Below are 72,089 nucleotides of genomic sequence, written 5' to 3'. Positions count from 1 at the left end.
GTAGCTGGTAAATAGTTAAGAGGTTACCTGGAGTCTCAGTTGTTAGGGAGGTTATAATGTGCATAAACCTAATGTCTATATTTAGTCCATGATTTTTTGTAGGTTGATGACATGAAGTTTGTAGGCTAATCTGCAAAAGGTGTTTTGTAAATTCCCTTTGAGGATTAGAACTGAGAGACTGGGGAGAGAATGGTTATCTTGTGGGAACTGTGCCCCATGGGTGATTGGGTAGTCTCATCTTTGATAGATTTGCGGTATGCGTTCATACTGATACACAGTTGCTGTTTGGTTTGTCCTACATATTTTCTATCATGGCATTTGGTGCACTGGATGAGATGTATTACATTTCTGGAGGTGCATGTGTAAGATCCAGGAATATTAATGGTTCTGTTGCGGGTGTAGTTATTGTGGGGGTGATGGATATATGTTGGAAGATTTAACATTTCTTGTCATGGCATGGCCTGGATCCATTTAGCGTGCTTTGGGCCATAGAAAGTTTGCTTTTGGTGATGAGATTGGTGAGGTTTGGTGCTTGTTTAAAGGCTAGAATGGATGGTTCTGGGAAGATCTCTTTAAGAATTGAGTCTTCTAGTATGGGTTGCAACTGTTTGAGGATTTTCCATATAGGTTCCAGGGAAGGATGGTTTGTCCTTAACCAATGGTGTGTAATTCATGGGGATTTTCTTTCTGTCCTGCAGCAGTTCTTCATGTGCTATTCAGGTGGTTCTTTCAAAAGTGTGATCTGTCTCTCTGGAGGAGTGTCCTTGTTGAGTGAAAGCCTTTTTGAGATTTGTGAGGTGACAATCATGAGTGTTCTCCTTGGTGCAAATTTGGAGGTATCAGAGGGCTTGGCTGTATATTACAGCTTTCTTGGTATGTTTAGGGTGATTGCTGGTTCAGGGAATATATGTATATTGGTCCATGGGTTTCTTGTATATGGTGGTTTGTATTTTACCATTCTGGATAGTGATCATATTGTCTAAAAAGGAAATGTTGGTGCTGGAGAATTCCAGAGAGAGTTTGATGAAGGGGTGATGATTATTGAATTCCTGGTGGAAATCAATCAGAGATTGCAGGTTTTCAGTCCAAATGATGATACCATCAATATATCTTAAGTATGGCTAGGGTTTGGTGGTTCAGTCCTTGAGGATTTCTTCTTCCAGGTGACTCATAAAAAGGCTGACATATTATGGGGCCATTTTGGTGCCCATTCCTGTGCCAATATTAGAGGGCCACACTCTTTCCTCAGAACCACTTAATGTACTAAGAGAGTTCAGAAGAGCTATGTATTGCTCTGCCTACTGATTCTATTCCTTTTTGTAATCTTGAGGCAGAATCATATTGTCTCTAATTAAAAGCTCAGCAAAATGTTACCAGAAAATAAAATTCTCTGTGATCTACATTTTAAGCCTATGTAAGAACAACTTTGTATAATCACAGGATCTGAAAAAACTTATGAATAATTCTGTTTTAATATTTTTATTGAAGGATCACGTTACTAGGAATGTTTTCCAAAACAACAGGGTAAAAGCTAAACAACACTGTATTTGCTACTGTTTATCCAGGTGAGATGCATATTTATTTTACTTGCAAGTGAGTGAATTATTAAATAAAGTAGAAATACTGGATAATTATTCTTTCCTCATATTTCTCTAACCTTAAAACTGCATGAACATAATTCCTTAAACATATTGCAGTTTGATCCTTCTGACAGGCACTGTTTTACAATCACAAGGGCCAGGTTTGGCTCAAGCACCAACCCATAAACCTAGAAAGACCTGGAGGAAGATCAAGCAAGAGGGGGCAACAGGGCAGGTACTCTCATAGTTCCTGTGAAATCAGGGCTTGATAAATTCAAGGATTAAACCAAAGGAAAACTTGTCACAGGGAAAACACACAAATAAAGCTAACCAATAATTTTAGGAAAACCTGAATGGTAAGTTAACTGTAAGTAAAGTTTCCAGCAAGGTCCTCCAGCAACGCCCCAAAGCCAATGCTTCTCCCACAGCAAAGGAGGTAGTTACCTGCTACCCTTTCCCCTTTGTTAAACATCACCCACAGTTCTGGCTTTGGGTGGAGTGAGGGGCCTATTAATCCATGTTTCAGGAGTCCATGTTGAATGCATCACTTGCATATGTGGGGCATGAAAGTTCTGGAGGCTCTCCACCCTCTCAGATGCAGCAACCACTGCTCTAGTTTAGGTAGGGGACTTTCACCATAGTCACTTGTCTTGGCTGCAGCGTTCCTCAGTTGCTTCTTCCCATTCAACCCTTTCTCTTCCAGGTCCCTGTTGTTGCTCCTGGGTCCCATCCCTGTTGACACAACATCTCTGTGGTGAATCATCAGTCACATTAAAGGAGTGATCACTAGCAGCTATATAGATTTATTAAGAATATATCATGCCCTACCTAATCTTCAGTTTTTGGGACTTCCAGTGTCATCACCAAAATGTTCCTTCCTTGGGTTGAATAATTCCATTCAAATTATCCTGACTCACTCCACCCTGATACATTCAAATACCCACATCTCACTCCCCCAGTCCAGGGTAGAACATACAGTGTATAGTTGCATATAGAAAGTGGGGAAGGGGAGACATACACATTAATTGTAGAAAACATTACCACATTTGTTTGTGTCTTTCCTTCCTTTCAAATTCAAGTAAAAGGGTTCATTTGACCTGTGAGTTGTCAGCTAGAAATATGATGACCTGCTGAATCAAAGTGAAACTAATTACGTTCAGCTACATCTTCCACCTTCTTACATGTCTACAGCATGACCACTAAGGCTGCTACAAACCTAAGGGCTATACTAATAGGCCCCTCGCTCATGACCCAGGTAGTCCAGAATAAAGTGGTCACAAGGGAGGGCTTTAAACTAGGTTCTCTGAGGGATGAAGACTAAAGCCCTGAGGTAAGTGGGGAAGTGGGAGACCTGGAGGAAGATCAAGCAAGAGGGGGCAACAGGGCAGGTGCTCTCATAGTTCCTGTGAAATCAGGGCAATCAATCAGTTACCTCAGGTGCCTGTACACAAATGAACGGAGCCTGGGAAACAAGCAGGAAGAATTGGAAGTCACTGCACAGTCACAGAGCTATGACAGATTGGAATAACAAAGACTTGGTAGGAGCTCACATAACTGAAGCACTGTCATGGATGGGTACAAACTGTTTAGGAAGGACAGACAGGAGAGAAGAGGAGGAGAAGGAGTTGCACTTTATGTAAAAGAGCCACATGATTGCTCAGAGCTCTAGTATGAAGCTGGAAATAGGCGTGTTGAGAGTCTCTGGGTTAAGGTCAGAGAGGAAAACAACAAGGGTGATGTCACGGTGGGAGTCTGCTATTCACTACCAGACCAGGAAGAAGGATGAGGCTTTCTTCAAACAGCTAGCGGAAGTTTCCTGATCACCAGTCCTGGTTCTCAAGGGGGATTTCAATCACGCTGACATCTGCTGGGAGGACAACACAGCAGTGCTCAGGCAATCCAGGAAGTTTTTAGAGAGTGTTGGGGACAACTTCCTGGTGCAAGTGCTGAGGCAGCCAACTAGGGGCCATGTTCTTCTTGACCTGCTGCTCACAAACAAGGAAGAACTGATGGGGAATGTAGTATTGGATGGCAACTTGGGCAGCAGTGACCACAAGATGATTGCATTCAGGATCCTGAGGAAAGGAAGGATGGAGAGCAGCAGAATAAGGACCCCAGACTTCAGAAAAGCAGACTTCTACTTGCTCAGGGAACTCATGGGCAGGATGCCCTGGGAAGCCAGTCTGAGAGGGAAATACGTCTAGGAGAGCTGGCTGTCCTTTAAAAAGGCCTTACTGAGAGTGCAGAAACAAATCATCCCAATATGCAGGAAGACTAGCAAGTATGACAGAAGACCAGCTTGGCTTAGCAGAGAACTCTTCAGTAAACTAAATCACAAAAAGGAAGCTTATAAGAAGTGGAAATTTGAACAAATAACTAGGGAAGGATGTAAAAGAATTGCGGGAATAAATTCAGGAAGGTCAAAGCACAATTGAAGTTGCAGCTAACAAGGGATGTGAAGGGTAGCAAGAAGGGTTTCCAGTTATACAAGTATGTAGGTAGCCAGAGGAGGATCAGGGAAAATGTGGGTCCCTGACTGAATGGGGGAGGCAATCTTGTGACAAAGGATGCAGAAAAGGCTGAAGTGCCCAATGCCCTGTTTGCCTCAGTCTTCACAGGCAAGGTCAGCTCCCAGACTATTGCACTGGGCAGCACAGCTTGGGGAGGAGGTGAGCAGCCCTCAGTGGTGAAAGAAAAGCTGGACATATACACGTCCATGGGGCCGGATGGAATTCACCTGAGGGTGCTGAGGGAGTTGGCTGATGTGATTGCAGAGCCACTGGCCATCATCTTTGAAAACTCATGGCAGTCAGGATAGGTCCCAGATCATTGGAAAAGGGCAAATATAGTGTCCGTATTTAAGGATGGGAAAAAGGAGGATCCAGGGAACTACAGACCAGTCAGCCTCACCTCAGTCCCTGGAAAAATTATGGATCAGATCCTCAAGGAAACCATTTCTAAGCACTTGGAGGAGAAGAAGGTGATTAGGAACAGTCAGCATGGATTCACAAGGGGTAAGTCATAGATTTCATGGACATTTGGGCTGGAAGGGACCCCAGAGGATCATCAAGTCCAGCCCCCTGCCCCAGGGGCAGGAAGTTAGCAGTGATCATAGGATCCCAGCAAGATAAGCATCCAAATGTGTTTTGAAGGCATTCAAAGTGGGTGCTTGAACCGCCTCAGGTGGCAGTCTGTTCCAAACCTTGGGGGCTTGGACGGTGAAGAAGTTCTTTCTTATGTCCAACCTGAACCGGTCACAGTGGAGTTTGTGACCGTTCGATCTTGTCATCCCTTGGGGCACTCTGGTGAACAGACGTTCCCCCAGATCCTGATGAGCACCCCTGATAAACTTATAGGTGGCCACCAGATCACCCCTGAGCCTGCGCTTTTCCAGGCTGAATAGCCCCATTGCTCTCAGCTTCTCATCATAAGGTCTGTTTTCCTGACCTCTGATCATGCATGTGGCTCTCCTCTGCACCCTCTCAAGCTTCTCCACATCCTTTTTGAATTGTGGATCCCAAAACTGGACGCAGTACTCCAGCTGTGGCCTCACCAAGGCCAAGTACAACAGGAGAATGATGTCCTGGAATCTGCTTGAGAAGCATCTTTGGATGCAAGCCAGTGTTTTCCTAGCTTTACTAGCTGCAGCATCCCACTGAAGGCTCATGTTCATGCCTGACCGGCCTGATTGCCTTCTATGATGAGGTGACTGGCTCTGTAGATGTGGAGAGACCAGTGGATGTGGTGTACTTTGATTTTAGCAAGGCTTTTATTATGGTCTCCCACAACTTTCTCACAGGCAAGCTAGGGAAATATGGGCTGGATGAATGGACTGTAAGGTGGATAGAAATCTGGCTGGAGCATTGGGTTCAGAGAGCAGTAATCAATGGTTCAATATCTAGTTGGTAGCTAGTATCAAGTGGAGTGCCCCAGGGGTTGGTCTTGGGGATGGTTTTGTTCAATGTCTTCATCAACAACCTGGAAGATGGCATAGAGTGCACCCTCAGTAAGTCTGCAGATGACATCAAGCTGGTGGGAGTAGTAGATACATTGGAGGCTAGGGCTAGGATTCAGGGTGACCTAGACAAATTGGAGAATTAAATCCAAAGGAATCTCTTGACAGTCAGTGAGGACAAGTGCAAAGTCCTGCACTTACGACAGCCTGGGGGCTGGCTGGCTGGGCAGCATATCTGAAAAAAGGACTGGTGGGTTACAATGGACAATAAGTTGAATATGAGCCAGCAGTGTGCCCCTGTTACCAAGAAGGCTAACAGCATACTGGGCTGCATCAGCAGGTATGTTGCAAGTAAGTCCAGGGAAGTGATTATTCCCCTCTCTTCAGGCCACACCTCACCAGTTCAGTTCTGGGCCCCCCACTACAGAAAAGATGTGGATAAATTGGAGAGAGTCCAGGGGAGGGCAACAAAAATAGTGAGGGGATTGGGGGACATGACTTATGAGGAAAGTCTGAGGGAACTGGGCTTACTTAGTCTAAACACAAGGAGACTGTGAGGGGACTTAGCAGTAGCCTTCAACTGCCTGAAGTAGGGTTCGAAAGATGATGGAGCTAGACTATTTTTACTGGTGGCAGAAGACAGAACAAGGATCAATGGTCTCAAGTTGCAGCAAGGGAAGTTTAGGTTAGATATTAGGAAGCATTTTCTCACTTGGAGGGTAGTAGAACACTGGAACAGGTTACCCAGAGAGGTGGTGTAACCTTGTCCTTGGACGTTTTCAAAACTCAGCTAGACAAAGCTTTGGGTGGGATGATCTAGTTGGGGATGGTCCTGCTTTGAGTAGGGGACTGGACTAGATGACCTCCTGAGTTCCCTTCCAACCCTAACTTTCTATGATTCTATGAATACAAAAAGAGGGATTTGTGATTAGACACTGGCTGGAATTGTGCTAAAAAGGAATAGAAAGTTATAATTAATGTAAGTTAGTGGTACTGGAAAGAGGTTGAAGGAAAAGTCAATATGGTTTTATTAAGGAGTCACCTCCCAATTGGCCAAAAGAACTTTTGGCAGCATGACCTGGATATTTTCCAGATGTATTGCTATTGGAGATGCTCATGGCACTGACTGTACTCTGATCTCTTCCTGTGGCATGCCATAGAATTTGTTTTTAAACATAAGGTCCTGAATTCATGCTTTGTGCCTGCCATGTTCAGGCACATTTAAGGCACCATATTTTACTTTTGACCTTTTTCAGTATTGTCAACATTATAAAAGTAACAGTTTTATTAGGGGATTCTACAGTGTCTTCATAAGTAGAATCCTGGGGCAGTGAACCCTGTTTGCATATGCACACACGGCTGTGGTATTAACACACTTTTATGTGGGGGGAGTTCCAGATGGACACTCCCCTGTTTATTCCTATGGATCAAGCTAAATCCTGGGCCTGCCTCATGGTGGGAACGTATCTTCCCAGGAAGGTCCATATTAAGTACCTGAAATGAAGAGAGCAAAAAAAATGTTTTTAAAGATACAGATGCAAATTCAATATACTGCAAAAATAAAACATTATATTCAAGAGAAAAGGCAGAAGTCTGAAGAAGTGAGGTCTCTGGTTGGATCTCTCAAATTATATTTTCTATAACAGTCATACTGGATGCAATTTTATTTCCATCTGATGTCAGTAAGAGGGAGGAACCCCACATGCCATATCTATTTGTTGTGTATTTTCATGTCACATTCTTGGGTCCCATCTTTGGATTTCAGAGGTCATTTTCCTAACTAAGGACTAATGAACTTCAAGAACTATAAAAACTCCACTTCCAAAGGCTAGCAAATGCTCTGATAAAAAACTAATCATTAAATCTCCAGTGCTACAATTCTGCCTAACTGAATACCTGGTTCTTTACTCACAGAGCAGAAATCCTCCTCCTGAATAACCAGATATCAGAAAACCACAGCTGCTCAGGTTTCCTTGCAAGAAAGCAGTGGGGTAGTTTGCAGTATTTAAGCAGGCTAAAAAAGCAAGTAGCCAACAATAGCTAACACAGCTTTGTTTCTGTACTTTCCTGGTGGAACAGTGGAGAGAAGATGATCTTTAATGAATGAAGTTTTGGTCAGATCATAGGACTGGGGTGTGTCTCACGCTAGAGTCCAGGGGTTCTTAACCTTTTTTGTGTCATGGACCCCTTTGGTACTCTGGTGAAGCCTATGGACCCCTTCTCAGAATAATGAGCGTCTGTAGACAGGAAGACTGCGATCACATGTGATCTAGCGGCGGGTGTAATAACTACTGTAATTTTGAAGTAGTGATGAGCGTAAACAATATTTCAAGATATCTGCAACAACTGTAATGTGATATGAAAATATCTGTGATTTCTATTGGTGACAAAGTCACGGGTACTGCTAATACTACTGTGGTTTGCTGCCTACATTCATAATTGAAGGAAATTCTAAATTTCATTTAGAGGTTAGTGAAAATAAAGATGTAATTTTTTTCCCATCCAAGTTCATGGACCCCCTGAAATCTATCCACAGACCCCTTGGGGGTCCGAGGACCCCGGGTTAAGAACCCCTGCTCTAGACCATGAGAAATGTGGTTTAGCAGATTAAGGTGGCAAAGTTAGAATGAACTCTGCCGAGGCTGTAGTTCTTCTAAGGATTAATGGAGACTCCACTTCCAAAGGCTAGCAAACAATGACACTTCAGGATGAGAACAAGACAAATTGTTTAACCAGTAGGATAACTAAAGTGGGGTGAGGGGGACACTTGCCCTGGGCACTGACTACGGGGGGCCAGGATCTCACCCACCAGGAGTCTTGGCCACACAGGGGGAGCTCTGCAGTGCCCCTGCCTGGCCATAGGCTGTATCTGGGTTGGGGGGCAGGGGAGAGAGGGTGAAGTGAGTGGAATGGTGCCCTCCCCCCAGTCTTTGCAGTGGTGGGGAAAACCTTGTGATGCCTCTGCCTGGCCACAGAAGCTACACCAATGTATCTGGGAGTAGGGGACAAGTGGGATGAGTGGAATGGTGCCCCATGCTACTGTGTTTAACCCAGATGTCTTGTGAGTACATGTGTAAACCTGCTAAAAGGCTGCTTGTGTAGTTAGTCTGTAGCAAACAATAGTGAAGTGAGGCAGAACATTCTCTGAAAATGCACTGGGTTCACCTAAGTGCATGCTATCTGAAGACAGTTTCTGTGGCAATTGAACATTGTTTACCTTCAACTCTGCTTTTCCTAATCATTATGTATCTCACTGAAAAATATTAAAATTCATATAGTTAATCTGGAGATCAAGCTCTTCTATAAAATCCAGAGGTCGTCAGTTGCACTTCAATGAGGCCTTCACTTGAACTTGAATGAAAGGCTGCTTGAGTTTCCTCATTTTCTTTGCCTTAATTGTCCATCTTTAATTCATGAACTAGTTCTATTAAAATGGCTGAATTTGTTAAATTATTATTTCAAATTCAGTATTCAAATTTTCTCTCTCACTCTCATTTAAACTGATGTGAGCCAATCTGCCTGACAAAAAAAATAAAACATATTCATGCTAAATATTTTAATATATCATTTCCAATTAGCTAAAATTTATACTCAAAGATCTACAACAAATATGATTCATTTTGAATAGTTTCATTTTTAACTCCCCATCTCTTGAGTTATTACAGCACAAGGACTATATCACACAGAATAAAGCAATACCCACTGCTGATGTGGTACAGTGTGTCAGGGGGGTATTCATGGCATACAGAGTAGCTATAAAGGCTGATCAAACTCTGATCAGAATAAAAACCCTCAAGCATGTAGTAAGTAGGGTTCATTGATATATATACTAATGGTACTACTACTGTTGCTACTACTAAAAATATAGGACTTGAAGGGATCTGAAGAAAAACCCTCATCTTACTGCCTGCACTCAGGTAGGATCAAGTGAACATCCCTCCGGGATAGTTAAGGTATGTCTAACTTATTCTTAACAAACATCAGTGGAGGGGATTCCTTAACCTCCCCAAACAGGCTATTCCCATTTTTTTAGTATATTTTAATTAGACTGATTTTATATATTCTAAGGTATCTTAGATCATCTAGCCTGACTCCCTATCTCAAGAATTTAATCCACATATCTCGGAACTGAGTCCAATATCCTGAGTCTGGCTAAAGCATGTCTGCCAAAAAGACATTTGATAACATCAAAAAATATGAATCCATCATCTGCCTTGATACTTTGTTCCAAGGATTAATTTTCTTCTCTGATTGAAAGAGGTGGAAGGGTTTAAGTGGAATATCCTTTACTTACTTGCATGGGGGGTGCCTAGTAGCTACCTAAATTTCCCTTAAAAGCTTCCATGGGACCCAGAACTCAGCCACACACCCACTAGTGGGGGCCAGGGTGCTGGTTGTGGGAGGCCCTGGCTGATCCCCTCTTCCTGCTCTTCCTGCTCCTGCTCACCTGCCCTGCTGCCCAAATGCCCCCTCCCCCCTGCCTACCTCCAGCACCACTCTCAGGGTATGCACATTTGAAACCCAGGGTAAGGGGAGTGTGGACAGGACAGTCAGGGAATGGGGGCAGGAGGCAGGGACAGGTTGAAGACTGGGACTAGGGTTAGGCGTGTGGACTGGGAGGGCCCTCCCCCAGTGCAGGACTTATCGTGTGGCTGGGGATGGCAAAGCTAGTGGCTCGGCATTGACCTCCCTGTCAGCAAGAGCGACTGGCTGCACCCAGTGTTTACAAGTGCCTGGTGTGCAGTAGGCCAGTGCCCCCCTCCGTCCTGGGGAGGACCCAATACTGCTGGCAGCCGGTGGTATCACTGCCAGCCACTTCATGTGGTGGGATGTGGGGCTACACTGAGGGTGAGGCAACTACTGGGCAGGGCTCCCTGAGCTGCCAGTGGATGCAGCAGTCGGCGAGGAGGGCGGGGTGGGGTGCTGAAGGCCTGAGGTCCCCTGCTCCAGTGACATGTCACCCAAGGTTTCAGGGCAGAGCAGGGGCTTGGGCAGGCTCCCCCTGCTGGTCCCACTTGCAGGGATGTATCCTGGCTCCCAGGGGGCCAGAATGCATGTCAGCTCCTGCATGAAGGCCATGAACATTTGGGCATGACTGGACATATGATTGAAGTTGGTCACAGCTATCCACTGTGCCCAGAAGGCCTTGGTCTTTATGCAGCACTGCTGTGCCCATCGGCAGTGGCCTTGATCCTGCATTCTACCTTACAGGGCCTCGTAAATGTGGGAGTTGGAGTGCCCACCCCATGAAAATTGCCTCTGCATGTCGGCATAGCCCCAGAGTGCCATGACATTGCACACCTTCTCCCAGATCCAGTTGGGGGCCCAGGCAGTTGGGACAGGTGTGTGCGTGTGAGTGGGGCCGGGATGAGGAGGAGGACAAAGATGACTTGGCCATGCCACACTGGCTCTCTGGGCCCCCACACAGCTGTCCCTGAGTGTCTGGCTCTGGACAGCTGCCAGCAGTACTCAGGACAGGGGCAAGGCCAGGTACTGGAGATGTGCACACGACACAGGGACTTCACTACAGCACCTGCAGAGAGACACTGCTGGGCATGAGCAGCAGCAGGAAGCCAGTGCTGGCCCTGCTGCCAGAGATGGCCAGGCAGCAGCCCTGCAGGGATATCAGAGCTGGGCAAGGGGTACAGCAAGCTGCAGCCCTTTGCAACACTCAAAGCATCACCTCTAGAGGTGGGCAGACCAGGCAGAGACAGCTTGTGGTCTGTCCAGGGGGGCCACATGGGTCCTGATAGGCTCCTGTTCACACCAACAGGCTTCTCTAGGCTCTTGGCATTGTGGGTCCCAAGGCACCAAATGGCTTCTGGCATTTATACCCTGCAGCTGGGGCTGCCAGAGAGCAGCTGAGCCCAGGATCAGGAGAGCTGGCCAGCCAGGAGCTGTGGGGTTGGGCTCAGGCCAGCCGTCTAGAAGCTAGGCAGAGCCAGCAATAAAGTTAGTGCTGGGTCACATCTACACATACATTACTAATCACACCTAAGTTTGATACCTGCATTTGCAGGTATCAAATTTAGTCATGATAAGCCATTTTTAATGCACATTAAGTGCACACGTGTAGATACACACCCATAATGTGCATTATATTAGGCTAACATGCATTAACACATCTGTGTAGATGTGTTCTTTGTAAAGTACATTGGGATGAATTTATGTATATTTATACTTTGTGAATCACTTTATTATCTAGGTAAATTATACGTTATAGTCTCAGCCTGGAAGTCATGAAAAATACAATTTTAGAAGCTTAGGACAGCATATTTTGCCACTGGAAAAAAGTCAGACTTAGAATATTAAAACAAATTACTGTAATTACATTATTATTATTAACATTTTCAACTTTGTAAACCCCTGTCCTGGATTAGAGGCCTTTGGCAACACAGGACTAGGGAAGGACAAGCAAAAATCAACTTATCAAGTCAGGGAAAGGTGAATGACATCAATAGCAGTGAGCAAGAGAAACATAATTGAGCTTTCCACTGACTTTCCCTGAGGGCAGAACATTCCAACTCCATTAACTTCTGTCTTTGAGGAAAATCAAGAGCTGCATTTTGGAATTTAGGTTCTGCTAAAATCACTCTACACCATATTTCCTGTCTTTGGGTTTGATCCTGCTCCTAGCCCGTCAATGGGAGTTTTCCTCCTGATTTGAATGGTGGAGTATCAAACCTTGAAATTTCCTCATGCTATTAGTAGTCACTGTTATAGTTCCTTCTTTCTTTTATACTGTGCACTTTCCGGACTAGGTCTATGAGGCCTATGACTACGTCTGTTCAGACCTATTTGACAAGAGCTGCCATTACAGTCAGCTGCCTCACTAGTGTGGACAAGGTCAACTAAGTTCAACCACTTATTTAGTGATTTATAAGGGATTTCTGTCTGGACAGACTATTGACTGAAGTTTTTGAAAATGATTTTGTTCTCCCCTTGTTTGCCACAGTCACAACAACTGAGTGGATAATTTCAACTCTAGCGTGGGAACCAGAGCAAGCAAGCAAGATGTTCAACTTCATTGTCCTTACAGGTCAGAATCTCCTGGTCTTCTAAACATGGGTTACTAGAGTTCCACGTGACTATCTCAGAATGCAACATTACAGAAAGGTACCCGTCTTGTATGATAGATAATAAAATCCTTAAAACTAACTTAGACATAATATTATTTCTCTTGAAAATGCAGGCCCAACTTAAACTTTATTGTCATAGATCTCCTTTCAAACACAAGAGCACAAATGCCTTCCAAGGACCTTCCTTTACTGTTTTCTCATTTCTAAATATTGGTACTGAAAGCAATATTTCAATAAGGCTAATCTAAGGAGTCACTGTGTTTGACATTTTATTTACATGTGCTAGATAATTTATTCAATTAGTTTTGGAATTACATGCCTATTTTCCATTTTGCCTTGTTACAAGTATCTAATAAATAATTTTGGTAGGCTGGTAACCCAGCAAAGCATTATGCTTTGTTTGAATATGCTTCAAGGATAGATAATAAAAAGATGCTTCTGAAAAAAAGGCATGTAGGTCATTCCAGTTTTGCACAGGAGAATTATGTTTTTTTCTGTATATGCACTAGCTACAAGAAAACAGAGACTGAAAAATAATTACTTGCTAATTAAAGCCTTTATTTTACATATATCTCAATGGGTCTTGGGCAGTTCAACAGGAGGATATCAAACTTTTGGCTTCCAGTTATTGATGAGAAGAGATTTTTTTTTTGTTCAACACCCTCCATGTCTACCTGTCTAACCTTTGTTTATCTCTTTTCTCTTGCCTCACTTAATTTCTTACAATTCATCATATAATAAAAACACTTTATTTCAGTATTATATTGTACTGTTAGGTAACTTCCCCCACTCTGGTTCCTGTATGTATATTTGCAGTAGCATATAGGCAGTCTCCCCAGTATACGGGACATACCAGGTATGGACTGGGATGAGAAAAGGGATTTCTGTCCAGACAGACTTATGAGGTAATGAAACTGTAATTTGAGCAAAAAAAGATTAACTTTATTGAAAATGGCCAGTCTGGTTTGTGTTGCCAACCTCGAGTATACAACAATAATGAATAAGGCCTCTAAAATCATGAGATTGGGCTAATAATCTGGAGAGAAAATATTCAGTGAGGATCTTTTGCCCATCAAGCAATCCTACTTACTTGGAATTAAAAGTGTAATTCTGTTGTAATTTTGAAGAGAACACTGCCCAAATGCCAGTTACTTTCCAGCATTTCACTGAAGAGAGAGATATAAAAGGGAAGGAGAAGTAGGATGGCACTAAGTGGGCGAATACAGCTGTTGCTGATGTTCTTGTGATGTAAGGCTGCTGGTAAGTAATGGGCAAATGCTCCTAGAATCATGATAGCTATTGGTCCTGACCAGTTATGATAGTTATTGACCCCAGCTAGCTTCTGTAATCTGGGATGCTATTTGACTGTCCTGATCCAGACCTTCTCCACTGACTCTTCTCAAGCTGAGCAGGCTTAGGTGGCCATCTCATTCCATTGTGCTGTTGTTGTGCAGCGCTGTTAGTCTCAGGGTCAAGTGAAAAAGCTGAAAGGGAAATAGCATAGGAGTATGGGCTGGTTGAGAGCAAAGATAAGGACCCAGAAAGGTAAGGTGGCCAAAACAGGCTTTTACATGTACCCTACAGGGGTCCCTGCTGGTCCACTGGTAATGGTCAAGCATCCTCAGCAATGTACTATTCTTGACATCCCAATAATTGAACCTCACCAACAAACAGGAAGGTCTCTGGAGAAAAGCAAAGGCCAATCAGTGTTTCCTTCAGGGAGTTCCCCATAGTTTCATTCCACTATTTTATTCATTAAGATCTCTCCTTTTCATGTTTCAAAACAGGAATTGGTGAGTGGACCAGGCCATACCCTCATTATTTTGTTCAGCAATTAAACTGGCTTTCCATAACTCTGGGTTTAGCATATTGAATGCCTGTACCTCACTCCTTTTGTTTACTGAATGAAAACTTAATATAGGCCGTAGATGAGATCAGTAGACTTTTTGTTTGGATGGTTTTCAGTCCTTCTGTTTCCTTCTTATAGCCCTTCTATCAACATTCTTTGTTACACATTACTGAAACAGTTAGGAAATGTGCCTGCTTTTACAGCTGCCATCATAGTTAGGGTGGACCTGCAAGCCCTGATTCTTACAACAGCCTGCATACATGCAAAAAAATCAATCCAGTTCTAAGCAGGGCCAGATTAATGCACAGGAAAACTAGGCACATGCCTAGGGCCCTGAGCTGGGCGGGGGGCACCCAGGTCCTTCCCTCCACGAATGACCTCATCTGCCTCCCTTCCCCTTCCTTCCCCTCCACTGACTTTTCTGTCACAGTAGCTGCTTCCTAGCGGTGGCTCTGAGCCCTGCTCCCAGGCAGCATCACCAGGATGGGGAGGGGGGTCTCAACTAGCTTGGGGCCCCAAGTTTGTTTGCCTAGGGCCCACTAAAGGGCTAATTCAGCACTGGTTCTTAGCTAGCACACTAACTGTGCTACAGTATTTTCATTCAATTAACAAACCCTTGCACTTGTCCTAGTGCATTTCATTAGATAATCTCAAGGAGTTCCACAAAGGTTAATTAATTAGGGCTGCATCTATTTTTATGACAATTCTGTGTTAACAGCTCACCTGGCTGAGTATAGGGATATGCAAGCATTCACTCTAAGCCTGTGCTAAAGTTGCTGGACAGGGCTTGCTAACATAACATATGCACTTACTTTTTCCTCTTTTCTTGACACACCCTGCTTTTCAGAGTCCTAAATCCATCTTCACTTGGACTGGCTGCTGTGAGTGGACTGCTGTCTGTCCACATGTATAGAAAGACAGGATATTCTCATGGAGAAGCAAGAAGGAAAAGGATCAGGGAGCCAGACTGAGAGCCTTTGTGCCATTTTTATGGCACAGGTAACAGTCCAGAAGCACAAAATCCCATTCAGAGAGCTGCTACCATTAATTAAATCTCACCACCCTCTATGTCACAGAGCAGCTATGACAGAAGCTGTGTCCCATTTAGGAACCTGACCAAGCACCACACTGTAATAATGATGCCAGGGTGGAAGTGGAGAATGATCCTGAGTGAGTGTGGATTTGTACAGGAGAAGAGATAGGTTATTCTGTCTGTGGAGAATTGTGCAGAGCTGGCTATGAGATAAGTTGGGGTAGGGATAGTTTGGAAGGAAGAAGCTTGTTTTGGGAGATAACTGGCCTCAAGCTGGAGTGAAAAGTGAATCATGGACAGGCACACACAGATACAGGCCTACCTCGGAGATATTGCGGGTTTGGTTTCAGACCACCTCAATAAAGTGAGTCACACGAATTTTTTGGTTTCCCAGTGCATATAAAAGTTATGTTTACACTATACTGTAGTCTATTAAGTGTGCAACAGCATTATGTCTAAAAAAAAAATGTACATACCTTAATTAAAAAATACTTTATTGCTAAAAAATGCTAACCATCATCTGAGCCTTCAGCGAGTCGTAATCTTTTTGCTGGTGGAGGGTCTTGCCTCGATGTTGATGGCTGCTGACTGATCAGGGTGGTGGTTGCTGAAGGTTGGGGTGGCTGTGGCAATTTCTTAAAATAAGACAACAATGAAGTTTGCCGCATTGATTGACTCTTCCTTTCACAAAAGATTTCTCTGTAGCATGCGATGCTGTTTGATAGCATTTTACCCACAGTAGAACTTCTTTCAAAATTGGAGTCAATCCTCTCAAACCCTGCCGCTGCTTCATCAACTAAGTTTATGTAATATTCTAAATCCTTTGTTGTCATTTCAACAATGTTCACAGCATCTTCACCAGGAGTAGATTCCACCTCAAGAAACCACTTTCTTTGCTCATCCATAAGAAGCAACTCCTCAACCGTTAAAGTTTTATCATGAGATTGCAGCAATTCAGTCACATCTTCAGGCTCCACTTCTAATTCTAGTTCTCTTGCTATTTCCACCACATCTGCAGTTACTTCCTCCACTGAAGTCTTGAACGTGTCAAAGTCATCCATGAGGGTTGGAATGAACTTCTTCCAAACTCCTGTTAATGCTGATATTTTGACCTCCTCCCATGAATCACGAATGTTCTTAATGGCATCTAGAATGGTGAATCCTTTCCAGAAGGTTTTCAATTTGCTTTGCCCAGATCCATCAGAGGAATCACTATCTATGGCAGCTATAGCCTTACAAAATGTATTTCTTAAATAATAAGACTTGAAAGTCGAAATTACTCCTTGATCCATGGGCTGCAGAATGGATGTTGTGTTAGCAGGCATGAAAACAACATTAATCTCGTTGTACATCTCCATCAGAGCTCTTGGGTGATCAGGTGCATTGTCAATGAGCAGTAATATTTTGAAAGGAATCTTTTTTTCTGAGCAGTAGGTCTCAACAGTGGGCTTAAAATATTCAGTAAACCATGTTGTAAATAGATGTGCTGTCATCCAGGCTTTGTTGTTCCATTTATAGAGCACAGGCAGAGTAGATTTAGCATAATTCTTAAGGGCCCTAGGATTTTCGGAATGGTAAATGAGCATTGGCTTCAACTTAAAGTCACCAGCTGCATTAGCCCCTAACAAGAAAGTCAGCCTGTCCTTTGAAACTTTGAAGCCAGGTGTTGACTTCTCCTCTCTAGCTATGGAAGTCCTAGATGGCATCTTCTTCCAATATAAGGCTGTTTCGTCTACATTGAAAATCTGTTGTTTAGTGTAGCCACCTTCATCAATTATCTTAGCTAGATCTTCTGGATAACTTGCTGCAGCTTCTACATCAGCACTTGCTGCTTCACCTTGCACTTTTATGTTATGGAGACGGCTTCTTTCCTTAAACCTCATGAGCCAACCTCTGCTAGCTTCAAACTTCTCTTCTGCAGCTTCCTCACCTCTCTCAGCCTTCATAGAATTGAAGAGAGTTAGGGCCTTGCTCTGGATTAGGCCTTGGCTTACGAGAATGTTGTGGCTGGTTTGATTTTCTATCCAGACCACTAAAACTTTTTCCATATCAGCAATAAGGCTGTTTCGCTTTCTTATCATTTGTGTGTTCACTGGAGTAGCACTTTTAATTTCCTTCAAGAACTTTTCCTTTGCATTCACAACTTGGCTAACTGTTTGGCACAAGAGGCCTAGCTTTGGCCTATCTCAGCTTTCGACATGCCTTCCTCACTAAGCTTAATCATTTCTAGCTTTTGATTTAAAGTGAGAGACATGCGACTCTTCCTTTCACTTGAACACTTAGAGGCCATTGTAGGGTTATTAATTGGCCTAATTTCAATATTGTTGTGTCTCAGGGAATAGGGAGGCCCGAGGAGAGGGAGAGAGATGGGGGAACGGCCGGTCGGTGGAGCAGTCAGAATGCACACAACATTTATCGATTAAGTTCGCTATGGGCACGGTTCGTGGCACCCCAAAACAATTACAATAGTAACATCAAAGATCACAGATCACTATAACAAATATAATAATAATGAAAAAGTTTGAAATATTGCGAGAATTACCAAAATGTGACACAGAGACATGAAGTGAGCAAATGCTGTTGGAAAAATGGCGCTAATGGAAAAATGGCGCCGATAGACTTGCTCGACTCAGGGTTGCCACAAATCTTCAATTTGTAAAAAACGCAATATCTGTAAAGTGCAATAAAACAAGGTATGCCTGCACTAGAATGGTAAAATCAAAGGAAAATGTGGAAACTGAATAACTTTTCTATTAAGTCAATAGAATGCTTCATCCCATTAAAAAGATGCTGTTTACAAATAGCATCATACTGATAATAAATGAACTTTGAAGGGTTGAAACAACATATAAAAATACTACACAAAAATTTTTATGCTCTTCTTGATATAATAAAATTATGAACACAGATAACCTAAAATATAGGATTTCAAGGCTGGGAATTGTGACTTTAAACAGAACTTCTGAACTTCCCTTTTCATTTTATAGTAGCACCATTATCTACTTCTCTCCTTCAGTATTTTTTTAGTATATTGTTTCAACTGAAATTAAGTTCTCTGATTGTCTCAGTGGGTGTCTGAGGCAATATTTGTAGTAATTATGCTACTTTGAAGGAAGCCTATGAAAATAACTCTGTGCCATTATATTTCTCTTTGCAACAATCCAAATACCATTAACAAAGAATCAAAAGTGCATTGCATTCAGAGCACCAATAAATATCAAATCACCCCCTACACAGCCATCACTGTCAAGCAATTAGCAGGAGCCTTTTCACTAATCAAATACGTTTTGCACTTCTTTTGCTATCAAAATATACCTCGGCTCTATGTTCCTCTTGAAGGTAAGGAACTGGAATGCATACCATTAAGTAAAAAAATAGCCATCTTTACAGATGCAAACTAGTCATATTAAAGAACATATTACAATGATTTTGACAGCTGCTGCACAGTACTTCTGTATGTAAAGATGTACCTAAAAATAAGTACTCCTAGGGTTGGGCTTTGATACTGCTTCTTCAAAGTGAGAAGCCATATGATGGTTGCAGTTTTGCACTGTAGGCCTTGAATACTTTGTTCTGTTAACCCATTGAATATGCTAATAGTCTCTGTATTTAACTGAACATGCACCCATATGCTCCTTATAATCACCAGATAGTCATTGCTGTCAAAAGGGATCCTCTTTGGGGGTGGCCCAAAGCACAGGATGTGGAATCTTGAAGTTAGTACACCTTGATTTTTTACCAAAATGAGAAAGATTAGACCAGGTCTGTCCACCTGGTAGTCTGCAGGCTGCATGTGACCCATGAGTGGCTAAATTGTAGCTCACAGGGCTTATCAATAAAGCTTCTGGAGCCACTGCCACATAGAGGGGGTGCTGCCCACCCCCTTTTTCTCTTGTCACCAATTTTAGTTGTCAGCAGCAACTGTAGAGAGCAGCAGGTGGGGAGGTGAGGGTGACTGGAGATGGTGTTCAGTGCCTGGGTTCTGGAGCCGTGCTGACATGCTAGCCCTCTCAGGCACACCAGCAATTTGGAGGTGGGTCATGTGGCCTGCAAGAAGCTGTGTGGACTGGATCCAACCCATAGGATTGAATGACTTGGACACCCCTACACTAGATGAAAGAAGATAAAATAAAAAAGATAAATGAAGCTTCCACATTTAAATCTGAATTTGGGCCACAACTGTCCTAAAGTTTCAAGGCATTTGGATCCATGCCAGTTTTCTTAATATAACAGACATGTTGGACTATAACATTATTTCACTGACATCAGTTACAAACCAAGATTGAAAACCTGATTTCCCTGAAGTCAGTAATAGTTTTCAAAAGCTGTTATCATTTTTAAGGGCTTGAAAGATGAGGGCAGAGGCTGAATGCTTTCCCGAGCAGGATTGTTTCTGGCATCTCCTGGAAATCTTACATGTTAAAATAATGGCTTGATTGGGATCTGAAGAATGTTATGTTCTATTTGAAAAAATCATGCATCCTGCCAGATGTCTGGGTTGCATCCTGGACCCCAGGCCTGCCCTGTGGCTGGGTCCTGGTTAGGGACCCAGGGCCATCCCCCGCCTGATCTAAGCCTCTTGACAATGATGACAACTTTTCAGAAGTTGATTGTGGTATTTTTTGCTGATAAGGACTGAGCAAGAATCTGATATATGGCCCCGAGCAGATAGTTATCACACCTACAATTGATAACTTGCTCAGGAGCTCACTACTGATAATGATAATGATAATGATCATACATGATTCTCCATCTTCAAAGCACATGAATGGAAACAGAAAAGGTTTTAACTTCTGAACAGTTCCAGTCAAAGCACGTAAGTAGTAAGCTTCTGAATGGCATTATGCCAGGATCAACACTTGGCTATAAATATATTTCCATTTCAAACAGATGCAGTTTTACATTTTTTTCTGACTAATTTTACTTATGGCTTGTTAATCAAGTATAAAAACCTTAACAAATCTAGTCAGTTTCCTAGAATTATGTACATGGCTGTTGTTTTCCCTACGTGAGTAAATATTGTTTCTAATGTTGCCAGTCCTCACTTCGCATATGCAAAATAAAGCTAAATAAGTTTGTTCAAGGCACATAACATGGTCTCATGAAACACATCATTAAGGTTATTATTATATGAATGACTGGCAGTGCTTAAGCATCCCTTATATTCAAGCTGATATGGCAAAATGCTTTAACATTTAGTTTAAAAAAATCCACCAAAATGAAGAATAAACATGTGACTCTGCATGTGCTTTCTATAACACACAAAACTCAGATTTATGAAGAAAGAAAGAAAACCTCATTTATTTTAGAGCTAAAACTGCTGAAAATTACTTTTAGAAAATTATTAGTATTCCCTTAAATAGGGAACTGTTTTTAGTGGATTTAGTTTAAGGATGAGTGCAAAGGCTTCTCGAATTTTAACCTTGGTTCTGCCTCTAACTTGAGTCAATCATTTCTATGCCTTCTCTTTCATACCACAATGTAAAGGAGGATAACAATATTTATTTCCTGCCTCATAAGAAGACACTGATATTTTATTGTTCATTAGATATTTTTACCATGCTTTGAAAATGAGAGGAGCTACATAAAAATGCTGAGTACTGGATGTGCTATAGTAAATACAGGCCCCTTTAATTTCAGCATCTTCTATTGCAATGTTCTGTATTTTGTTTATATATTCTTTGTGATTTTTAGGTAATGGGGAATATGTTCTAGCTAATGTACCCAGTAATGGTTGGCATTTGAGAAAGAATATTGTAAAATGATATTCCCCAGCATAAGAGAATCAAAAAGTATTTAGAAAACATTCTTATTATTGTAATGTATTGATTAAAAGTATGCAAAAATGGCTTTATTATCTTATAATATATATGCTGAACTCAAAAATCCCAGCGTAGCAGCATGTATGAGAAGTACATAATTAAGAACTTAAAGCATTATCAAATTTTAGAGAATCCTTTACAAACAATTAAGTAGAAAAATACATAATAAAACAGGATTCTTTGCAATGTAACATTTCAGGGACAGTAGTGGGGATTTCCAAAGATTAGTCAACATACTTTATATTAGAAGGAAGAGATAAAATTGTTCTTTTGTATCGTAACTCAGCTTTGGTATACTGGTTTCTATTTTGTCATGGAATTCCAAGATTATAAAAGGAACCTATATCGGAGTTAAGTGTTCGTATGCGATTCTGGCTGCAGAATTCTAAGAAAGATTAAGTGACCATGTTGTTGTATCACAGGCCTTATTGAGGGCCAGATGCAGCGACAAAAATGACTGCAATAATACCATTCACATGCTTAAAGGCAAGTTTGTTGCTTAAACCCGTTGCTAAATTGTGGCCTATACTTCTACCGAAAGCCTAATATGGACTTCTTATCCCTGCTGTTCATTCCTGTATTCATCAAAATAATCAAATTCTATTTTAAAACCAAATAAGTGCCATTGTAGTGAAAGAAAACAATGGGTGTATCTACATGTGAATTTATATGCGCCTAAATTTAATGTGCCTTAGCCTAAGGTGCATTAAGGCAATTAGGCATATGTTTACAAGTGCACACCTTAAAGTACCTTACCATGGTTTGCTGGGCAAACAGGTTGGCAGCCTGCCCTGGTAAGGACCCTGGACAGCCCACAGAAGTCTTTGGCAGCATAGCTGAACAGTGTGCAGACCAGCACCGGCCAAGGGGTGGGAGCCTCCAGCCCTCCTGGATATGATCGGCCTGGCCCTAGCCCCAGGTCCAACCCCCTCCCCATGTTCCTGCCTCCCCAGCGTCAGATAAGAGCAGCTGAAGCTGAGCCCATGGGACCCTGTGCTGCTGCTGGGTGCCACCAAGAAGCTGTGGCAGGTGTGTTCTGCAAGACACAGACATGAGCTGGAGCGGCAGTTCCAGCAGCAGCAACACTGTCAGTGTGCTGACTGACTTGGGACTAAGTCAGCAGAGGGGGCAGGAGGCATGAGGGCTCCTGTCAAACCACAACGGAAAGGCCCCCTCACAACTCCCTTCAGGGGAAAGGGGCAGTGTTATGTGTGCAGGGCCTTTGCTAGAGGCTCCTCCATGCCTCTTCTGGGGGGGGGGGGGGCGGGGAAGTGCAGTGTTGCTGGCCATGTGATGCAGCTCTGCAGTGGCAGGATGCCTCGCTACCTGCCCAGGATTCAGGCACCCTTAAGAGGTCTGCACTGGGGCTCCTGCCTGGGACAGCAGGTAGGCTGGGACTGTGTCTGCCCCCAGCACCTGGTATGGCTTTCCCTGCTCCACCCACCTCCCTCCCAGGCAAGTGGCCAGCTTTTCTGCCAAACACTGCCCATGGGATAGCTGGTGTGAGTTCCTGGGGGCTCTGCTCAGCTCAGCCCAGGCAGGCTGGGTGCAACACGGACAAGGGCTAGGGTCTCTCCTTGGCCTGCTTCATTCAAGGCCAAGCCTCCATCTGCATTGCACCCAGCCTGCCTGGCTGAGCTGAGCAGAGGCCCCAGGAGCTTATACCACCTCTCCCATTGGCAGTGACTGGCAGGGAGGCCAGATACTTGCACAGGATGGAGGTGGGTAGAGCAGGGAAAGCCATGCCAGGTGCTGGGGGCAGATGTAATCCCAGCCCATCTGCTGTCCTGGGCAGCAACCCCAGCATGGGCTTCTAAGGGTGCCTGAATCCCAGGCAGGTAGTAAGGCATCCCAGCCGTGCAGGGTTGCACTGCATGGCCAGCAAACCTGCCCTGAGAGAGAAGTGCAAGGGAGCTGCTAGAAAAGGCCCTGCCCTTGCTGCACTGCCCACTTCCCCTGTAGGGAATCATGAGAGGACCTTTTCCTTGTGCTTTGACAGGAGCCCTCATACCTCCTGTCCATTCTGTCGACTTAGTCCCAAGTCAGTCAGCACACTGACAGGTACTGCTACTGCCAGACCCGCTGCTCCAGCTCCAGTGTCTGTGCTTTGCAGAACAGCACCCATCACGTCTTCTTGGCAGAGTCTGGCAGCAGCACAGGGCCCCATGGGCTTGCCTCCAGCCCCCTCAGTTGACATAGACAGCGCTAAGTCACCTTAAGGCATCTACCTGTGGGTTAAGGTGCCTTAACTAATCATGCCTAATTTCATTCCTGCTTTATGCAGGTATTAAATTTGGGCATGATTAGCCTAAAATCAACATTTTTAAAGTGCATTAAGGATGCACACATGTAGACCCATGCTCTTAATGCACCTTAAAATGGCTAATGCACCTTAAATCACCATGTGCAGATGCGCCCAATGTGTCCTGCATCACTTCATTGAGTGATCTATACTGTAAGTTGTAGAAGAAAATAAGCAAAATACTTTATACCCAGCTAGATGAGTACTATTCCATCATGATGAAAAAATTATTCCTAAAATTGGCTTGTAATTATTGTATATGCTAGAGCAAGGAGGTTGATGGCCTCTACCCACAATGCAGCTATAACAGTGCAATAGACTGAATTGAATTAAGGAGTGCAAAATAACTGTAATCAACTCAAATGAACAGTAGGTGCATGAATACATTGAATTAGTAACTTGGTGTACCTAAGCTGCAAATTTATTTAAATTTTCAGAAAGTGCTTTTCATAAGGAAGAATTCTGATTAAATTAAATCTGTCTCATACTATTTTTCTATACCCCTGAGTTACTTATAGGAAGGAAGCCCATTTGATAAAGAGTGGAAAACTGTAAATATATGCATCATATTAGTTATCAGCGTGATCTTGTTCTTATAGCTGTTTTCACACATTTCCACAGAATTATTTCATTTCTATTTAGAGCTGAGGTCTTGGATGTTGCATCCTATTCCTCAAGACAAATTTTAATGATTGTATCCTTAATATGTAGCCAGATTCCAATTTACATGCAATTGTCCATTTAGATCTTGTGAACTGTAAATTATTTTAATTTCATCTTCTGCAATAATATAACCTGATAATTCTGACATTTTTTTTCACTATTGAGTTTTTTATTCAGAGAAGTAATTGGGCAATCATTTACGCTTGCAATAATGAGATCCAAAAACATTAGTGTTTAGTTGATTGCACTTTTTCTTCATTAGAATGTCCTTCGTTTCAAACTGTATTCTATGAGTCTGCAAATGTATATGTGAGATATAAGTTAATTTACTTTTTTATTTTCCTTATTCTGGTCATAGGGGAACTTTGCAAAAAAATGTGATTTTCAAAAGCACATTAATTTTGATGCTAGATCTCTGATCCTTTGTAAAGTAGTAGATGGTTGTATTAAGACCAAATCATTTGGATATGGGGTCACTCAATAGTGCAATGAATGGACAGGGTTTAGGGCTGAAATTGTCCACCATGGATGGCCTGGCAGAAAAAACCCCCATGATGTTTGAATAGCCCATGTCTCTCTCATGCTATCTAATGGAAGAATCATCTAACATCTTGATTATTTTTTTAGAGAAAAAAAATTGTGTTGGTTGTTCCACTGGGATGAATTTGAATCAGGATTTGGTAGATGCAAATCCAAGTGTTCATTCATGGCCAGACACAAAGCAATATATTCCTAAGGTCCCTGATGAGACTGCATAAAAGATAATGTCTCTTTTCTGCTAAAGCTTGTCTGGTTACTCTGTTTCAATGGATACCACCACCATCCTAGCAGACTTCCAAGCTGAAATTGGAGAACTAGCTTTTATTTCCCCTTTCCATTTCTCTTCACAGACTGGTCCTGGACAGATCCTACCTCTTCTTCCTTTACAAAATGTACACCATCTCTTCCACACCTACTACGAAGACATTGTTCCTTTCCTTCTTTCCCATCTTGAGTGCAGAAGCCCCTTCCTCACTAATCTTTTCCTTTCTCTTCCTACTTGATCTAAAATGCGGCTGCCATCTCCTTTCTTATGACTCTATATAAGCCACTTTATATGAGACATGTCTTTTCTGATGTCAGCTTATTCTCCCACCCAATCATAGTCTGTCTGCAGTTCCCCTCCAACTTTTGGCTTTGTGTCCTCAGCCAACTCAGACCTCCCCTTTTGCTGGAACTCTCCTACATTTCACCAGGATATTCACAGGATTATTCTGTGAAGAATTGCAGCTTGCCACTCCAACTCTGCACTTACTGGGACAAAGATTTATTCTGTTGGTACACTTCACCTCATGTACAGTAGTTTGCCTTAAATTTAGTATTTATGCTTGTCATTGAAATCCCATTCATCTCCTTTGAAACACAAAGAAATACTGTACTGGGCTGAAACTGCAATGAAATGGAACACATTCCACTTACAAAGACTTGATTTGAAAAGTTCATCATTAGACTATTATTTCAACTCTTTCACAGGAGGAGATTCAGTATTTTGTTTCAAACCATGAAATTTTGGCAAGCAGATGCTATCTTTAGTAATGCATTTCCTTGCTCTGGTGCTAAGGCACTATCCTTCGGAAACCTTTGTTCATTTCCCAGTTCTGCCAAAGACTTTCTTTTATAACTTATTGTTTCTGTGCCTCAGTGGTTATCTGAAAACCCCCCCCCCAGAAGAATAATACTTTCTTTCTTCCATCATTTTGCTTCTGAGACTATGTAGATTGCAGGCTCTTTAGAGCAGAAACTCTCTTTCCCTTTTGTTTTCTCTCTTTCTCTGTAGAGAATTTCACATAATGCTAGCCTGATTTCTGCTGAGGCTATAGGTGCTGCTGTAAAACTAACCCTGTAATAATAATCATAGACTGACATTTTTGATGGATTGGAAAACTTGCAAATGTTTAAAATTATCAGAATGTTAGAAACAATTAGGGACTATTCTTTCCTTTGCACAATTCTCCTGTTTCATATCTGTAGATATTTCTGTACAAAACTCACAGTTCCCTGAGACCATGTGCAACATCAACAGTGTGATTTTATGTTTGCTCCTATATTCCTTTAACACAAGCAAAAATGGAAATGGTTGAACTACAAAAAAGAGCATTCTGATGTTGTGATCTGATGCAAGTCCACCAAAGTAAGAAAATGCAAAACCAAGAAAAGCAGAGTGAAACTTCACCTTTAATTTACTGCCTGAGTAGTGATGATCTTTCTGACATATTATATAAGTAGCAGAATTTAAGGCTGACATTTCTTTGACTTGAAATTCCCTATCACTTGTTTTACTCACCAGCTTTTGCAGTTTCCCAGATTTGAGTTCCCACTTTCTGATCACTAGCTGGTCTCATTCCATATAACTCAGTATCTCCCACTTCATGTCCTGACACTTGGCCTATCCGTACTGATGGCTTCTCTGCTCAAAGCCCCCTCCTCCTTTTCCCCCATTCACTGCTGGCTTACACCCAACATCCACCTACTCTGCTGCTTCTTTTGTGCTGCAAAATGTATCGTGTGATGAGGTGACTTCTTCCACACTTTTTTCAGTCCCATTCTCAATTTTTCAATTCAATCATCTTCTGAGCTAAACAAATTACTTCTCCAACTTAACTGAATTTCATATCTTTCATTTTTCATTTTCTTCATTCACTTCTCAGGCCCTCCTCACCTCTTGTTTTCATTTCCACTCTTTCACTGCACAGGACTTCTCTGATTTCTTCCAAGAGAAAACTGACAAAATAAGATGTGACCTTCTCATCCTCACTATTAGTTTACTTTCCTTTCTTCTTTCCCTTCCTGTAACTCTCTCTCCTTCTGTCCTGTCAAAGACAAACAAAAGGCCTCACCACTCAGCTAGTTGGGTGAGATGTAGAGAGCTCTTTGGAGAAATAGAGAGCTGTCTGCGTGCCATCTAGGACCAGACTACTGTGAAAATATTTACAAGAACTTTGTCCTAAAAAGACATGCCAAACATCCGCAGACCACATAGCTTCATCAATTAAATGATCCAGCACATAGTGCCCCATTAGTAGAGAGTACCTTGAATGGCACAATACTTGGCCAATGTGGTATATAAGCAACTGATGTGTAATAAAAAGCTAATCAATACCATTCCCTGTTGGTACACATATAGATTACCACTAGTGCTTGAAGATGATGAAACAAAAATGTATTGTGATATGACAACCATCATAGGTTATGGCTGTGGACAAGAAAGCTAGGAATAATGCTACTCATTGATGTTACCCTGCTCTAGACAATAATGTGCGGCACACCATAAAGAGACGCTAAGAAGTCACGGAAGTAAAGGCAATCACGCTTTGTGAGTAACTTGATACGGTACCAAAAGTGCTGTTAGTGAATAAAATTTCCCCAAACTGGGCTGCAGAGGCCTGAAAAATGCTGGAATAGGAGCAAACACTCATTAAAAATGTTTTGGGAGGGGTCACGGAGTACCCCCCCAGCGGTGCTTGCTCAGGTCATTTGGAGCCTTGTCTGGTTTCTGAGAGCACCCTTTGAAGCCAGCCCAGCCTTGCCTTCTAGAGCAAAGAACCTGAGTTCCCCGCGGCTCTGAAAATCCTGCCCTGATGGTCCCTTACCCTTCTTGGGTTACCAGGCTCCAAATCAAAAAGCTCTGCTCCTGAGAGGGGGACTTCAACTCCTGTTGACGTAACCAAGTGCAACCCACAGTTCCAACCAGCACAGCAAGATATCTCTGTAGTAAAGGTATTTACTCAGGCAAAGGCCAGCCAGCCAGAGGTTCTCTCTCCCCTCTAAGGAGGTTAAGCAATCCCTCCATCCCCAATCCCTAAAGATATTCAGTTGTTCCCTTCCAGTCATTTCCAGCTTGCCAGAACTCTTCCTACTTTTCTCAGTCCCTTACTCTTCTGGCCTCAAACCTACCAAACTGCTTTTACCAGCCTACTGTCACTTTTGTCATGTTTATCTCCCCTCTACACTTCCTGGATGCTGGCCATCTCACTTCTGTTGGTAAGCCAATACAACCATTCAAGACTGCTGATGTGCAAGGTCCATTTTGTCTCTCCTGTAGCCAGCCTTGGCACTTAATCCGTCCCTCTGTGTGCACAGGCTAACAAGGTAACCTGAGTCATACAATATTATAACAGCAATGTAAACATAGTGAACGGACATATCACAAAGCACATCATCTGTCACATGAGAGTTACCTGAAAAGTTTTTTTCTGTGAGCGAGGAGACATAACATGGCTCTTCATGGCCCCCCATGTTCTGTACATGGACGATTACATAGTAATGTTAACAATGACAATGATAATAATAATTATTATGTTCTCAAAGGTGGAAATGGCATTGTGACTGTTGATATTCCTCCTGAATATCCTGTATTTCCCTTCTTTCCTCCTTCCACAGTTGCATTGCAAGAACTTACTGATATTCTGCAAGGATTGTTGAACTTCTAAGGGTACCCACTGGGTTGCAAGCCCTTGAATGAATGGACTATATGCAGAGACACTGTAGGACACTGTCAGGTAAAATGTTTCCATTCTAGTTCTTGGTTACTATATATAGTGAATAAAGCTGTCCAAAAATGACAGATGCCAGCATGTGCATGTGCCTCATGGTACAACCACATTAATAACTTGGGAAAAGATCCTTTAACTAAAACGTCAGACGAGTCTGATATGGTGAAGCAGGAGAAGCATTTTTCTTCATTTCTTTCAGTAAAGATAGAAACTGACACCCGGGAGGAGGAAATTAGGAAAGTCTGACAGTATCAATGATAAAATACATTTAAAAAGCAATATGTGAAAGGTTTGAGTCAGTGAAATATGAGGTGTATAATATGATTGAAATTTAAGCCAGGGAAACGTAATTACATTAAATTAATTAAGGTTCATAAATGATTTTTGCCAGTTAATATCCAAGGTGCTTCCAGCATTATCTAGGCTAAGAGACCCTAAATATGCTTTGGGACAGACAGGCAAAAAGAAAAACATGGTAAACAAAATGCCAATGTTTAATAACAAGCTGGAACCATGCAAAGCTCTTAATGAGGAACTGGAGTTTTATTAATGGCCATCTTCAGCCATTGTGCTCCAGGAATACACTGTTACCATAACATTGCTAAAGAAGCAGAGAGATGCCTGAATCCTCTTGCCTGTGCACCGTGGGAGCCAGAGAGAATTGTCCAAAAAGGAACAGCCAAGTTTCCCTTCAGAGCCATTTCTGGACAGCCAAGGCGTAAGGAGCTGCCCTTGTCACTCCTACACCCTCCTACAGCTAGAGGGTACAACAAGGCCTGGTAGCACACACCGGGACTACCATTCCAGTGAAAAAAGGTCTGAAACCTACTCTACCCTGTTTAGCTCAGCTGATGGGACAGAGGCCCTTGGGAGTAATCATCTGAGTAACCCTTACTCATGTGAATAGGTCCTAGTCAGTGGAAGTTAAGGGCATCCAGCATCTCATGGAATCAGATTCTAGGAACCCAGAGAGTCAACACTTCATGCTATTTTTCAGTGTTAAAATTCTGCTTTGAACCTCACTACTGTTCCTGCCTAACCTGAGTTTTGTCTTTTGGAAAATTCCTTTATTCTTTATAACTTTCTCCAGACTCTCCTGGTTGGTATCTCGCAGCTTGTATTGCAAGTGTGAAGGCAGTTCTGAGGGTGGAGACGTGAGTCCTGTTTAGGCACAGAACAAGGACTTCATAAATCCCACTTTTGTCCTGATTGCTAATGTGTATTTGATAGGGAGGCATATTTTTCCATTATTTTCTTTAAAATTAATTGGTCTGATATCATTTACATGCAGGTCTCCTAATAAACTTAAGTAAGGAAATACCAGCCAAAAACAGAACCTTGAATGCTTCTGTTTGATATAGAAGGAATAGCAAAACCCTCCAGTTACTATGGACTAAGATTTCTGTTGTGGTAGTACCTGAAACATATCATTTTGTTGTTTCTTGCTTTTCCTCACTATGTTTTCTGCCAATAGATATTCATAAACTATATTAATTGTATTTATTGGGGGGGGGGTATTTGGAAATTGATACTGGAGGGGGAGGGTGCAATTTTGACTGTGCTCAGCAGAGTTCATGGTAGTTCCTCCTTTACTGACCTAAACACAAAGACTAAGTGGATTTAAATAAGTAATCATGCTTTAAGGAGCAGGAACTTTTAGCACTGTTGTACCAACTGATTCAGTTAGAGGGCTCTGTATATTTATGACAAAATATTACTCCTCCCTATTTATTTATTCATGGTGCCAACATAAATGATGATTATTAATAATCCAGAACAACTGGCATTATTACAGGATTGACAATGCACTCTATCTTAGTTTTGTCCTCAAAAATAGGGCTTGTTATAAAAACCCTGGAAACAGGATTCCTTGGAAATTTTCCACCTAAACTGCTTTTTGACAGAAAAGTGAGTTTTCAAGTAAAAGATTTTTAGTGAAAATCTGAACACTGAAATCTTTGAATCAGGGAATGGTGCTTGCTACATGGGGGTGGAAGCTTGGATTCCGTATATACCCATTCTCCTTTTTAGTCCAGGCTCTCTCTACAAACAACATCCCATATGATACACCACATTCAGGGGTTCCCAGGCCATACCTACTGTCTTCAAGAGTTACCAGTGTCATTGTTGCTTTAGTGATTGTTAGGTGTCGGTGTTGAAGTTTCAGGAACTGTGGTGGCCACAAAGTCGCAGCCAGAAGATTCCAACACCAAACTTGTCTTAAAGAGCAACCCCAGGCTTGGTTTCATGGCAAAGATTTGGCCATGTGTATTGTCTACAAAGCACAGCCCTAACATGCTTTGGCCTAACAAGTACATCAGAGCAAGAGTTAAAGCATTTGTACCTTAAGGTAGTTGGCACAATACCACACAGGCTCCCCTAATGTGCTACAGGATTCCCATACTTTCCAACCCTCCTTTTTACAATGGTCAAAACAAATTATGTATTGCATTCCATCTGTATCTTGAATGTTTCACACTGCCTTGTGCCATGGACTTGTTTCACATCCTGACCCGAGTATTACTGTTCTAGTCTTACCATAGAGGCCTTCTACAGTCATCTCCCCCTCCCATCTTCTGGCACGAGAGCCCATCTAGCCCACATGCCAAGTTTTGATTATGTAAAGAGTTCATGCACTGGTAACATTTGCTGGTCAGGCCTACTTTGGTCAATGCTTTAGCAAAGCCTTTGTGTGAGCAGCATTTACTAATCAATGTTCCAGCAAGGCCTAGATCTACCTCTTCGCCCCAATGAGTAGACATTGTGATGCATCATGGGAGATGATGGGGAAATCAGACCTATATTAGAAAATGGGAACACAAACTACAGTGCTCATTAATTCATTGCTTCCAGATTGAAAAATGTAGGATTTCAGACAAAATAACTGGGGTTCCATTTCGTTTGCTGAAAAGTCTTTTTTGTTCCATTAAAATTTTTGAAGATTTTCATTAATGTATTTTGTCAGACAAAAAAAATTCTCCAAGCTGTAATTATTTATATTATGGCCAAGTCAAAATACTGGATATATAGAAAGCCTGGAAAAGCAATGGCCATATTTTTAGCTGAGATTGAAGGTGTTGGAGGAAGAACAAATTCCAGATAATTCTGGTGAGACAACCAGATCAAATATATTACAGATGAAAAAAAGGTGCTGATATGCTTTGCCTCAGGGCATAAATCTATTAACTCTCAACTCTTCATGTCCATATGCTAAACTGGCATCAGTATATCCTCAGTATAAGGTTTATGAAATGTACCATAGGTATTAAGAATGCAGATATTCAGGTAGGTATTAAAAAGCAATTTAATACCCACATCATCAATTTCTCAAGGGAGATAGCCAATGACAGTACTTTCAACTGAGATACACTCATCTATTCATGAACTTGTGTCCAGAGTTGTATTTTGTGGCTACAACCTATTTTTATGCCACTGATTATGCACTTTGATACATAATAATGCGAACATAGGAGTAACACAGTGCTTTACATTTCCTAAGCACTGCACAACTGTAGCAGGGCACTAGGGTGCCTGCTACTGGATAAGGGGATGTGGACTCAGCTGCCACTCACCAGGGCAGCACAGGTTGCAGTTGCTAAGGCAACTGATTGGGTCAGCTGTCCAGAAGGGGGCAGGGCCTGGCCTTTATAAACAGTGAAGGCCGAGGCAAGAGTCAGTTCCCCTGCTGGCAGCCTAAGAGGAAGAGGGAGCTCTGTTGGAGCAAGCAGAGCAGAACATAAGAGAGAAGCCTGATGGCTGGAGAGCATCTGTTTGACAGTTCTGGGTGGAGGAAACCCTGATAAGGATACTTGTAAAAGGGAGCCAGGTTGGCTTGGAAGTTGTGTTTGTGTTGTAATCCAGGAGGGGGAGATTTTGGTTTTGGTTCTTGTTACAACCGGAGGACTGGGCGAGGCTGTAGGGGTGGAGGAGGCCCCAAGGGAGCTCCCCAGTAGAAGAGGGGGTTCCTAGCATTGCAGAGGGCACTGTGTTTTGGGGTGTCCCGACCCCGGCCCCAGTGTGGGTGATTATTGGGAAGAGCTCAGCATAGGCCCAAGAAGGCGGGTCTGTGGGGGCCAGGTAAGGCTAAGGTCACCTGAGCCCCAATTTTAAGAAGCCTAGTGGGCATAGGACCCTAGAAGGGGTCTGGGGCCAGGTAAGGCCGAGGCCGCCTGAGCCCCGATTGCGCGAGAGGCATGAGCATAGGCCCAAGGGCGGGCGGGGAGCGCGAGAGATGTGAGCATAGGCCCGAGGGCGGGCGGGGAGCGCGAGAAGCGCAAGGCACAGGCCCCAGCTGGGGGGCGAGGAGCATGAGAGGCACGAGGCACAGGCCCCAGTTGGGGGGCAAGAGTGCGAGGCCCCAGGAGAGGGCAAGCATATTGAGCAGGCCCCAGGAGAAGGCGTATACATAAAGGCAAGGCCCAGGGAGGGCGGCGGTACAAAGGCAGGCCCTGGTATGGGCTACGAGAGCTGCTGGAGACAGGCCGCAGTGTGGTCGAGAGCCACGGGAGACAGGCCCCGGTGCGGTGAAGGCCACAAGGAAAGCGAGGAGGCGCCTGTGAGAGCACAGGCGGGCAATTGGGTAGAGTCCTGGTACAGCAAGGCAAGCACCATGCCAAGGAGGGCAGGAAGGCAGCTTCCCTTTAATATTCACCAGCAAGACATGGCGGGTGAGAGAGGGTGCATTCGAGACCCAAGTTGGCACGGTAGGTAGGGGTGCTAGGGGAGGTCACGGCACCCCTGAGGGCGCCCTGCCACAACAACTGTTAATCATAGTCAGCTAACCCTAATGAACAAATATTACTTGTGCTTGAAGTGACAGAAATGTATGTTCTGCAGAAAAATAATGTGCAGTCTGGTCCTTCGTTGTACTGAGAAACTTCTGACGGAATCCAGCTGCTTTCTGTTCCAAGTGGAAGCCAGGGCATGTCTGCCATGCCTCAGCATGTCACCCATTCCAGGGTGTTCCATGCCAAGGGACGCTGCACCAATTCCATGCTTGTTACCACCCAAAATGGAAGTAGTGTAACAGTATTAAGTGTGGAGTACGCTTATTGGTGCATGCCAAGTACCGCACTAAGGCAGCTACAGAAAGTAGCATGTGCTAATTGGGCGAGGCATCCATCAATATGGCATGTACTGGCACCATACTTAAGTAGGATGGACACGCCCTCAAAAACCTATAAAACAGTCATTATCTAAGAGGTCTGAGCTCTTGGGACAGCCCTCTCTCTCAAGAGAGCAATGGATTTCTGGCAATGAAGAGCACCGGTGGATCTGCCTGATAAATGTGACTTTCTAGATGAATTTTGTTTAATTAGAATTATGAACTGGTAGCCATGATATTTCTTCCCAACTACTTTTCTTTTTATCTTTACAAATACATTTGATAGCAATGGGCTAGCATCAAGGATCAAAGATAATAAAAAGTCCTTTTTTAAATATATAGGGAGAATGAAGAAGGCACCAGGGAATGTGGGGCCCCTGCAGGATATGCTTGACAATCTGGTGGTTGCATCAGAGGAGAAAGCAGACCTCTTTAACAAATTCTTCACCTCCATTTTTTTGTGCAGGGATTGGGACTTCCTGACCTAGATTCCAGACAGACTTGGGAGCAACACTGCCAGGCCTAAGGTCAGGAAGGACCAGGTTAGAGAGTTCCTGGAGGGGCTGGACATGTTCAGATCTGCAGGTCCAGATGCTCTCCACCCCAGGGTGTTGAGAGAATTGGCAGGGGTTATTGCAGGGCCCCGGCACAGCTTTACAAGCACTCGTGGTGCTCGGGCCAGGTACCAGATGATTGGAAGAGAGCCAACGTGGTCCCCATCTTTAAAAAAGGGAAGAGGGAGGACCCAGGCAACTATAGGCACATTAATTTCACTTCAATCTGGGAAAACTCTTTGAGAAGATTATCAAGGAAAACATCTGTGATGGGCCAGCAGCAGGGATGATGCTCAAGGGCAACCAGCATGGTTTCATTAGGGGCAGGTCCTGTCAGACCAACCTGATTGCCTTCTACAATCAGGTCACAAAGCCATCGGACGCAGGTGTTGCAGTGGATGTAGTCTTTCTGGACTTCAGCAAGGCCTTTGACACTGTCTCCCACCCCGTTCTCATTAAAAAACTAGGTGACTGTGGCATTGATGCCTACACAGTCAGATGATTGCAAATTGGATGAAGGGTCATATTCAAAGGGTAGTGGTGGATGGGTCTTTTTCGATCTGGAGGGAAGCGGGCAGTGGAGTCCCCGAGGGCTCGGTCCTTGGGTCCGCACTGTTCAATTTCTTTATTAGTGACTTGGATGATGGGGTGGAAAGCAGCTTGTTTAAATTTGGTGATGATACCAAGATTTGGGGTGAGGTGGGCAGGCTAGTAGAGAAGGACAGATTACAGCAGGACCTGGACACATTACAGGGGTGGGCTAATGAAAATAGGATGGGTTTCAATACTGAGTGCTGCACTTGGGCAGTAGGAACCAGCAGCACACTATAAGCTGTGAAACTCCCTTCTCAAGAGCACGGTGGCAGAAAGAGATCTTGTAGTCATTATTGACTCCAAGATGAACATGGGCCAACCATGCAAGGTCACAGTCAGTAGGGCTAACCATACCTTGTTGTGCATCCACAGAAGCATCTCAAGCAGGGCCAAGGAGGTGATCCTCCCCCTCTCTGTAACTCTGGTTAGGCCACATCTGGAGTACTGTGTTCAGTTCTGGGTGCCGCACTTCAGGAGGGATGTGGACAGCATTGAGAGGGTCCAGAAGAGAGCCATCTGCATGATCCAAGGACAGCAGGGCAGACCCTACGAAGAGAGGCTACGGGACCTTCGCAGGAGAAGGCTGAGAGGGGACCTGGTGACAGTCTATTAACTCACTAGCGGGGACCAGCAGGGTTTGGGAGAATCCTTGTTCCCCCCTAGTGCCCCTCGAAGAAACAAGGAATAACGGCCACAAGTTGTTAGAGAGTAGGTTTAGACTAGACATCCAAAGGCACTACCTTCACAGTCAGGGCAGCTAGGATCTGGAACCAATTTCCAAGGGAAGTGGTGCTGGCTCCTACCCTGGGGGTCTTTAAGAGGCTTGATGTCTACCTGGGTGGGGTCATTTGAGCCTGGTTTTCTCTCCTGCTCAGGGCAGGGGGTCGGACATGATGATCTACAAGGTCCCTTCTGACCCTACTTCTATGAATCTATGAACAACCTCTGCCTTGTGCTGTCTCAGCAGAGGAATCAACAAAATAATTAAATATCAGACACGGGCTACTTTTTACAACAATGTACATATTCCTTGTGCAGAACTACACAGGAAGCTGGTATTAGGTCTTACATTTTGATAGTTTCTAGCTTCTGTTTCTATATTATGGGCAGAATACAGGCTCCTTCTGTGTACATTACTCACCAAAGTCAATGCAAGCAGTATATTTCATAGATTTCATAGACATTAGGGCTGGAAGGGACCTCGGAAGATCATCGAGTCCAGCCACCCACCCAAAGGGCAGGAAGTCAGCTGGGGTCATAGGATCCCAGCAAGATAAGCTTCCAATTTGCTCCTGACGATGTTCAATGTAGGGGCTTGAACCATGTCCGATGGCAGGCTGTTTCAGACCTTAGAGGCTCGGACAGTAAAGAAATTCTTCCTTATGTCCAGCCTGAAACGGTCTTGCAGGAGTTTATAACGGTTTGATCTTGTCATCCCTTGGGGTGCTCTGGTGAACAATCATTCCCCCAGATCCTGGTGGTCACCCCTGATAAACTTATAGGTGGCCATCAGATCACCCCTGAGCCTGTGCTTTTCCAGGCTAAAGAGCCCCGTGGCTCTTAGTCTGTCGTCATAAGGTCTGTTTTCCTGATCTCTGATTATGCGCGCGGCTCTTCTTCTCTGGACTCTCTCAAGCTTCTCCACATCCTTTTTGAATTGTGGATCCCAAAACTGGATGCAGTACTCCAGCTGCAGCCTTACCAAGACTGCATGAAATAAAACAGAAAGCAATGGTGGCAGGCATCTGCTGAAATCATTCTGAAAGTAAATCAAAACTGTGCAAATTTAACTGCAGTTGACTCAGTTTGAAATTAAATCAAGTTGTTCACCAAAATTTTCCAGCACCTGCTAACAGCTGGTTGAGAGTGTGTGAAGAAACTGTAATATTTTTTTACCAGTGGTGATGAAGCTATTTTGTTCATTTTTAGCAGGAACTGGACTTACAGACCTGTGCTATAGAAGCATAGTATGTTTTAGGGACTTATTATACAATCTAATGTGTGGAGTTCAGCAGGAGAGTCAGCCATTGTTGAAGGAGTTGGAGCAATCCTAAAAGGCATATAATTAATGGAAAACTCAATACAAGTAAGAATAGAAAGGAAAGAAAGGACAGATTTGATATTACAAAGAAATGTTCAGAGAGAGAGGCTAAAAATATACAGTAATTAAAATAGATAAGAGGAGACTTGGAAACAAGGCTAGTCAGTCAGTAAAGGTTTGTGGGGGGGGAAGGAATTAAAATATAATGAGATAATGTTAGTCAAAGAGGTTGGGGAAAGGGCCTTTACAAATAAAGCAAGAAAGCATAGAAGAGAAAATTTAGGCTTATTAATGCATGAGAAGAGGAATGAAATTAATGATAACTCAAAATGGCCAAGATACTGATTTTTAAAAATAAGCTGTTTAGTCAATTATAAAGTAATGGAGACCTTGTAAAGACAGCTATTGATAAGGTAAGGATAAGTCTAATTGCTATCATTAATATATTAATGGGACAAATATTAAAGGAAGAGAATAAAAATCTGTTAAATAATAGACTTTTGAGTAAAAAGTAGCATAGGTTTATAAAGAATGCTAGATAAGTGTGATTACTTTTCTAATGGTATTACAAAATTAGAAGATAATGAGAATGCAAGAGGTGAAACAGCTAGATTTTAGAGTCATATTAAAATAAGACTGAAATGAACCACAGGAGGTCATTTAGTCCAGCCCCCCTTCTCAAGGCAGGATCATCTCTGTCTAACCTAGATTAGATACATTTTGTCTAACCAACACTTAAAAACTTCCTATAATGGAGATTCCACAATTTCTCTAGGTAATCTGTTCCAGTGCTTAACCACCTTCATTGTTAGAAAGTTCTTCCTAATATCCAATCTAGATCTCTCTTGTTGCAATTTAAGCCTATTCCTTCTTGCCCTGTCCCCTATAGACACAGAAAAATTGATTGCCATTCTCTTTATATAAAAGCCCCCCCATCCTTTTTTTGAAAACTGTTATCAGATCATGCCCTAGGTTTTCTCTTCTCTAGACTACATAACATTAAGTTCTCCAACTTGTCCTCACACATCATATTTTCTAAGTGATTTTAATTGATCTCCTCTAGATATTTTCCAGTTTGTCCACATCTTTCTTAAAACACAGAATCTAAAACTGGACATATTACTCTAGGTGGGTCTCACTGGTGCTGACACAGTGAGAACATATGTTGTGACTGGCATATGACAAACCTGTTAACATATCCCAGTGAGGTATTAGCTTTCTCTTGCAACCGTGTTAACTCATTAACATAAATAGCTAAGTCCTTTTCCGTACAGCTGCAGTCTAATCATTCATTTCTTAGTTACTCACTGGATATAGTAATGCATTTGGGTTAAAGAGTGTCACAACTCACTAAAAGTAACTCAGTCTAGTGGCTACAGCCAAAGCACTAGTAGAGTTCAGAAGCCAGAGGGCAATAGTTTGAGTGTTAAGCTCAAGGGTATGATCAAGAGGCAGGTCCTGGCTGAGGCTGAGGCTAGATGCCAAAAGTCCACAGCCAAGATAAGAAACCACCAATCAAATGTCAGAGCCTGGAAATGAAGAAGCCATTCAGGAAGCTGGGAGACAAGCCAAGATCAAGAATCAGAGCCAGTGATCAAGACAGGAAACAGAAAACAAGGCAGGGTGCTGCTAAAAGGCCAAGAGCTGCATACGGACTGGAAGCTCTGTTCATTGTACAACAGAGCTCTGCTGTTTGGGAGATCCTTTGAACATGGACAGACCAGGTTAGCAGGACATAGCTTGAATTCTACTGGATCTCTACCCTCCCACACCCTGCAGCTCATCAAGCTGTTGATTTGATAGTGTCTCGTGAATTGTTACTCAAAATTAAATTCAGATCAACTTGGATAGAATAACCATAAACTGAATGAAAAGTGGCTGAAGCATTAATAATTAAGTACAGTCATAAATAGCAGCATATCTGGTTAAGGGAGATATGAATGAATTGCTTAAGCAGTGACTACTGAGGAAGACTGTTAATACCAGTGGCCTTACTCTACCCTGGTAGAGTGTGCAAAGAAAAAATACGTTTAAAAATACTTCTAAACTAAACTTTAGTCTCCCTGCAAATCCACATAGCTCTGAAATGTGAGTAGCAATACCAATGGTAAGTTTTTCAGTGAGGATGAATAAAGATGAGGCAGCGCTCACCTATTTCCTATAGGCACATTCATTCCTGGCTCCTGGAGACTCAGATAGGAAATTGTCCGTAAATGTAATAACCAATTCAGGTGCACAAAGATCAATTTTTGTGGTGGTCAAATGGATCTCTGTTCTTTGTCCCATCTTCTCCTCCCCTCTCATTCACCAACACAGCTACAACTACCATATCTAAATAGACAATTTACCCATTCAACTCTTTACTCCACATCTGTTGCCTTCTGTCCAAATTAAAATCTTGCCTGTCCCTCCAACATCATAGTATCATAGTCCTTAGAGTTGGAAGGGACCAAAACAGATCGTCAGGTCCGACCCCCTGCCCTGGGCAGGAACAGGTGCCGGGATCATGTCACCCCAGCCAAATATCTGTCCAGCCTCCACCACCTGACTTGGGAGCCCATTCCAGAGCCTGGCAGCCCTAACTGTAAAGTAATGTCTCCTGAGCCTTCTCACTAACAATTTGTGGCCATTATTCCTATTACCCCAGGTGGCGCCTGGGGGAACAGAGCCTCCTCCAAATCCCACTGGTCCCCTCTGGTGAGCTTGTAAACAGACACCTGATCCCCTCTCAGCCTTCTCTTGTGGAGGCAGAACAGGTTCAGGCCCTTCAGCCTCTCCTCGTAGGGCCTGCCCTGCTGCCCCCGATCATGCAAGTGGCCCTCCTCTGGACCCTCTTAATGCTGTCCACATCCCTCCTGAAGTGCAGCACCCAAAACTGGATGCACTAGTTCAACTGTGGCCTGACCAGTGCCACATAGAAGGGAAGGATCACCTCCCTGGATCTGCTTATGATGCATCTGTAGATGCATGACAAGGTGTGGTTAGCCTTACTGACCGCTTCCTCGCATTGACACCTCATGTTCATCCTGGAGTCAACAATGACTCCAAGATCCCTTTCTGCCACCATGTTGACAAGAAGGGTGTTCCCCAGGCTTTAGGTGTGTTGCTGGTCCCTGCTCCCTAGATGCAGCACCTTGCACTCGTCTGCGTTGAATTCCATCCTATTCTCATCCACCCACCTCTGTAATTTGTCTAGATCTAGCTGGATTCTGTTCTTCCCTCCAGCATGCCCACCTCGCCCCACAGCTTGGTGTCATCAGCGAATTTGGACAGCGTGCATTCCACGCCCACATCCAGATCACTGAAAAGATGTTGAACAGTACAGGCCCCAGGACTGAGCCCTAGAGGACTCCAGTGCCCACATCTCCTTGTGCAAGCCTAAATGTCAGCTCATGATCAACATGGCTTAAACCGAGCTCTTAATAATCTTCCCTTAACTACTTCCTTACTCAAACACTGGACAATATTAATGTTCTTCACTTCACTCAGGTCTGTAATCTGGGCAAACTCTTCAACTCTGACAGAACTCTAGGTTTTCATATCCAGACTCTATCAAAGTCTTGCCCATACATTTTTGGTAACATATCTCAGCTTTCCTGGGATTTGATCATTGGTAGCCAGATGCCATAGTAATGCACTGGGTCAAGTAGTGTGGATAGGTGGGACCAGTGCAAGTGAGATTTGCACCTTGGAATTTACTTATGCTGCTTGAAGCTAGTGCAACCTGCCCTGATTAAAATCACACTAGGAGTTTACCTTTAGGGTCAGCACTGCTAGCTTCAATTGAGGCTTACTTCTTTAGAGTACATCTCCCTGATTGCTGAAGGCAAGAACACAAAATGACATTTTTTTCTTGGTGTAAGTTGACCTCTTTTAGAGGGATTAAATGTTAGATGTATCCTTTTTGGCCAATAATTTCTGTGGACAGTGTGATGGGGAGGAGAACTGGTCCCCAATGACAGAAAGTATTGAAAATGGTGCAAAAGTTTATAAATTGGCTCTACTGCCTTCACTTTACTGCTTTCCTGCCTTCACAGCATTCCCAGTAATGACAGGAAGAAGAAACTAAGAATGGTCACTGAACTCAGGCCACCAGACTGCTAGTACAAAGCACCACAATTGGGCAAAGTTTCCTGACTTTGTCCAAGACAACATGTGCTCAATATTTACCTACAGGCCCTTACCATGCAGTCTTTTCTATGCATAAATTAAAATAGACTTTTTTTTTATTGCAACTATAAATTTTTTCACTAGAAAATATAGAGCCCTTTATGTCCAAATCAGAATGGAGAAATAATAGATCATAAAACATATTTGTTTTCACTGTGGGATCATTAGATTTGTGAGAGAGACTTCACGTTCGTATGCAAAAATTATCAGTTTCACTAACTGGCCGCTAGGGTGTGCACTGGAAGAAATTTTATATATAAGCCGGAGTTCATTTTATGCATATATGCACACTGCATTTAAAAGCGGTGCATACAACTCATTAGATTTGGATGTTTTATCTTGGGTTTTTATAGGTTTCCATATTGTAGGTAACAAATGTAATCTCTTTGAAGATTGACTGCTGGTTTATATTTTTACATATAAAATAGGTGTTTACTTTGAAAGAGGACTACTGTATGCTCACTAAGTTAACAGAATGTCCTTTTCTTAAAATATATTTTAAGAAGTTGCCCTTCTTTCAGATAAGCACACAGAAAAAGAAACTGACTTGTCTTTTTTTGTTGACCTCACCTAACACATGGGCAGCCAAAGGTGACTTTTTGAAATGCAAACGATTAACTGCTTGATCTTTTTAATCTGTTACACATGCTGTATCTAAGCTTTCCACGTAATCAAATGCATAGCTGCACAATATCATAATTCCTTGAATACATTCAGAATCCATGCGTTCTCTCTCTCTAGGCATGAATTCAGAGATGATGTAAGCACATTTCTAATGGTGCCTAATCTAGAGCCTCTCAACTGGTTTACAAAACACCCTGTGTATACTGCTGTTTTCCAGGTTCTCAATAAGTTCAGCTCTAAGGTAAGGAAAGCAGCTTATTATTCCTTCACTTAACTAATTGAAAGCATTTTCCATTCTGTCTAAAATCTCTGTTTTACCCTCACAAGTTCAAGGTGCTCCAACCAGAAATTATCATTAACATGAGGCAGGCTAATTTGCATGTTACAGAAATCAGGCTGGGCAGGATAAAGAAGAGCTGAGTGTAATGTAAGAAAGGCACATGAAAAAATATGGGGTATGGGTATGGTAATTTTTTTCCCTCCAAACCACAAGTAACAAAAAACTTTCCCTGAGCTCTGCTCTGGGTTCAGAGGTAGGGGAGAGGTTAGTATTTAGTTGGACAAATTATGACAATGACAATATAAACCACTTAATGGGATTCACTTGGCTTCCAAACAATTCTTCAAAGCCTTGAATATGAAAGTCTGGTTCCTAGCTCAGAACAGCAGATGGGTGGCGCAGTCCAGTGAATCAAGCATAGGCTTGGACCTTGGGAGACCTGACTTCTAGTTTTGGCTCTGGTGGTTGACCTTGAGCAAATCCCTTCAACTCCTTATACCTCTATTTCCCCTCCTTTGTCTTGTCTGATTATGTACAAAGCCAGTTAAACATAAACTCTAAAGTCATGCAGTAGTTGAAGAGGGGTAGTACCTCTGTCTACTGTATAAGTGAGACCATTACTGGAATTCTCTGTTAATATTTCAAATCCTTTGCACTGAAAAATTGGAAAGTGCTTTAAAATAAACTCCTAGAAGAATAATCCAGTCAGGAAAACATGCCTCACAGCCAAAGATTTAAGAAGTTGAAGGGAAATTTAAGCAGAACTTGAGAACTTTTTGACAGGTGCCTTTATAGGGAAGAAACTTCTGGTAAGACACAGGTCTTCAGTTTAGCTCACAGATTTTCAGCCATGGTGCCACGAAACATTTCTAAGGGTGCTGTGGGGTGCTGAACAGTGTTAGCACTGTAGGGTGTTCAAACACCTAGATCTGATGCACAAAATAAACTCCAAAATGTCAAATAGTAATCCATGGTATCAAAAACGTCTTTACCTGTTGTAGTCTTTCTGAGATCTTTGCAACAGGAAAAATTACTCTAATGTTTTTCCATAGTCAACAATGAGTGAAAGCTAAGAGCTGGCATTTTCTGAGGCATGCCTTGAGTCTAACAAGGCTGAAGATCACTCATCTTGCTGAAAGAAGCTTGGTGCAATTCAATAGTTGGAAGCTGAAAATAGACGGATTCAGGCTGGAAAAAAGTGGTAAGTCCATGCTGATACTTAGGGTGGACCCTGAATTTGCCTTCTACCTTTCTATGCCACGTGAGCTGCTTTTCCTCATTTGTATCAGACATTATCACCTGTGCCAAAGCCATCCACATTGCACTACTTATTTTTTGAAAGTAGCACTAAAGTAAATGCTAGGTTTCCCTAAGGAACCCTTCGCTGCATCAGTCTCCAGCCCTTTACCAACTAGATCTCCAACCATAAAATAAACAGCCTGTGACTTGACACTCAACTTCACACTCTCCTGGATGCTCCACAACTGTTGGAAGTGTAAGTAGTCTGCATTACTTTTAGTTCCAGTTAGTGTGGCTGCCTTTTTGTGGTGCAGCAAGTAGGCTATTTCTAAGCATTTGGAGGAGAAAAAGATTATTAGAAACAGACAACATGGATTCACCAGGGGCAAGTTGTGCCTGACCAACCTGATTGCCTGCTACAACGAGGTGACTGACTCTGTGCATGTGGAGAGACCAATGGATGTGGTGTACCTTGATTTTGGTGAGGCTTTTGATACAGTCTCCCACAGCATTCTCAGAGGCAAGCTAAGGAAGTATGGGCTGGATGAATGGACTGTAAGGTGAATAGAAAACTGGCTGGAGCATCAAGCTCAGAGAGTAGTAATCAATGGCTCAATGTTTAGCTGGCAGCTGGGATTAAGTGGAGTGCCCCTGGAGTCTGGTCCTAGGGCTGTTTATTTCAATGTCTTTATCAATGACCTGGAATATGTCGTAGAGTGCACCCTCAGCAAGTTTGCCAGTGACACCAAGCTGGGAAGAGTAGGGTAGGGTACGGAGTAGGGTTAGGATTCAGAGTGACCTAGCAAATTGGAGGATTGGGCCAAAAGGAATCTCATGAGGTTCAACAACGATAAGTGCCAAGTCCTGCACTTAGACTGAAACAATCTCATGCACCAGTTCAGGATGGGGGCTGACTGGCTGGGCAGCAGCTCTGCAGAAATGGACCTGTGAGTTATAGTGGACAAGAAGCTGAATATGAGCCAGCAGCGTGTCCTTTTAGCCAAGAAGGCTAATGGCATGCTGGGATACATTGGTAGGTGTGTTGTCAAGGGAAGTGATTATTCTCCTCTATTCAGCATTAGTGAAGCTGCACCTGGAGTACTGTGTTAATTCCCCCCACTAACCTCCCACCACTACAGAAAGGATGTGGACAAATTAGAGTCTAGCAGAGGACAGCAAAAATGGTTCAGGGGCTGGGTCCCATGACTTATGAGGACAGGCTGAGGGAACTGTTTTTTTTCAGTCTAGAGAAGAGAAGACTAAGAGGGGATTTAATAGGAGCCTTTAACGACCTGAAGGTGGGTTCAAAAGAGGATGAAGCAAGTCTGTTGCTATGCTTCTATGATGAGATAACTGGCTCTGTGGATGTTGGGAGACTAGTGGATGTGCTATACCTTGATTTTAGTAAGGCTTTTAGTACGGTCTCCTGCAGCATTCTCACAGGCAAGCTAAGAAAGTATGGGCTGGATGAATGGACTGTAAGGTGCATAGAAAACTGGGTAGATCACTGGGATCAGAGGGTAGTAATGGTTTAATGTCTAATTGGCATCTGGTATCAAGTGGAATTCCCCAGGGGTGGGCACTGGGGCCAGTTTTGTTCAATATCTTCATCAACAACCTGGAAGAAGGCATAGAGTGCACCCTCATCAAGTTTGCAGATGACACCAAGCTGCAAGACATAGTAGATATGCTGGAGGGTAGAGCTAGGATTCAGAGAAATTGGAGGATTGGACCAAAAGAAATCTCATGAGGTTCAATAAGGACAAGTGCAAGCTTCTGCCCTGAGGACGGAATGATCCCCTGCACCAGTACAGGCTGGGGGCTGCCTGGCTGGGCAGCAGCTCTGCAGAAAAGGACCTGGGAGTTACAGTGGACAATAAGCTGAATATGAGCCATTAGTGTGTCCTTGTTGCCAAGAAGGTTAACAGCATACTAGGCTGTACTTGTAGGTGTGTTGCCAAGAGGTCCAAGGAAGTGATTATTCTCCTGTATTCAGCACTGGTGAGGCCACATCTGGAGTACTGTGTTCAGTTTTGGGCCCCCCACTACAGAAAGGATGTGGACAAGTTGGAGAGTCCAGCTGAGGGCAACAGAAGTTGTTCGGGGGCTGGGGTACATGACTTCTTTGGTGAGACTGAGGGAACTGGGCTTGTTTTGTTTAGGGAAGAGAAGACTGAGAGGGGCTTTAATAGCAGCCTTCAGCTACCTGAAGGGTGGTTCAAAAGAGGATGGAGATAGACTGTTTTCAGTGGTGGCAGATGACAGAACAAGGACCAACAGTCTCAAGCTGCAGCAAGGGAACCTGAGGTGAGATATTAGGAAGAATTTTCTCACAGAACGGTAGTAAAATACTGGAGCAAGTTACCCAGAGAGGTGGGGGTCCTTGGAGGTTTTTAAGATGTTTCTAGACCAAGCTTTGCCTGGGATGATCTAGTTGGGGATGATCCTGCTTTGAGCAGGGGGTTGGACTAGATGACGTTCTGAAGTCCTTTTCAACCCTAACTTTCTGTGGTTCTATGCTTCTATGAAAGTCAGAGATAATTAGCCCAGCTGCAGCATTATACAGGTGAGGCATAGCAAATTAAATGAAGTTCAGCACTGTGTGAATGTGGCGCCAGGCTGAATCCTCTCAGTAGATATTCAGAAGTGGATTGGCTTATCTGGGAATGATTTTTCAAATTTAGGTCAAAATACCCATTTCAATGACTCTTTGGTGATACCAAGTCATAGACCTGAAATTCAGCAATGTCCTTGACATAATAGCATGTTTAGTCACTTTATCCTGCCACGTGTCTCTCTACTTTGTGTACTTACTAATACTATCCATTATCATTATTGATATAACCAAGCTCTGAAGTTCAGTGCTTTATATCCATTTTATATTATGATTGTTGTTGTTATTGTTGTGTTGGTATTATTATTATTTAATCATTTGTGATACATTTGGTTTCCATATAAATATCCAATTCATTTTTAATCTTGAGTGCTTGGCCTCAGCAACTCTGTGGCAACAAGTTCACAAACTGAAGAATTTTATTAAAATAGTGTTACTTCTGTGTTGAATTCCCTCTATAATATTTAGTCAAATGTCTTCCTTCTCTTATATTATGGGAGAAAGATAATAAAGTTCTCCATCTACTTCAATCTATCTTTATTATATCATTCATATTTTTATTGTGTCCACTTTGATATAATTTCCAAGGTAAACAGTGTAGGTTTGTGTAACTAAGGGATATATACAGGAATCACAGTGGGCATAGTTCTAAGACACAGACATATCATCTTTATTATTGTATATAAAATAATGAACACTGAGATGGAACTTTGTATCACATAATCAGAGAGGGCAGAAACTCTCAGATTACTGATTTAAGAAGTAACTTGGGTCTTCATCCATTCTGGAATAACGGTATGGTAGAGTAGCATGTGACCACGGTGAGAAGTTATGGATAGCAATGCAGGTTTCTCCAACATTTCACCTCAATTGTCACTTCTCTAAACTAAATAATGATGTCAATCTTTCATCAAGAAATGTTGCTTTTTTCAGAAGCATCTGTTTTCAGAAGCATCTGCAGAAAAGCAAATTTCTACTTTGATTATCTGAGGTCAGGAAATATTATGCAGTCAGCAGACACATCCGCATGATTCAAAGGCCATTGGTATCAGGAGCAGGGTTATACAATACTGTCACGTGTCTCTGCAAATTAAGCAGTGTCATGGAATGTTATAGTTGTGTGTGTGTGTGTGTGTGTGTGCGCGCGCGTGCGTGCGCGCACGTGTGCGTGTGTGTGCGCGTGCATGCGTGTGTGTAATTTGCCTGGTTTTCCATGCAAAACCATACCAGAAAGAGGTGTGCAAACCAAATAGCAGAGGCAGCAAATGTTATGCTTATCTAACATATGCAGTATAGTGGGCAGAAGGACATCTGTCTTGAAGAGTATCATACACTCTAGTTGATCTTCTCCTACCATCACTGTCCTATGCATGAGTGGGAAACCATGGCACCAATCCAAGCATGCCCCTCTGGAGTCATAAGCAGAGGTAAGCAGAAAATGTCTTTTGTCATTTTTCATCAGGATGAACCCAAACCCTTTTGAAGTTTTTCGTAAAAATTAGAGAAAGAGTCTTTAATTTATTTGGGAGGAGCCAGTAGTTATGGCACTTGCCTGAGCTGTTGAAGACCCAAATTCAAATTTCTGCTCTGTCACTATTCAGCCAGTCTTCTACATGCCAGGTGCATGCTCAAACCATGAGGCTATTAGCTATTGTGGGGTGGATCTCTTTCAGTCACTCCTGTTGAATATGATCCATTTTCTTGTGCCAGAGAGAGGCAAGAAACAATCACTATAGTTCAAGATTAGACACTAACTTGGGATGAAGAAGCCATGGTATAAGTCCCTGCACCAATGAACATTTAACTATTTGTATGAGGTAGAATAGCTCCAACAGAAGAGACTGAGAAATATGCAGCCCAGATCAGCCAAGAGTCAACCTCTTTCACTTGTTTTGAGTAGAAGCGCCATGCTTGTTGACATGTTGCCTTCAGTCCCTGTAAATTTTTGCAGACACATTTAGTTTCATCAGCTCCAGTTTTTTCAATAGAAAACAGTTTCGTTTAAAAACTCTTGACCTGTACTACTTCTGATAATGAATACTGCAGGGCCCAGTAGCAACTTCGCACCCATTCCTTAGTGCAGGGATATGGCATCTGTGACATGGGTGCCAAAAGTGGTATGGACAGCCCCTGCATGTGGCAGGTGGCAGACTGAGGAGGGGAAAGGCAGCACACTGGCAGATAGGACAGGGAGCAGAAAGTTGAACACCAGATCAGGCAGGGAGCACAGGGCAGGAAGAAATCAGGCAGCAAATCAGGTAAGGAAAAGGAATTGGTGTGGCACTTGGGGAGGGTGCAGTGCTCATTTGTGATGGGCCTGCCAAAAAGGTTGGTCCCCACTCCCCTAGTGCCTGCAGCCACACCATGCCCCGCTCATAAACGTACTCGAGAGACAAGAGTCTCCACACAGGCTCTCATCATCTAAGAAAATTGTACTGGGACAGGCAGTTTTTAACTTTAATCCATTTGAATACTTGGGACATGTCCAGACAAGATATATATGTGCCACTGCTATTTGTCCCCACTTGTGGGAATGTGCCCTTAGTGTTCAGATTTAAATCTGAGAGCTTCTTTAAAAGGCAGATAAAGCAGTAATAGAGCTCACCCCTAATACACAAATGCTGCCTAGGTATGTAATGCATACAGATTTTCAGAAACAGGCTTTCATTGCAATCTTACCTCCCACCAGCCTTCAGGAATTTTTGGCTGATGGTTTCAGTGTGTATTCTAATCCCTTTCTGCTATTGTGCTAAAGCCCTTAATGGTTTTATTATCAGCTGCAGTGTCCTCCTTCTCATTCTCTGATGGTTAAACTTCCAGAGGCAGCACATTAACAGGAACACTGAGCTTTAAAGCAATTTACAGTGAAAGTGTCTGCTCAAATACCTCAACAATCTTAAGAGCTACTAAGCTTATATTGAAAATTAGGCTTATGAAACCTTATCAGTGAGCAGTGTTTATATCAAATGTGCCCATGAGTCCACAGACAATCATTTAATTTCATATGTCAATAATTCTATCAGGAATTCTCCCATCTCAGACCTTTTACTCTCCAACATACTTACCCTTCAGATAGAGCACATCTTGTTCTGCGAAGGGCAAGTGGCAAGAACAGACCAATAAGTTAATTAAAAAACCCACCTCTATCTACAATTGAGTTTTAAATAAACTAAGAGGTTTTCTTTTAAACCAATCCCTTTGAAGCTTAATGCTCTGGAATTTTTTGCTTCCAGGCATGCTGTTTGAATATGATCCCAGGAGCAAAAAACTCTGGAACAAATTGCTGGGGACCTGGGGGGTCAGCCTACCAGCCCAGGGCTGCTCTGACCGGGTTTCATGTGCTGCAGGGTGACTGGCTGGGGCTGCCTGCTGGTGAGCCCCACACTGAAGCACCCTGTGCCCCAGCCAGCTGGGGCAGTGTCTTCATATGTGTTCCTGCAGACAAAAAAAAACTCTACAGCAGGGTAGCAGTTGTATTTCACAAGTTTATTAGTTTTGTGAACCCTATTAGGGGTGCATGTGTAGACACTGATACATTTATTGTGCAGTTAATTAGTCAACTGCGCATTAAATGTTTTATGTAAATGCACCCATTGTACATGAACATGATACATTGGATAACTACTGAACAAACAATTTAACTTTCTTCTCCAGAAGGTTTTGTGAGACAACCTGGAACTGTAACCTGAGCTATTAGTTAACTATATGTTTATTGTTGAATTACCAATGCATTTATTTCTTTGACAACCAGATAACTAGAGTGAGTGTCACTTGATTACTGATAACTGCCCCTTTCCTCTGCTTCCATGTCCGTATTTTTCACAAAACAGAAAATTAATATTCAGACTGGATCTCCATACATGCATGAACAATATTGTGTGTACACATGTATGTATCTGCATGTAGCAGATTAAACAGAGGGTCTCATTCAAAAACTACATGCATAACCTCAAACTTCATGCATAAGTTGGAATTTGTGTCCCTATCCCCATCATCTATTGAAGATCGGGTTTTTTTGCATGCCTAAGGTTTAGCACTTGCAGCAGATGCAAAATTAATTTGAGTGTGTTCAATAGGCAGACATTTTAAATTGTGTATTTCCAGCTGCCAAGCACATCTGATTTTCCATAGATATGAATGGACACCATTTCAAAAGCATCCCTCTGACTGTAGAAAGTTTTATTGGCATAAATAAGTCCTGGTTCCTTTATAGGGTGATACTGTATAATGCTGCTGTCTGTGGAGGCAGAGGCCCTGTAATTACACAGTGCTGAACCCTTATTTCTGTAACTAGGTGTGCTTTTCCCTGTTCTGTGGCATTTTCCCAACAATATAATTCAGACCCTCAGTAGAGACAAGCAAGAGGTTTGGAGAAAATAATACCCATGTGATGTTAATTAAAATTTTGAATGAAAACAGGAGTGAACATTTTGATATCTGATGAGGTTTTAAACCTTGTATATTTCTGTTTAATTTTTGCATCCTGATTCATTTCAGAAATAGAAATACAGCAAAAAGGTGTTCACATGTTATATCCAAATTGACTAGAAACAGGAAGGGCAGAAGGTCAGAGAGCTTGATTTTGGGAGTGATTCTAAGTGTACATAAATTATAAGATCCTTATTTCTGTATTATATATATTTTCCAGTAAACAGGCAGGTAGGGTGCTTACTTGGATCATGCTTCTTTCATTTATCCTTTTGGATTGATCTCTTGTCCAAATGAAAAAGTTTGTTCCAGCCCTATCTGGGAACCACTGTCACAGAATAAAGGCAGCAACTGCTGTTTTATGCTAAATCCTTCCTTTGATCACTCCTGGGGAAGTTTTTTATGCCCCATCTTAACAACACTGAAAAAAAGTGATCTGAAGTGGGCTTCTAAGTGAAGTCTAACTTAACACACTTTATATTGATTTCTCCAGATTAAAAAAAACCTCACTCTTTTCATCCCAATTTCTTCACACATTTCATTATATAAGTAATAAACTGAGTAGAAAAACATAGTCTGTAATTGACTACTCAATACTGTTTTGCTCTTCAGGCTTCTATTTAATTTAGAAAGAGTAATAAAGGGATAGTAAAAGTCTGTGATCAATCACTTAGTATAAACTTATTTTAAAAATATCCCTCAAATATGTAACCTAAGTATATAGACTGCAGTTGTAATGGTCATTTCATGGGTTGTTTTTCATGGGTTGTTTTTTCTTTTATGCAGGTAGAGCAAGATTTAAGAAAAAATGACCTAACATCTTAGATCAATTGACTTTTAAGGTCATAGGGAATATTATGACAACCTAGTCCGGTTCTCTGTGTAACAGGTCAAAGAACCCCACCCAATAGTGGGTAGGCATTGCACTACAAAAATAAACAGGATGTCCAATGAAATGAGGTTGGGTTGCCTCAGCAGACAGTAAGAGATTGGTTGTTCTAGTTAAGGGTTGTGTCTAAGGAGGGAGAGGACTCAAGGGCTGTGTCCACACAAGTGTGGGCATTTGGTGCCTGTTCCACGGGCCCTCTGGGGTTTGGCAGGATACCCCAGGTGGGGTAGGGGAGACTGGGGCGAGCACTGGTCTGGGCCCAGCAGCCTTACCTTAGGTCCTACGGGTCTCCTGGGGCTGCAGCAGTGGCAATCCTGCTACTTGGAGCCTGGCCAGCGGCTGGAATGTGGTTCCAGCTGGCCAGGCTCCAGTTTTGAGCAGCACAGGCTGCCCCTGCATGTGCAGTTCTGCTTTTTTTGCATGGGTTTTTATGACCCCTGCATATCCACACTCATCTGGACATGGCCAGGGAGACTTTCTGCTTCCTGCTGCCACATCCCCTATCCTTGCATTTGCCCAGAAATGGGTTCATTGTGCCCTGCTTTTTCTGTAGCTGTGTACCCCAAATGGAAAATGAGTGCTAATAGAAAATCAAATGCTACTGTGCTGTGCCTTACCATGTTCTAAATGGCCAAAGAAGGGGAAGAACCACACTAAATGAGATGGCATGGATTGGAAACATGGCATGGCAGTGCTGAATCCAATCTGCAGAGCTATTGTGAGCTGCACCAGTGCTCACTGCTATATATACCCCTGGAAGAATTACTCAAGATGTTCTAAAATAAATATCTAAGGTTGGGCTTCTTTATCCATGTTTAATCTTTTAATCAGGGTCTGATGTTCAAAGTGATGACAAGGAGGATGGTCTTTTCATTCCTAGATTTTATGGACAGAAGGAACAACTACAATAGTTTCATAGTAGTTTCATAGTAGCTAGGGTCAGGAGGGACCTGAACAGGTCATCTAGTCTGACCCCCAGTGACAATGACAGACAAGGACTGAATATGAATTGCTAATAACAGACCATAGAATTTCAGCAAGAGTCAGATCAAATATATTCAGGTGCCTGAATCTTATTTAGGCACCTAGATTCCCATTGAGATTAATGGAGAATTAGACAGTTACCTAGAAGTCTAAATACTTCTGTAGATCTGGGCTCAGGTGATGACAGCAAACAAGCCTCTAATTTCTGGTTGTATTACAGCATATTTTTTTAATTAAGATGTGTAATCTTGATTTAATAAATTCAAGTCACAGAGACTCCAGGACAGGACTGGGTAAACTGTCCCAAGGTTTAATTAACCCTGTTAAAAAATGTGTACCACATTTCTGCTCAGAATTTGTCAAGCCTCAATTTCCAGCCATTGATTTTGCTTTGCCTTTGTCAACACATTCCCTGCCACTGCAAGGGTCCAATGTGCTGGTAGTACCCTTACTCTCTTCCTCTGGTACACTGTCGTTTTCAGGTCTAGTAAAGACTGTAGATTTTAGAAGGTGTTGGAAGGTAGATTCAGGCTGTGTTATATATGGAAGAAAGTGGAATCCCCCTCTGTAAAGCCTCTGGATTTAAATGGTTGTTTATAGTTGTGGGGACTTGACCCAATGATCCAGGTAGTTCCTTCTACACTTACATTTCTATTAGTTGCATTATATGAGTGCTCCCTTGTTCACTCACTAAGGAAGAGGGTAAGCAGTCCTAACAAGTCTTAGGTGTTGCACTGTCTGTCATCCTCTTGCCACAGCTGGTCAAAGTAAAACTGGCATACTCCTACTTTGCTCAGCTGGTCTCAGATTTCTCCAATGGCCATGCTCCTGGGGATACACCACTTCTAGGTGATGTCTGAACAAGAGTTGCTTGGGTTTCAAAATTACCCTGGCATATAAAGTTAGTATAAATATTGACCTTAGCCTTGGACAGGCGTATTATATAGAGATTAGTCTTGTAATACACATGTTCTGATTTCTCTGCCTGTTTCCTTGTCTGTTTCTAAACATCCTTTACTTTGCAAATACCAATTTTCTTTGGTATTTTCCACCACTGTGTTCAGGCCGGCTTCCAGAACATTCACAGAATGTAAGATATCCACTCTGTAGAAAAAGAAGGGAAATGCAGTTTTTAGAATAACCATCCTTAAGTGAAAAAGTTAGATATGTTTATTGCTAATATTTCCCACAAACTTTTTCTAAATTTCTTATGAAGTCCCTTTATTAGCATAAACTCTGCTTCATGCACACAGTATTTGCTCACTTAGGAGCGTGGATGTTTGTGGCTTCAGTTTCCAGACTTCTCTTACAGCTTACGGAAGATAGTAATGTAACTAGGGAAGGATGAGAGGGGCACCTGGCCCTGGGTACCAAGTTAGGAGGAGTGCCTGAATCATCCCTGACCCTCATGTAATTTGTGCTCTGTCAGGAACTGCAAAACCATCCCTGGCCAGATAGATTGCTGTTTCAATTTAGCCTAACTTCATGCAATTACTTTATTTATAGTTTGTTTCTAAGTAGATGTCAGTCTATATTACTAAAAGCCACTGTACTGTATATTGGATAAAATGGGACCCTTCATTCTACAGACTGAGCACTTGAAAAAATGAAATGGAGATAAATAACCACTATCTGTTTTTCCCCTCTATCTTGCTAAAGAGCAATCCTTCTCATGCAGATAAGTAAAGAGTGGAGGAGATGACAGGGGAGAGAATATTAAACTAGAAAAGATGGCAATGCTATGAGAAATTATCTGCACTTTGATGTAGTTGACCATTTAAACAAAGTCTTTTGAACTGAGTAAAATTTAATTTCAAATTGCAGAACATCTGATTTTTCTTTTTCTTTTTGTAAAATGATGTGATTGATTAAAATTCTAGCATAGATAATTAATGCAATTGACTAATATAACACTTCAGGTATGTTTTAGTTAACTTTTTTGTTCAATAGTCATCCGACACTGAGACAGTTTCCCGAGAGCAAAGAAACTGCCACTAGGTGCATTTACAAGTGTAAATAAAATGTAGCAATAAACTGGTGCAGTTCAAGCTGAAATTTATTGTTCCCAGGTACAGTGTTTACATGTGTACCTAGGACTGCAGCACATTGAGCTTGGGTGAAGCAGCCCTGGCTAGCAGGGGATCCAGAGGGTCAGCCTGCCAGCCCAGGGCTACTCCACCCCAGCTCAACATACTGTGGATGGGCTGGGGGGCATGAGGGTCCTACAGTGAAGTGCTACCTGGCAGGAAGTCCCTATACTGTAGCATCCTCATGCCCCAGCCAACCCCAATCGCTGTCTACACATGCATTTCAGCACACGTAAGTACTTTGCTCTAGGATACTACTTGTCCTGGACTGTACTATCCTACAGCGGAATTAATTAATTTACTGTGATCTAATATAAGCACACATGTAGACAGTAATATTTTACTATGGTGCTAATTAGTCACCCCACAGTAAAGCGCACATGTAGAGGCATCCAAACAGGGGTCCATCTTTTCTTGTTTCCTACATAAGAGATCTCACTGTATACACTTATGGAACAGCCAGCCCATGCAGAAAGCTTCTTCCTCTCTCTCTTTCACATGGTGTCAGATACCAATTTCCAAATCCATGAGCTACCGTCTGGTATTATTACTCAATGTGCAGATTTGATCTGCCCCATCTGGGCATTTGTAAAGATTGCAGCTTTTGATTAAGTGCTGTGCTGTGCTGTTTGTTGGACATTGTATTCACACCAGGGGGCTGTCCAAGATATTCATCTTGTGAATGTTGTTTTGAAACATCCATATCTAGATCCACACTTCTTTGTCAAGGTTATAGCTAATGGGGGACTCATTTGCTGTTGGTATAAAAAGGTCTGATCTTTCTCGGCCATCACCTCAATCCATTGCTGCCCATAGGTTTGGTTTAGCATCCCCGATCTCTTCCAGGAGCTTGTGGGCTTCATGTATACCTAGTTTACTCCTTTTAAGTCTCTTAAGCTTCCATCTATTTGGGTCTTCAGTTAACAGTTGATGGAGCAGGTGATTTTTATCCTCTCTTGCCTCTATTGCTAGTAATGATGTTAGGATCTGTCTTCATTTATCACTTGGTCTAATGCCCAAGAGTACAGGGAGTACATTTTGCATGTGTAAGTTGTGTAACCTATTATGAGTCTAAGTGCACAAAGTACAGTGCTAAGCTTTTTATTGTGACAATTTCTGGACCATACAAGAGCACAATACTCTGCTGGGGCATATACTATTGTGGGTATGGTGATTATGAGCACTTTGAAGTTGACATCCCATATTGTACTGGCTAAACATCTTAAGGCATCTACCTGTGCAGAGACATTACTGCTGACCTTCTGAAAGTGACGTTTATAGAAGAGGGAATGGTATAATGTGACACCTAGATAGATTGGAGAAGGATGTGGTTGCCTACTCTGATATTCAGCGTGCTCTTGGCTTGATGAGTGTTCACATAGAAGAGTAATGATACTGATTTATTGATGCTCAACTTTAAGCTCCACTTGTGGAGATAGTCAGCGATGAGTTCCATGTCAGTACTCAGTATCTTTTTGAGTTCTTTCAATTCCTTGGGCTACTATGGTGATACTGTAAGCATACATGTATCACTTAGATGTTGTATGCAGGAAGTCCTAGATATATATGTACATTGAAAAGTATTGGTACTAGCACTGACTCTTGGGAGACTCCATTCATCAGAGTTCATACTCTGCTGCTTTCTCCTTGCCTAGTAGTCAGTTTGAATGATCCACTGAAGATCATCTTCGATGAAAGTGCATAGCTTGGGATCAGGTATCATAGATTGCAATTTATATTTGAGGCCTTGGTGTCATGCAGTATCACAGGCAGCTATAAGGTCAATAAAAACAACACCTGTTTTCTACCTCATTTCAAATCCATTTTCTACGTCAGATATAAGCAATATAACTTGGTTAGTGATACATTGCAGCTTTCCTTCAGATTTTTGGAAGTCTGTTATTTTCTAGACATTTATACATGAATTTCTGAGGCCATCTTGTCATTGTGGTTCTGAGCTTCATAATGAATTCTAGGAGCATCTTATCTGGTCCAGCAGCCTTGTCAGTCTTGATTACTTTAATAGCTGTTTAGAATTCACTGTCAGAGATAGGAGTAGTTATATTAAGGCTGATGGTGAGTGACTTAAATTGTTTACGAGTCAGGTGTCTAATCATTTTTGTGTTGCTTGCTTGAATTGGTGTACCAGCAGTTGTTGCACAGTATTTTCATGATGGAATTTGCTGACAGGGCAACACTGGGTTTTGGTGCATTTGCCTGAGACAGTTAATGCTGCACCATGCTTGACTGCTCAAGTGGGTTGTATCCAATCTTTCTCTGGTAGAGAGCCATCTTACAACTTTTGGAACATCTTAGAACACTTAGAACATTTGGACATTTTCAAGTCTGCTTGGCCAGATGACCTACATCCAAGTGTCCTGAAAGAACTGGCTGAGCTCATAGCAGGGCCTTTGGCAAAGCTGTTTGAAGAGTCGTGGAATTCGGAAGTGGTCCCGAATGACTGGAAGAGGGCTAACGTAGTGCCCATCTTTAAAAAAGGAAAGAGGGATGACCATGCAAATCATAGACCAGTCAGTCTGACTTTGGTCCTGGGAAAAATCTTTGAAAAAATTGTCAAGGAGGCCATCAATCACAAGGTCATAACTGGTGGGGTATTAAGAAGCAACCAGCATGGCTTTGTCAAGGGTAGGTCATGCCGGCCATACCTGGTGTCCTTTGATGACCAAGTAATGAACCAGCTGGACAAGGGACACGAGGTTGACAGCGTTTACCTAGACTTGAGCAAGGCCTTTGACTCTGTTTCCCATGAGATTCTCTCAGTTAAACAGGAGGGTACTGGCCTAGACCAGTCTACAGTGAGGTGGGTTGGCAACTGGCTCAGAGGCTGATTCCAGAGAGTTGTAATCAAGGGGATGGCCTCATCCTGAAGGGCCTTCTCCAGAGGTATCCCCCAGGGATCAGTGCTTGGGACTGCACTCTTTACCATCTGCATCAATGACTTGGAGTAGGGGGTGGAAAGTGCGATGATTAAGTTTGTGGATGACACTAAGCTGTGGGAAAATTCAAGCATATCAGAGGATAGGGTAAGGATCCAGGATGACCTTGACAGACTGGTCCTATGGGCTGAACACAATCAGATGAGGTTCAATAGGGACAAGTGTCAGGTCCTTCATTTAGTTAAAAAGAACCTTCACCATAACTATAGGATAGGTGGTGGTCCACTGGCTGGCTCTGCATCTGAAAGCGACCTGGGGGTGACAGTCAACCAGAAGATTAATATGAGCCAACAGTGCAATGAAGTCGCCAGCAATTAAATAGAACTCTGGCATGCATCAGTTGATGTGCTGCAAATAGATCCAGAGAGGTGCTCCTCCCCCTCTATTCAGCGTTGGTGAGGCCACAGCTGGAATATTGTATTCAGTTCTGGGCACTGCACTTCAGGAAGAATGTGGGTAAGCTCGAAAGGGTACAGAGAAGGGCCACCTGCATGGTTAGGAGCTTGGAGGACAAGCCCTATGAGGAGAGATTCTGGGAACCGGGTCGGTTCAGTCTGAGTAAGAGAAGACTGAGAAGTGACTTGATAGCTACCTACAAGTGTGTCGGGGTGAACACCAAGATCTAGGGGAGCAACTCTTTAAAAAGGCACCCCTTGGGAGGATGAGGACAGATGAGCACAGGCTAATTGAGGAAAAAATTAGGCTGGACAAGGAAAAACTTTTCCACCCAGGTATCTAGGTTCTGAAACACACTCCCAGCAGACGTGGTGCAGTTGCCATCCTTGGAGGTGTTCAAGAGAAGGCTGGACAAGCACCTCGTTGAGCTCATTTGAGCCCAATAACCTCCTGCCCATGGCAGGGGACCAGCCTTGATCATCTTACAGGTCCTTTCCAGTCCTTTGATTCTATAGTTCTATGATTCGATGATCTTTCTTTTTTGATGTTGTTCAATGTGGTAGACAGCTGTTCTGTAGTCTTTTTTCCAGTTCCAGGGTCATTGCGTTGCTTGATGATATTAAAAAGCTGTTTGCATTGCTTGCCTTAGCATGGCACATAATGGCTTCCATAGCCTCTAGGTACACAGAGTTTGACTATTTCATTTAGGAAGTTTGTAAATGCATTGTAGCTTTAATCAATGTTGGTTTCTGATGGATCCTCTAACTGGTCTGCCAATCTGCCCTCCAAAAGTTACACCTTGGAGCTGGTCTGGATGGTGTGGACTGAAAAATCATATTGTCAGTGCTGAAAGTGAGTGTCTGTGCTGAGATGATATCAAATACTTTTCTTATGGGTATTTTAGTAGAGTCACCCTTCCACCAGGAAAATCTGGGTTTGTCTGAATGTTCCCACATTCATAGTAGAAGGTCTGTGGCTCCTTTGGGCCATATAAGAGGGTTATGTCATTCAGGTTTGCCCAGAAACAAAGATTGTCTCTGTTGCTACTGTTAATGGAGTATCCCCTGTTTGATATTAATCATTGAAGTCACCTGCATATAAGGTCATCTGGTCATAAATAGACAGGGATCTGATTAACAACATGGCAGAGAATGGCTTGTATATAATGACAATAATTGTGTTATTGACCTGGACAGCGCTCCATTCTGTTTCACTCTGGGAGGTGTTCTGTCCTTGGCAGTGTATGGCAGGTTGTTTCTCATGAAGGTAGCAAAACCATGGATCCTTCTGGGTACAGAGTCTGCAATGCTGTAGTCTGAGCGCTTCATCTTCTGTGGCTTCTCTATATGTGTTTCTTGTAGAAGAATGTGTTTTCATTTTCTGGTAATGCATTCCAGCACTGATTGCTTGAGCAAGCTATAGCCTTCATTAAGTTGAAGAATAGTCAAGCTTTTCCTTTATACACTATACTTTCCAACTTTGATATACTAACTACAGAATGAGTCAGAGCAACCTCTCCTATCTATAAAGGAAGCAGCAGGCCTGGGCTGACCTGGCGGGAGAGATGGCAGGAGTGGGCTTGGAGCTGATGTTGGGGAGGAGTGGGACTGGGCCCGAAGTGGGGAAAAGCCAGCCTGCTGCAGCGGTGAGGGGGAGCAGTGGGCCTCACCTGACATGGCCCAATGCAGCAGCAGCTGGGGGTGGGGAGGAATGGGCCTACTCCCCACCTCAGGCCAGTCCCACTCCTTCCTGTCTCCCCTCCTTCCCCGTGTCGGCTCCAAGCCCGCTCCTCCCATCCCTACCTGGAGCACGTGTATAAACAGCTGATGATTTGAAATAGCCACTTAAGTCCAGGAGAGAGTTCATGGTTGCAGTTCCTGAGAAAAAAAAAGTAGATGTGTCTGACTAGGTTTCACAAGGTTGGGGTTCCAGGGGTGGCTATGATGCCTCTTGGTAGCTCCACAACCATGCCCACTCTGCCCGTAGAGTGCCTTCCTGCCTCATCTGCCACACTTGATAGACATATGATAAATAGGGAGGCTGCCCTGGTCTTACTATAATGACCATCCAGATTATGGTCATGGACTTGTGGGCTAATTGCATGGCTCCGTACCTCCCCTACATCATGTCCCATGCCTCACAGATGGCATCCTTTATACATGTGCAAATAACTACTGACACAGCCGCTCACTGGGCCTTCTGACCCCTCAGTCTCTCAGCACCACACTGGTTGCCAGAACCCTCAGTCCTCTCCTATGGCCCTTCTCTAGGCCCTCAGACCCCTCAGTCTCTCCCAACCACTTCTTAGACTATTAGGCTCCTCAGTCTTTCTCTCAGCCCCTCTCCAGACTGTCAGGTCCATTCTGGTCCCTTGTCCTTCAGACCCATCTGGCTCTGTGTTCTATTCAGACTTCAACCAATAGCTGACACAGCCCCTCACTGGGCCTTCCAGCCCCTCAGCCTCTCAGCTCCACTTCAGTTGCCAGACCCCTCCATCTCTCTTCCTGCCCCTTTGTGGGCCCTCATACCCCTCAGTCTCACTCAACCACTTGAACTACTAGGCCCCTCAATCTTTCTCCCAGCCCCTCTCCACACTGTCAGCTTCTCTCTGGTCCCTTGTCTCTCAGACCTATCTGGCCCTGCACTCTATTCCTGGCCCCACACTGGGCCGCTGGACCCTTCTGGTCCTACCCTACTTGCTGGGCCTCATCATAGGTCTCAAGCATCTTGCTGGGCCTCACAACTCCAGGCCTTGGACCCCTCTGGCCCTGCCCTCTATTCCCTGGCCCCTCACTGGGCTTCTGGACCCACATAGTCCCAATCTTCTGTGGCCCCTCACAGGGCCACTGGACCCACATGGTCTACATGGTCTTCCCTGCCAAATGCTTTTTTTGTTGGGGCATGCTCCCCAAGCCTTCCCCCTCCATGGGGTCACCCACAAGGCAGTGGGAGCCAAGGCCTTCTGGCACCCCACCCTCACCTTTCCATGGAGTGGACCATGCATGGCACTTCTTGGAAGCTACTTGCCACAAGCAGCCCCACCACACTTGCCAGCCCTTAATACAGTGGCTGTATTAGATTTCTATTTCTTTGTTAATTTGTGCAGATACAGTGCATGTGCTCAGGACTCAGCAGACAGGAAATATTGGGACACAAGTTGAACCAAAGTATGCAAGTGAGAAGATGTTAAAGTTAATAACAGCTCAGGCTGACAAGCAGCCTTTTTGTGGTTATGTTCTTAACCAGAACATTTGTGTTTAACCTTTGCTGTGTGAGACTACACAAATATTTTTCTCAAGTTTATCTAAAACAAAACCCACCCTTCATAGAAACAAGGGCCAGAATATCAGATATTTGCTTCTCCTTTGCCTTTTGAGCAACTTACACTTAACTACAGAGTTTATTTCTCTCCTGACAAAGACGATGTATCAAATTTGGTTTTACTTTTGATATTTCATTTGCATCTGTAAGGGAGCATGACTACTGATTGAGTACTCCATTAAAAGAACATGTAAGAAAACTTGAAATGCTTCATCCACTTTGGAGAATGGTCTTCTCCTTTGTATCTTTTACATAGCACATTTTTGGGAAGAATTCTAAAGGCTGCAATTATATCTAAATTTAGTGACTGTAACTGAATTTTGTGGTGAATTAATATGGGAAGGCTTTTGTTGGTAGGCCATCAGTTCAAATCCAGTGCAGATCAATAATATACCCTGCACAAAAAATACAAGTATATTTGGCACCTTTTGTTTAGCAGTGTCACTGTAATGCCAATTGTTGTGAAAACACTGCAAGACTTGGGATTTCTAAGTCAGGGAGGGAGGGAGTGGGGCAGGAGCAGGGGCTGGGGTGAATGGGGCCCTGGGGCCAGGCTAGATCGTCCAGAGGTGGGAGGGGCACAGCTCCATGCAGCTGCACACACCCCCGGAGGAGGCATGGGAGGCATGTGCCCCCATGGAGCAGGGGCGGGCTGCCTGCTGCATGCCTGGGGCTCTGTGACCTGCTGCCTTTGCTCTGGGAGCTCAGCCACATGATGCCATTGCCACCCACTGGTAGGGCAGGGGATGAGGGGCACATTGGCTGTGCACCCCAGCCCCTGCTCCTGCCCCCTCCCTCACCATGGGGGCCTTGATCTGCCCCCCCGGCCCCTTTCTCTCCACTTAACAGCTCTCTGTGTCTCTGTGTGTCTGCTCCTCACTCCCAGCCCCCCAGCCCTGCTGCTGCCTCTCACTCTGACCCACAGTGCCCTGCATCCTGCCAGGGCATGCCCAGATCCGCACTCCCCGGGCTCCAAACTCCCCCCGCCCCACTCACCCACAGCCTCCCATACCTTCACAAGTAACTCCCCCTCCCCCTCCACACACACACTTAAAAAATAGCATCTCATGATTTACATGCCAATCTCTTGATTTTTTAAGAGTTTATCTCATGATTTTTGGCCAGGTGGGTTTGGCAATACTGGTGTCAACAGAAAGATTAAAGACAGCTAGGCTGAACTGTTTCATAACCTGTAGAACTGAATTTTCTAAGTCAGAGCTGAGCCAACAAGTGTGGGGAAATGTGCACTGTGTTTGGTCAAATTGTTTCTCAGTGTTCTCCAGGCATCATTCATAAGTACCGAATTTGAGAGGGAGAAAAAGATCACCAAATCTTGTACACACAAATAACACATGTATTTTTGTAATACTTGCAGTGCAATCCTGCCTCTTCAGTAGTATTTTATCGGCTATCACTATCAGGGGTATTGCAAGAAACATGGAGTCATCTTTTTCAGATAAAAATAGTTGTAATTTGTGATGGAACAGCAAATGTAATATTTGCATTACAAAAGGAGGCTGGGTTCACTGGAATGTATGGCTGTGTGAAGCCAAGCCTCCATGGGAGGGATAGTACAATCCCCAAACATCACTGATCCCTGACTCTCCTTAGCCTCTAAAGGCATTTCCCCTGTTTATAGAATGTGCATCCCATGTAATGGATCAATTTGAAAAGATATTGCCCCAAAAGAAACATACTGAAACTTTGTATCAGAACAGTTTTTAGGGTCTGCAAAATCAAAGATGGCTGCTGCTGGAGGAAGCAGAACAGGCAAAGCAGAGAAGTAGAAAGACAGAACAGTCCCTTTGACCAGAGAGGACTTTAGTGAGTCAGTCTTAGAAATCAGAATTTTAAAATACTCTGTGGAGTTTAAGTTTGATAAAACAAAAGTGGGAACTGGGGGACGTGGAGATAAAGGAGGAAAACCTACAATCAGTACTAAATCTTCAAATCAACATTAAGACGATTAAAAAAAACAAAAGAAAAGGATCCAGCAGAGAAAAATAAGATTATAGAAAATTACAAGAGAAGAAATAATATAAGAATAAGAGGATTCCCAGAAGGTGTGGAGAAGGGAGATCTAGCAAAATATTTACAGCAGGTATTCCATTCTTTTCTGCAGGTAAAAATAAAAGCAACTGTCCTTGTAGGCAGAGAAATTTCTGATCCTACTCTGGAAGAATAATAAAATACAAGTGTTTCAAGATTTATCATAGGCAACATTAAGGAGAATGAAGGAATGAAGTGAAATTACAGCACCTCTCAGAGAAGCAAATATAAGATACAGATGGGTTTTTCTTTTCAATTTTATCTTTACACATCAGGAACAGCAGCACATTATTGTGCACGTGTTCTTTTAGGGCACACAACAAGATGTTATAGATTCGTCTTCCCTCGTTTCGGTGTCAATCTCGCCTGCCATGACTTTGATGGGAGTAATTAAAGGGGGACACCACATGAGAGAAGTGCTCATTTAGTTTTAATAACGAGCATCAGCAATGCTCACTCACAAAAAGTGTAACTCAGATAGCTGCCATCTGTAGATCCCTCAGCCGGCTCTTCCTACAAGTTCCCGATTCACTTATCAGTCCCACAATGAACACTCACTGGGTGGGCGATTGCAAGCCCACGCTGCTTATCAATTCACAGAAACAAAGTCCTGGTCACAGATCCGGATGGAGCTGCAGTCGTCCAGCTGAATCCGCAATTCGTCTATAGTGTATCAAAACTGGAAAAATTGAAAATCCAATTGCCTTGGTAGTGACTTTTAGTTTGACAATAGTCACTATTGTCTTCCACATCTTTCTAACTGCAGACTATTGTGGGTGGCCAGCATGGAAGGTCATAACTAGCAGTACGGGTGCAGCTGGGCACTTGGAGCAAAGCAGAAGCAGTGATTTCTGGTTCAAAATTGCCCCCACTCCCAACTTGGCACCCTCAGCAGTTGCCCCTAAAACCCAGCCCCAGTTACATCACTTGTCATAGCACTTAAAATGCGTCTCTCTCTTAATGTAACTGTAGATGCTATCATTTGCACTTTAAAAAAGACCTAATACATTTTATCTTTGCCTACAGGGTTTCATCCATACCATAACTTTCTGAGGATAAATCAATATGAGAATTCTGCTGTCTTCCATCCTGCATTTCACTCAAAATGATATTAACTGGTGATTGTTGTTGAATAAAAAACGAAAGAGAAAGAAAAAAAGTTTCAGTATAAACTAACACAAAACCCACCAGTTTCAGATTTTTGGGGTGAGACTTTGATGGATAAATTCTTCATGGAATTGTAATCTCTTCCTTTTGATTAGTCTTTTAGTGTTGTCTGAGCTCAATATAAAATTCTAACAAAGCTGGCATTTTAATTAGACTACTGTATTCATAAAGTTTGAATCACTAGTTGGACACAAAGGTTTTGGGAGACTCTTTCTGCATACTTCTATTTTGTGACTAAAATGCATAGACAGATAAAAAATTTAATATTCATTAAGTCCTCAGTTGCTTTTCATACCCAGCCCTGAATTCTCAGAAGCATCACCTAATTGTTGGACTGTGTTTCTAACCCTGTACATAAATCAAATGCAATAGGCTAATAAACAAGACACCCCCACAGTATAGTAACACGCCAATCCAGTGAAAATGTACAGCAATCAAACCTCTTCCAAATGCATGCAACTTGATTACTTATACCAAGAGCCCAACAAAAGAGATTATGACCGACTGAACAACACATTGAGAGGGAAACACAGTAGGGAACAGAGAGTCTATCAAGCTTTTGGCTTCTACTGTGAGCAACTTTCTGACACAGACCTTGGAGAAAATAAATGGAAACTCTTTTTGATTTGCTTCTTAGTAATAGAGATGAACTGGTTGAAAACCTGAAGTTGGAAGGTAATTTGGGTAACAGTGGGTGTATCTACATGTGAAATTAATTTGATGCAATAAACTCCAGAGCAGTTTGGGCCAGAGTCAGCTGCTCCTGGGTGCAGCATCTACACATCCCAGGACAGCAGCAGTTTGAGCTGAGGCAGGGCAACCCTGGACAGGTGGCAGGCTCAGGGTGTCAGCCCTGGGCTCAAGGTGGTGACTTTGGGCAGTGGAGGGGCTGGCTGGGGCATGAGGGTGCTACAGTGCAGAGCCATGCGGGAGGCAGTTCCTGTACTTTGGCACCCTCGTGCCACAGCCAGCCCTGCTCACCATCTACATGAACATTTCACCACACTTAATTACTCTTCTGTAAAACAGTACTATCCCAAACAGTACTATCTTACAGTAGAATGAATCTACTATGCCCTAATACTGCCACAAACGTAAACAGTGATGCTTTACTGTGGAGCTAATTAGTTATCTCCACACTAAAGTGCATGTGTAGATACACACAGTGATCATGAAACAATATACTTTAACATACATACATACTTTAACAACCTCAAAGAGGCAGTAGACAGAATCCCTTGGCAGGCAAATATAAGGAGAAAGGGACCTGATAAGAGTTGATTGTTTTTTAAGGGACAGTATTAAGGTCACCAAAACATGCTGTCCAGAAAGGACAAGAAAGCATAGGAAAGACATTTAGCAAGAGACTGACTTGGCTTACCGGTGAGAGCTCTTCAATGACTTGAAACTTCTAAAGAAATCTTAGAGAACACAGTCAAGTGGAAACCTAGCCATATTATCAAAACCAAATTTAAGAGAATGGTATTGGCATGTAGGGACAAGATAAAGCAGGCCAATACCCAACTGAGATACAGCTAGCAAAGTACATACAAAGGCCAGGGGAAAAAAATCAATAAATACTTTAGAAGTAAGCAGAAATCTAAGGAAAAAATAAATTGCAGGGAAACCTAATAAGTAATTTAGGAAAGACTGAAGTATTGAGTATCACTTCAGTCTCCACAAAAATGACAACTCTATGATGACACAGTTAGGAGAAAGAATAAGGGGTACAAAATCAAGTTAGAGTACAAAAAGAACAGGTAAGCTGTTGGTTATTTTGAATATTTTCAAAGCAGCAAGCCTCCTAGAATACTCAAGGAATTGGATGAAATAACTGTATCTTAACTGTATCTTAACTGTAGAAGACTTGTCCATCTTAAAAAAAGGGAGAAAGAGGATCAAGAGAATCAATACCTTGAAAGATATTGGAGTATATCATCAAGAATCAATTTATAGGCAAGTAGAAGATAACAAGGTAAAAAAAAAGAACTGCCAACATGGATTTGAAAGCAAATCATGCCTAATCAACCTGATTTTTTTTCTGTGACAAGGTGGTGAGCTTTTGAATGGAGAGAGAAGTGTTGTCTTTGGCAAGGCTTTTGATACTGTCTTCCATGACATTCTAATAAGTATGATAAGAAAAGAGAGACTAAATGAATCTTCTACAGTTGGGTGCATGACTACTTGGATGGTCATACTCAAAGGGCCCATCTACACAAAATGCATATATTCGTGTTAGCCTAGTTTATTGCTCGGCAGAGGTGCACATCTATACATGTGCACCCCGATTGTGCAGTAAAAATGACTAATTGCAACTAAATTTGATACTTGCAAATGGGGGTATCAAACTTAGTCATGATTAATTAATGCACAGTAACACATGTGTAGACATGACCCAACACTAACTTTAGTGCCAGATCTGCCCAGCCACTAGGGGGCTGGCCTGAGCCCAGCCCCAGGGCTCCTGGCTGGCTGCCTCTCCTGCTCTAGGACCAGGTTGCTCTCTGGCAGCCCCCAGCTGCAGGGTATATAAGCCTGCAGCCATTTTGTGCCATGGAGCACACACTGCAGACACTTGCTGGAACCTGTGCACTCCTTGGGAGCAGATTAGGCCTCATGTGCCCCCCTGGACAGGCCACAGGTTGCCTTTGCCTGGCCTGTCCCTTTTCCACTGGTGCTGCTTGGCCACAGGTGAGTGTTGCAAAGGCCTATAGCTTGCTGCAACCCTTGCCAAGCCCTGATATCCCCCAAGGGCTGCTGGCTGTATGTCTCTGGTAGCAAGCCCAGCACCTGCTCTCTGCTGCTGCTCACCCCAGAGTGTCTCTTGTCCTTGCAAGTCCTGTAGTAAAGTGCCTCTGCTATGTGGCTCCTAGTCCCTGGCTGTGCCCCTGTGCAGGACACTGCTACCAGCTGTCCAGGGCCAGCATCACAGGGACAGCTATGCAGGGACTCAGAAAGCCAGTGTGGCACATCATGTCAGCAACTTTCTCCCCATTGAGCCCCAGCTCTGCCCATGTGCATATGCCTGTGCTGATGGTCCGGCCCCTAAACTGGTCCTGGGAGGAGGTTGGTGACCTCATGGTATTCTGGGACTGTGCCAACATGCAGAGGCAGTTCATGCAGGGCAGGCACTTAAATGCCCACATGTATGAGGGCCTGTCAGGTGGGATGCGGGCAGGGAGTAGGGGGTGTGTGGGCAACAGGGCAGGTGGGCTAGAGTGGGGAGCACAGGAGGAGAGGGTCAGGCAGGGTCTCCACAGCCAGTGTCCTGGCCCCTGCTGGCAGGTGTGCAGCTGTCCTGTGGCATGGGCATGGTTGGCGTGTACCATGCCAGCAGGAGCACAGGGTACTGGTCATTGCTGGCAGGGACACAGGGAGGCAGGGTGAACAAGGAGGGAGCTGCTGCATGTTCCCCTGCACTGAGCACACAGCTCCTGGGAAGGGAAGGGAAAGGAAGGGAAGGGAAGGGTCTGGCCAGGAATCAGAGGGAGGGGGTATGTTTCCAAGATGGTTGCCAAGTGCTGGGAGCTGGCTCTGGCTTTAGCATAACTGCCAAGTGTTGGCAGCCATGTGGCTGGAGCTCCCTGCACCTACCACAGGGACACATGGCAGGGCTAAAGGGACTTGGCACTAGATTTAGTGCAAAGTCCTTGCACTTGTAGACACCTGCAAAAATTGCTTACTGTGCATTAGCTTAATGTGCAGTAAATTTAGTCATGCTTAAATGCATGTGTGGATGCACCCGAAGAGTAAATACCAGTAGCTCAATGCCAAAACTACTGGTGGTATTAACTGGGGTTCCCTAGAAGTGTATTCTTGCTTTTGTGCTGTTCAATATTTTCATTAATGATTTAGCAGATGGAATCTGGTGTATGCTTAGTAAATTTGTAGATTACATCAAGCTGGATAGAATAGCAGAGGATGGTAATCAGTTACTCTCTGTGTCCACAGGGCAAGAAATAATGGACTTAGATTGCAACAGGGGAGATTTAGGCTGGATATTAGGAGGAACTTTCCAATTATGGGGGTGGTTAAGTACTGGAACAGATTGCTTAGAGAAGCTGTGAAAGTTTTTAAGTGCACATTAGTCATACACTTGTCTCAGATGATTTAGAGAGAGATGATCCTGGCTTGATCAGGGGGTTGGCCTACATGATTTTGATCTAGCCCTGTTTTCCTCTTATTCTATTATTCTTGTAATTTGATCTTTGGTCAGAACCTTCAATACAAAAAGTAATACCTCTTTTTAAAAGAGGGCTAAAAACAACATAGGATTGCTTCAGGTGTATTTACCAGAAGAAGCAATAATGATCAACAGACATGAAACACAGTACCCTGACCTGGAAGAATGAGCAAAAAGTGTTGAAGGGCATTAAAAAAGGTGACCTGCAAATCATTTAATGTCTGGTGATCCATGAAGGAATTTACAGAGCCAAAATACATCATGTGACAGAATTCTACCTACACATACCCTTTAAACATTTCCCTTAACAAAGGCACATGAAACCAGCAGGGGGATGGAGATATCCTGCTATGTAGCTGAATCACTGTGAAGGCTCAAAAATAAAATGACAGGGACACAGTCATTCAGAACTAATAGAGGAAGAAAAAAGTGATATTATTGTTATGGGGATAGGCTCTCAGAAATATACAGAAATATATTTCAGCATGGCATGGAGGAGTCATTTGGGACATGAGGGAGCTTTAGCTTGGGGCTAGCCAGCAGGCAGTCCCCACAGTGAAGCACCCTTGTGCCCCAGCCAGACCTGTTAATGTCTACACGTGTGCTGCTACAGAGTTTTTAAACTAATTTACTCCACAGCAGGGTAATAGCTGCATTTACAAGTACTACCCTGCTGTGGAGTAAATTGGTTTACTGCAGCCTAATAGGGGGCACATGTAGACGCTGAGATGTTTACTACACAGCTAATTAGTCAACTGCACAGTAAATGTCTTGTGTAGACACACTCATTGAACCTAAGAATAAGTTCTCTCCACAGAACCAATTCCCTAGCTCTGTGATTTCAGAGCCACAGGCCATCATCTTTGAAAACTCATGATGATCAGGAGAGGTCCCGGATGATTAGAAAAGAGCAAATATAGTGTCCATATTTAAGAAAGGGAAAAAGGAGAATCCAGGGAACTATAGACCAGTCAGCCTCACCTAAGTCCTGGAAAAATCATGGAGCAAATCCTTAATGAATCCATTTCTAAGCACTTGGAGAAGAGGTGATGAGGAACAGTCAGCATGGATCCACCAAGGACAAGGTATCAACCTGATTGCTTTCTATGCATAGGAGGATTAACGGATGGGCTATCTGGGCCCAAGCTCAGGGGCCACTACCAATTTAAGGCCTCTGGGATTCTCATCAGCAGGAAAGCAAAAGCTGCAGTTTCAAACTTGGTGCTGTTTTTGTTTCCCAGCTTTCGCATTTGCTTCCTTGTGAGCTGGGAGTGGGGCCCCTCCACCAATGGGGCTGGGAGCACTGCGCTGCACCATGGCTGGTGGGGTAGGGGGTGCAGCCAGGGCCAGGCCGGGTCAGAAGTGCCGTGCTGTCCCTCTACAGGCAGGCAGAAGTGGCAGGGGCGGGGCCTTGTTGGACTTTGGCCACCCTATAATTCATCTTAGCACCCCTGCAGCCACTGCTCCCAGTGCTGCAGCCTGCCTACAGAGGCATGGCACAGCACTACCAGCCTGATCCAGGCCAGCCTTATGAATTTGCACAGCCACACGGGACACAGCCAGACAGCAGCTCCCTGCAGGTAAGTGTAACAGGGACGTAGACAGAGGCATGGGCAGCTTGTAGTAGGGGTGTGAAGGTTGGGGGAGGGGTGCTGCCTCAGAGTGACGATAAGTGAGGGAGGAGGGAGGTCCTGTGTGGGGAAAGTATGTATCTGGGTGTGTGTGTCCCTTTGTGTTTCTGTGTGCCTTTGTATTTGTGTCCGTCTGTGTGTGTGTGCCTGTGTGTGCATCTGTGTTCATGGCAGGGAGAGTGTTTTTGTGTCTATTTGTCCATGTGCAGAAAGTGAGTGAGAGTAGATTGTACACCTGTGGGTGTGCACGCCTGTGTGTGTGCATGTGTGTATGTACACTTGGCTGAGACAGGGGAGGGGGAGGCAGGGAGCAGGGAGAAGAAGTGGGCATGTGCCCCTTCACTCCCAGCTTGGCAAAGTCCAACCAGCCTCCCCCACCAGTACCAGGAAGGGAAGGGGTGCCTCTCTGCCTGCCCCCATACAGCTCAGCTCCCATGGGAGGAGGACACCTCCAATTTTGTTTTTGTACAGGGCCCCAATACACGGTAATCTGCCTATGCTTCTATGATGCGATAATTGGCTCTGTGGATGTTGGGAGACCAGTGGATGTGGTATACCTTGATTTTAGCAAGGCTTTTAATACGGTCTCCCACAACATTCTTGCAGGCAAGCTAAGAAAGTATGGGCTGGATGAATGGACCGTAAGATGCATAGAAAACTGGGTGGATCACTGGGATCAGAGGGTAGTAATGACTTAATGTCTAGTTGACATCTGGTATCAAGTAGAATTCTCCAGGGGTGGGTACTGGGGCCAGTTTTGTTCAATATCTTCATCAACAACCTGGAAGAAGGCATAGAGTGCACCCTCATCAAGTTTGCAGATGACACCAAGCTGCAAGACATAGTAGATATGCTGGAGGGTAGAGCTAGGATTCAGAGAAATTGGAGGATTGGACCAAAAGAAATCTCATGAGGTTCAATAAGGACAAGTGCAAACTTCTGCCCTGAGGACGGAATGATCCCCTGCACCAGTACAGGCTGGGGGCTGCCTGGCTGGGCAGCAGCTCTGCAGAAAAGGACCTGGGGGTTACAGTGGACAATAAGCTGAATATGAGCCATTAGTGTGTCCTTGTTGCCAAGAAGGTTAACAGCATACTAGGCTGTACTTGTAGGTGTGTTGCCAAGAGGTCCAAGGAAGTGATTATTCTCCTGTATTCAGCACTGGTGAGGCCACATCTGGAGTACTGTGTTCAGTTTTGGGCCCCCCACTACAGAAAGGATGTGGACAAGTTGGAGAGTCCAGCTGAGGGCAACAGAAGTTGTTCGGGGGCTGGGGCACATGACTTCTTTGGTGAGACTGAGGGAACTGGGCTTATTAAGTTTAGGGAGGAGAAGACTGAGAGGGGATTTAATAGCAGCCTTCAGCTACCTGAAGGGTAGTTCAAACAAGGATGGAGATAGACTGTTCTCAGTGGTGATAGATGACAGAACAAGGAGCAAGTTTCAGCAAGGGAACCTGAGGTGAGATATTAAGAAGAATTTTCTCACTAGGAGGGTAGTAAAACACTGGAGCATGTTACCCAGAGAGGTTGTGGACTGTTTATACTTGAAGGTTTTCAAAACCGGCTAGACAAAGCCTTGGCTGGGATAATCTAGTTGGGGATGGTCCTGCTTTGAGCAGGGGTTGGCACTAGATGACCTCATGGTCCCTTCCGACCCTAATTTTCTATTATTCTAATTCTGTGGAAGTTTCACTGCTGATGGAGGTCAGAAAGGGCAGACTAAAGGGATTCTTACTATCGTCCCCCTTTTGACTTTGCAAGGTCTACATACAGTAAAATGATGTTCATCCACTTAGCATCTGACCTGTTATCTTAACAGCTCTCCTATTCTGAGGTCTGAAATAATCCAAAGGAAACTCGAGATTAGCCAGAGGGGCAGCCTGTAAAGATGGGAATGCCTACAAAAAAGTAGATGGAAAACAGTGGAGGAGAATGGTGCTCAGTGAGTGTATCTGTATGT

The sequence above is a fragment of the Crocodylus siamensis genome, chromosome 3, assembly GCF_052110815.1.
Source record: "Crocodylus siamensis isolate JL-2025a chromosome 3, ASM5211081v1, whole genome shotgun sequence".
NCBI lineage: Eukaryota > Metazoa > Chordata > Crocodylia > Crocodylidae > Crocodylus > Crocodylus siamensis.
Note: the sequence above shows the minus strand (reverse complement) of the source record.